General features: G+C 45.2%; 3 protein-coding genes across 3 annotated transcripts in view; all 3 read right to left on the bottom strand.

The window, feature by feature from the left end:
• The window catches only part of LOC128907268 (protein ELYS-like), a 20,368-nt gene extending 15,316 nt beyond the window's left edge, over positions 1-5,052 (bottom strand). Inside the window, exons 1-5 of the mRNA XM_054195930.1 lie at positions 4,911-5,052; positions 3,938-4,191; positions 2,060-2,240; positions 1,065-1,272; positions 232-348 (exon numbers count right to left, since the gene is read on the bottom strand). Of these exons, the coding sequence (XP_054051905.1) occupies positions 232-348; positions 1,065-1,272; positions 2,060-2,240; positions 3,938-4,191; positions 4,911-5,031 (881 nt within the window). The 5' untranslated portion in view covers positions 5,032-5,052. The remainder of the gene's footprint in view (positions 1-231; positions 349-1,064; positions 1,273-2,059; positions 2,241-3,937; positions 4,192-4,910) is intronic.
• A 10,246-nt stretch (positions 5,053-15,298) lies between these two features.
• Positions 15,299-37,379, bottom strand: LOC128907172 (protein ELYS-like). The gene is made up of 25 exons (XM_054195660.1): positions 37,259-37,379; positions 36,286-36,539; positions 34,408-34,588; positions 33,392-33,599; positions 32,559-32,675; positions 31,508-31,592; positions 28,342-28,489; positions 27,559-27,691; positions 27,290-27,471; positions 26,847-26,908; positions 25,885-26,013; positions 24,056-24,146; positions 23,878-23,967; positions 23,575-23,715; positions 22,695-22,799; positions 21,830-21,923; positions 20,825-20,948; positions 20,647-20,703; positions 19,532-19,678; positions 19,253-19,440; positions 18,939-19,083; positions 18,712-18,843; positions 17,366-17,513; positions 17,135-17,278; positions 15,299-15,759 (listed from the first exon to the last, which is right to left on the bottom strand). Exons 1-25 carry the CDS (start codon positions 37,377-37,379, stop codon positions 15,746-15,748), a joined length of 3,240 nt encoding a protein of 1,079 aa, XP_054051635.1. The 3' UTR covers positions 15,299-15,745.
• A 10,046-nt stretch (positions 37,380-47,425) lies between these two features.
• On the bottom strand, positions 47,426-68,607 carry LOC128907173 (protein ELYS-like). Its single transcript, XM_054195662.1, has 25 exons — positions 68,487-68,607; positions 67,514-67,767; positions 66,271-66,451; positions 65,255-65,462; positions 64,422-64,538; positions 63,368-63,452; positions 60,199-60,346; positions 59,416-59,548; positions 59,147-59,328; positions 58,704-58,765; positions 57,743-57,871; positions 55,914-56,004; positions 55,736-55,825; positions 55,433-55,573; positions 54,552-54,656; positions 53,701-53,794; positions 52,696-52,819; positions 52,518-52,574; positions 51,431-51,577; positions 51,152-51,339; positions 50,838-50,982; positions 50,611-50,742; positions 49,244-49,391; positions 49,013-49,156; positions 47,426-47,637 (listed from the first exon to the last, which is right to left on the bottom strand). The coding sequence occupies exons 1-25, from the start codon at positions 68,605-68,607 to the stop codon at positions 47,624-47,626; spliced, it is 3,240 nt and encodes a 1,079-aa protein (XP_054051637.1). The 3' UTR covers positions 47,426-47,623.
• Between the last annotated feature and the right edge of the window lie 2,361 nt (positions 68,608-70,968).

Genomic DNA, 70,968 nt, shown 5'->3' with positions numbered 1-70,968 from the left:
AGCAGAAGAATATGGCCACTGTTGCTTTGCCTTCTGACAGAAGGCAGGAACTAGTAGGTCCCTCTTCATGTCTGGTAAATCCTGTAAAAATTGCATTCTAAGTTTAACACCTTCCGTACCGGAAAGAATCGCAGACACACAACAAATACACATGTTCAACTGTATGGGAACAAATATCCTTAAAAAAAAAAAGAATTAATTCAGTGGCTGATAGTTAAAGTTTTTATTCACCTTTCCTGCGTAGACTGAACAGCCCACAAGTAGCAACAATTGCGAGGATCATTCTCAGGCTCTTGAAAAGTGACAGCATAGACAGGAATCCTCCCTCCTTCAAGCTGAGAGTGGTGCCTACAGGTTTAGGGGAAAAAAAAAGCAAAACGAAAAAGAAAACAAAAGGTGAGCCTAGTGGCCCAAACACAGGTAGTTTCTCGTTTCTTGGACTACGTCAAGCATTGTTCTTCCTGACTTCTGAACCTTATTTGTACCTCCACACTCTACTCTTGCCACCTAATTATTCCTCCACTGTCTATTTATGCATCCAACAGCTTCTGGGGAGTCAGAGCAGATCTGCTGAAGTGAATCCCGACCAGAAGTTAGCCAAATATTTCAGGTGAGATTGCTCTTTCGGCCAAAGCTGACATGCAGGAAAGAATACATTTTTCAGGCACAGGTCAGCTATTGAGTTTTCATGTCTCACTAGTTTCACCCTGGACACTTTAGAGAATATCGGCACCAAAATCACATCACTGACATACTTCAGCCTTTCAATGGATGCCCCAGTTGCAGTAACCGGTTCTGAAAACCCCAGGAAGCATGCTTTCCACAGTTCCTCAATCCACAGGCACAATAAGGAAAACAATCCTAGTCCACTGGGGAGAAGGCGGACCACTTGATCCAGGTATGACTGAAAAGTTATGTCAGAAGAGGATTTCTGAACGTGCCAAGATTATACTCATACTCATGTCAGTCCCTGAAAAAGTTCTCTTTACATCCACATACTTCCTTAAGCAACAAATCGAGAGCCCCACACCTCCAGGCATGGCCAAGTGTAAAGGCCTACTTACTCTCTCTTCAAAGTTTTCATATTCCAGAGCGACAGGTAGCCATCCGAGAAACCCACAACGAGCTGGTTGCTTCTGCTTATGTAGCACAGGGCTGATACTGCTGTTCCGGAAGCATTTTGTAATTGAAAACAGAGATGTCTCCCTTCGCTGGTCACAGTTTCTCTTCTTTGTGCAACTTCAGCAGGAATTCTAGTGACAACTTCTAGATCTACACACACAAAACCAAGCAATAAATAAATACATTATGCCATTTAGGCTGCATTTTAGGCACTGACGTGACAACCCCTATCATCTAATGCTACCGTGCCAGGCAAAATAGCCATTTATGCAACACTTTTTTTTGCCATTTCCATTATGTATGTCTTCAAAGAACATAAGAACTCTCGGATAAGACAAGTATTCTCACTCACGTTTGAAAGCTAGGTAAAAGTGTAACCTTCATAGACAAATTCTTCCTGGACTCTGAAAATCAGGAGTTTGGGCCTCATGATGAAACTGTTTGAAGTGGCACCAATTTCTGAAACTGCTGTTGTAATAGCCAAAACGGTGTATGCAATCTGAGTACACCTATTCGAGATTTCATTCATCCAAATGCATGGGTGTTGGTAAGTCGGGTTTATTTTAAAAAACAAGCCCAAAATTTGCCCCAAGTCAATTAACACAAGCAGAAGAGCATTCCCGGGAAACAGGGCTCCTCCAACACAACTTCCTACCAGGCGGCCGCACCGGCTCACGTGGCAAAATTCCTACACCTCTCTGGCAAGAATCATAGTGGCACAGGGATCTTGGTGGGAGGGGGCATTTACAACACTGGGAGGAGCAGTCAGACACTCCCAGGTTTAATCAGGTCAGGACTATACGATGTCAAACTGCCACCTGTAACCAGTCGTCAGAAATGTCTGACACAAGGGTCTTCAAAGTGGGATGCATACTGTTTCGTTAGAAGACAGAAGTTTTCTTGCGTTTAAATTCATGTGGAAAAACTGCAGGCTCACCCAATGCTTCGATATCATTCTGAGTGCAGGAGCAATCATCCAAACTAAGGTCAACCAGAAGGAGATGGCCAGCATCTGTAGCCACTGCTGCCACCCCAAAGAGCCATCGCAGACTCTGATGGAGGTGCTGAGTGCTCACGCTGGGTCCTCCGTGATTCGCTATGGGTTCTATAGCGGTTACCTACAGGAAAACTACAAGTTACTATTTGAGCTCTTTGACAAGCTCAATAGAAAAAGTAAATACAGGAGCATCAAAGCATTGTTTGCAATTAGATCAAGAAAAGAGACAAAGACAAAAAAGCCCCGTACAAAAACCTGTTACTGCCTTCCATTTACTAGATTTCCTGCGGGTAAGTGACTTAACTTCAACTTACATGGGGCATTCTATTAGTACAGCTTAGCAATTTCCATTTCCTACTTCGCAGTAATTAACTGGAGGAAAACACAGAAAATCAGTTATACGCAAGAAACTTTATCGTATTCAAGGGGCTTAAGACAGACAAACACAACTACATCGAGGTCTCCCACTGCTCACAGCCCACCAGCACCGCGATACAGTCTATGCCTTCTTTGACAAACGGGCGTTAGGATAAATCAGGGCTCGAGAGTCAGACGAGGCAGCGGCCAAGTTGCATGGGAGACACACCATTTCCATGGGAGTGAAAGGTATTTAGAAAGCGTTGAAGGGAGAGACCAGCTTAGTAAAATTCACACTAGTCCGCATTTAGAAGAAAAGTAACAGCCACATAAAGGAAAAGAAGCTTTAAATGCACACCAGCGCTTTCACGAATGTTGAGAAAAATGTTAAAAGCCAGCCTAAAGCAGCAGCTTCTCAGATAAAAAGGTGACTCCACCTAAAGGAGGAAGCGCACGCTGCTCTTTCACGTGCCCAGCAGTCTGCACGCAACTGTCTCACAAGGCGAAGACAGACCTTTCAGCACACGTTGCAGCACATCCCAGGACAACACTGACTGCTAGAGCAGAGACACGAGCACACGAAGACTCCTGCGCTAAAGCTGCACGTATTTCTCTCTCTCAGTGACCCCAATACGAATGCTTACTACTAGTCATCACACTGTAGCATTACAAACAAACAAAACTCCACCTGTATTCTAGCAAGTCAAACCAAAGCACCTGATGGAAAGCTGGCTAAGAAGTTAGTTAGCTAGTTGTTGCAGATTCTAAGATGATAAAAATGAATCTTCATGTTCTATTGACTTCCACCGATTCTTGTTTACATTAAGATAATGAGGCTAGGGGACACACATCATTTGAGTTTCTGGGTTACAGAAGACAGAAAACATCAGCAACATTACACCAGTGTGTCCCATCTACACAAACACACTAGTCAGAGAGCAGAGATTCAAGGACTGCAGGCTGAAAGGTGACCTCCCAACAATCTGTCAGATAACTCACTAGAGGCTCTTTTTTCCTCTCCTAAGTCAACAGAAAAATGTGTTCTCCTCAGCCTGCTTGCTAGGCTGAGATTCAAGGCAATGTGTCGAAGTCATTTACAGCACAACTATGGAATTCTGAGCCATTTTAAAGACGGTACTTCTGATGGAAATCAAGCAATTAGGGCCAAAAAAAGGTGCTTTTCAATGCCTTTTTGTGGAAGGAGAGAATCGGGTAACTTTGTGCTCTACAATAAAACCAGAAAACTTGTTTTACTCTCAGTAAACTCAAACAATAATGGCACATTAAGCCCAAGATTTTACAGCAACACCGTCTTGACTGGATACTCTCAAGTGACAGGATGTTAACGCACAATAGAAAAAATACCTCCTACAAAGAGACGCTCCAAAGCTTGTCCTAAAACAGGCCTACGCAGCACCTAACAACATCAAAGCTTCGTTTCTCCAATTAAAAAGTACCTACCCTCCCGGGAAGAACAACTGCTTTAACCACTCTTGAGAGTCCAAGGTCGTACAGACAGAGAACACTTCCCTCTGCGTCTTCCAACCCAACCAGCAGTCCAGTTCTCTTCTCCCAGGAAAACTCCTTCACCACACGAACAGTGGGAGGCTGTTCATTGACTCCACTGAAACGGTACGCAGAGAGCCGCTCTCCTGTCACAGAGTTCACCACCTCAAGGTGAGGACCACGTGCCAACCACGCCAGGCCGTTTCTCCCTGTGAGAGAAAAGAAAGAGGACTGAAGCAAATGTCCAACGGAAGACTGAAAACAGCTGAAAAAAAATCACAGTGCCTGCCCCTTTCCTTCAATAAACGTACCTAGCAGAGGAAGACCGACCTACCTCATTCTAGTCAATGATTCAAAATCACCCGTTGAAATCCCCAAGCAATCCCTCCTAAAATTAACCACCTTGGTATTTTGCATTTGTACTTGTCATTCCCGCACCGAAGAATCTGGGTTGTTTGGGATAAAGATTACAAGGTCCTGATCGACAGCCTTTATACCATATTCGCCTTGGTTTTGCTAGAAATGATCTAAACGCATATGGGAATACAAGTCTTGGAGCGTAGAGGAAGAATTGAAGGCATTTTGTTTCACTGAACTACTGCCAGCCCAAAGGAAGTATGAGCTCAATTCCTGCATTTACACTCAGGTAGATAGATTCTACCTGGTCTTAACAGAAGCCTAGACCTCCAGATAGGCACCCAGCTCTACTGTCACATCACCTGGAAAGTCCACTTCAAAGTTTAACTACACTCACGTTTTAATATTAGCATTTGTCATCGCTGAAGCACCCTTTTTGTTCTCTCTCTCTAAACAGGATGCCCCTTAACAGCACCAACCTGACACAGCTGATACGATGACCTGAGGCTTCAGGTAGCCTCCAGGCAAGAACAGCTTTATACCGAGACCAAATTTAAAGGAAAATGCTCACCTCCAGAAAACCTCCCGCACAGCACAGAGCCGAGGGTTCCCTCATCTTCCCCAAGTGCCTGAAGAGTCACCTCTGGAAACTGCAGCAGACTGCTCGTTACCTCAGCTGTTAGGTCTTGCATTCTTCACTGTAAATACAGGAAAAAATTGCACAACTAGACTCACGCCAGCCAGAAATATTCTTGAGAGTGACACAAGTTTCATCAGTATGCAGTGAAAAATCCCCTAGACGTCACCTCTAGCTCTTTTCCTTGCAAATAATGGCACTCGGGAGACTTTTTGCTCTCCCAGCAGAGCAAAAGGAGAATCCTTTGCTTTTCTGATGCCTGTGAGATCACCAACAAAAAGTGACCCAGACGTATCAACAGAGAAATAACAGGAAAAAGCCCAATACACTGAGTTCAAGTCTACTCACACAGGTTAGGAAGATGGGAGCTGAGAAAAATCAGATTTTAAAAAGCTTCTCAGTAACAGGTACAACTTTCCATTTGTCCTTTCCCTTGATTTCGTACTTTACCCTTTGTTACTTATTGTCAGTTGTCTTCTAGCAGCCAAAATTACCATTGTTCTTCACCTTAGGTACTTAGGACTTCCAAACTATTTCCAAAGAAAGGAGCGTACCACGAGTCACAGGCTGAGGATAGATTTTTGCATTAAAAAGCTCCAAGAAAAATAAACATGGAGAAATTACATGTTCAAGCAGAATCGCATTCAGCCAAGTCAGGGTTCAGGGACGTCAGTTTTGACTGACGGTAGTACCCGAAAATCCGTTTCAAGGGCCAACAATGCAATGGGCTTACTGACGAAAAAGCTAAAAATATGGCCAGCCGCAGCTGAAGAGATGGTTTCACAAAACATGCTGACTTCCTGGCCACCAAAAGAGAGGACTTGCCGCCGCCTCCCATCTCTCCATCTGCTCCTTTGTTCTACTACCGTACTCCTGTGGCTCACCTCGCACTGCCTTAACAGTGCCTTAGAGCACTTTAGGAGCCAAGTTCACTCCCTGAGCAGGCAGGAAACTCACCCAGAAAAGCAGGTGGTGTTCCACCAGCTTCGAGAGCTCAACTGCCTTGCAGAGACAACCAGCAAGCATAAGAGGTGGCACAAGGAAGGAGGCAGGACCACGCATCGGGAAGAAGGAGAGGGAATTTGTCCATCTCCTTTTTGTGGCAGTCAGCCCGGGCTGCTAGCTCATACCCGGGTGAAACGACACACTCCGTTTGCAGGGAGGGCTAAAAACCCCTTTACTTTTAGAAAGGACACCACCCAGGACACAGTCAGGCATCTTTTAAGGCAACTTTTAACTCCCTCTTGCACGGAGAGACTCCCTAGCTCTCTGGGAAAGGCTGCAGCTGACAGGCGTCGTTCTTTCCTTCCGCCAGAGGTGGAAGCTAAAGTGATTTCAGGGAAGGGTTATAAAAGGGTTTATAAAAGTTATACCAATTTTTGAATTGTTGTTAATGACTGGTTCCATGACATTTTCCCCAGAGAAACAGGAAGCAACTCACAAGCACTGGAGGAGCAGCAGATGGAAAAGTCACTTTCTGCACTCTCGTAGTCGTCAGGTTCAGTGAATTTGCACTTTGCCGGATTTTACTCCTGCAGAAAGAGGATTTAGCGAGTGAGTGAGCAGGTGATTTAGGGAGTACCACCGGGTCAGGTCTTTCCCGCTTAGGCAGAAAGCCTCCCCGCTCCCGGCGGTTTAGGCAAAAACCCTACATTTCATCCAAGCCCTAAGCTGTAGTCTAAAAAGCCACCAGCGTGACAGAGACGGTCTGTACCAGAATCCTACAATCGGCCTTATTTCACTCAAGTGCAGCCTACAGATTGTCTTGCAGAGTTTGTGCAGATGCTCCACAAGCACAAAGCTACAGCAGAAGGTGAGACGAGGAAAGAATTTCAGCTCTCTACCCCAACAGCCCCCAACAGCGAAGACCCTGTGTCTGATGCAGACCACAGATTTGACATCCCTCTCCATGAAAAAACAAACAAAACCAACACAGATCAGAACTTGACGCTGGAGCCACTTTACCCAGCTACCTCCTGCGGTTATTCCCCAACACGACTATACTTCCGTTCAAGAGTTGCAGTCCCCGTCTACCGTGGCGAAGCTCGCAGCAGTTCCCAAAGGCACTTCTGACCTTACGCTCTTTTTTACCTTGCTCGGTGCACCTGGACAGACAGACGTAGGCGCTGAGTGTCTCAGGACAGAACATACACGCAGCCTTCCCAGCACAGGGAGACAGTGGTGAGCAAGGCACTCCCAGCACACCACACCGCTCGCCTCTCCCAGCACGAATTCCAGAATCCCAGCACGAATTCCAGAATCCCAGCATCACAATGAAGAGAAAGGCCTTCCAGAATCACTGGAGGTCCTCTGGTCCAGCCCCCCTGCTCAGGCAGGGTCACCTACAGCAGGCTGCCCAGGACCGTGTCCAGGCGGCTTTTGCGTATCTCATTCTGAAACATACTTCGACAAAGAGCAACCTGACAAGCCCAACTGCAAATGCATTTGCAACACGTGCAACAGGCCCGGCTTGTTGGTGACTCTCTCCTGCCAATTTAAGGCTTCTCTCCACCACACAAGTCAAGCAATACCACACCAGCAAAGCCTTGTCACCATTAGTTCTCTAAAACTGTATCCGACAGCTTCCTAGGGAGAAGGCACAAAATTAACAGAAGCCTGATTATGTTCGTTTCACTGTCTTAACAAAGCAAACCCCAGGCAGGTCAATGCAGGAAAACCAGTTGATGCAGCAGGTGAACAAGAAGCTGTCCTCAGCAGAACAGGGTACGGTACTGTGTGCCCAAACGCCTGTGCCAGCTGCCAGCCAAGACCGATACAACCATCCAGAGGGAGCACCTGAACGACCCCGGTTAGCCATACACCCCACACAGGGCTCAGCATTCCCGACAGAATTAAGTCCCTAATTTTTATCAAACCCCCATCATTTTATCAAACATGATCAGGAAGCAATTATTAGATCTGAAAGACTGACGCCACGCTTCCTTTCTATTGGCAGAAGTTCCAGACCTGGAGTCACGGTTTATTAAGGAAGGGCAGAGAGGGGCGTGAGTAACAAATCTTAAAGATGACAAAAAGGGGAAAACATCAGACTCAGAAGACCAGAGGTTAATGGATCTGGCCGCAATGCCCGTTACTGGGAAACTCGCCTGAGCCACAGCAATGTACTGGTGCTCCCACTCCTTCCAGGCTTCCTCCGGACGGGACTCCCACGTGGCCTGTGTGCTCCGGATCCGCCACTCATTCCCAGCCAGCAGAAACTCTTCTCCCTCCTGCCTGCAATAGCCTTACTTACACTGGGTTTGGGCTTTTGTCTTGATCAGCACTTGATAAGGGAACTGACTCTGAGCAACTGGATGTGCCCACGCCAGTGCTGCGGATGAGGACAGGGACCATTTCTCAAAGGCAGAGCTGTCTTCTTTTCTTCTCAAGTTTTTAAAAACAATGTGTCTGTGGAGAAAAAAACCCAACAGAACACCTTTGAAAAAAAATCCCAAGTCACAGATATTAAGTACTACTCCTGTATCGCCAGGCAGAAATGCAGCAGTGCTGCTAAGATGCCTTAATAGAGCAGAGCACGAGCTGGCCAGCAGGCAGTAAGGGGAGAGCAGCCGCTGTCAGGGAGCGCCCACCCCAGACAAGGCTTCTGGGGGTCTTGGTTCACATGGGCCTCATCTCCGGGTCAGATGGAGTCCTAATTCAGACACAACAAGGGGTCTGCGTTCATCGGCACGTGAAAGCAATTCAGCTCTTTGCAGGACTGAACTGGTGCGGGAAACGTTAAATCTTCTGGCCACAACTGGAGTACTGTGTCCAGTTTTGGGCTCCCCAGTTCAAGAGGGACAGGGAACTACTGGAGCGAGTCCAGCGTAGGGCAACCAAGATGATTATGGGACTGGAGCACCTCCCTTATGAGGAAAGGCTGAAAGAGCTGGGACTCTTTAGCCTGGAGAAGAGAAGGTTGAGGGGGGACCTGATTAATGTTTACAAGTATCTAAAGGGTGGGTTTAAGGAGGACGGAGCCAGGCTCTTTTCAATGGTTCCCAGCGACAGGACAAGGGGCAATGGGCACAAGCTAGAACATAGGAAGTTCCGTTCAAATACACGGAAAAACTTCTTTACAGTGAGGGTGACAGAGCACTGGAACAGGCTGCCCAGGGAGGTTGTGGAGTCCCCTTCTCTGGAGATTTTCAAGCCCCGCCTGGATGCAGCCCTGAGGGATGTGGTTTAGGCAATCCTGCTCTAGCAGGGGAGTTGGACTAGATGATCTCTAGAGGTCCCTTCCAACTCTGAAGATTCCGTGATTCCGTGATTCCGTGATTCTGCTCCTGATATCTCCTCGTAGCCAGGCAGCTGCAGCCACGCGGTCACTGAGCCATGAACTGCGTTGGGACAGCAGACATCTAAGTGCCTGAGCTCTTTTCAGGGGAGCTGGAATAAGAAGGAATAATTAGTGCTGGAGTCCCAGCGAAAGCCTGTCTGGAAGGACTGCAAAGAGGGCCGTTTTCAGTTCTGAGCCCCAGAAAGGCCAGGAGGAGAGAGGGAACCTTCTCTTGCAGAAGGAGACGAGGGACTGGGGAAGTGGCCGGGAAGCAAACTGCTCCTGGGCAGGAAGGAATAGCTCTGTGTGGCACTGTCGCTGGGATCCGGCATCGGGAAGCAGAGACAACCAACGCCTGGCAGCAGGGGTCATCTGTACGCTCTACGTTTCAACTCTGTGCTGCATTGCCGGGAGAGAAAGGGAAGGAAAGAAGCTGAATTAAGCCACGCACACGAGAGAGACCCAGAATTCTCAGGAAAAAGAGCTACCTCCGTCACATAACTTAGCTGTCAAAATATACGCCGTGCGTTAATAAGAATACAGAATAAGCTCTTAATACGCTGCCCTCCCTTATTGGCACATTCACCCTTTCCTTCCTCCTCAGCTGTCAGTCACTTTGAGCTGGTATCTCTTCTCATTTTGCCCAGCACCTGACCGCAATTGGCACCGAGACCAGAGCGGGAAAAACTATGAAAGTGTGCCTTTCAGCGTATCGTCAGGTTGACAGAGTTCCTTCGTAACAGAGGTCTGCTGGAGTCTCGGCTGCAGTCTGTGAGCGTATCAAACGTATTACCTGCCATTGGATTTTGAAGGAGGTTTTTAAAATTAGTTTTAAACCCTACCAAAAATGAGATAGGGATTAACATGGAAAAGATGACCATAAAGTCCTTAAACATAAAAGAAGAATCCTAGTGTCTTAGCAATCTGGCTATAAACTAACTCTTTTTAGCAGGTTAGCAATTTAGGAGAAAGAGAGACAGACAGATGAGAAGACAGAGGTGGTTTTTGTCAAAGTGAATACTGAAGGTGCTCAAATCCTGGTAACTCTGCCTTACGCTAGCACCAACGTAAAAAAAACCTCAAAACCACGTCGATGGTATTGGTACAAGTAACAGTTGAAGAATCTGTCCTTAAATTTGTTCAGAACAGTAAGAAAGTTAGCATTTGAAGAAACTCAGGTAAGCTGTTTGAAGACTGTCAGCATTTACAGTCAACATTTTCACATGTGCACGTTTTCTAGTTGTATTCTTCCATCTTTCATTTGATAGTACTTGCTTTAAGAAAAAATACCTCTTCAAAGGTGCTGCAGTATACAGTTAATTCACCCGAGACAAAGAGGACCCTGTGGGGGTTTCATCTTATTTAGGAATGCAACATCTGGTGCACAGGACCAACAGTAATCTCAGATTCCAGGAAACAAAACTACTTGTTTTATAATACTGCCTCGCTTTATGTAAAGAACACGGCGTTTATATAAAACAGGTGCTTATAGTTTTATAGCTGCATTTATCTCTATTTAGTTAAATTTTTCCAAATATGCAGAGAACTCTTGCAAAAGAAGTGGGGTTTCAATCTCTAACGTAGAAAGCGAGAGATCGATTTTGTGTCAGCCACGTTTCTGTTCTGAAAACAGAAATGGTCTCCATTTGAGTGATGCATTAATAGTGGTACGAATCTTTTAGAATCACAGAATGGTTTGGGTTGGAAGGGACCTTAAAGATCATGTAGTTCCAACCCCCCTGCCCTGGGCAGGGACACCTCCCACTAGGCCAGGCTGCTCAAAGCCCCATCCAGCCTGGCCTTGAACACTTCCAGGGAAGGGGCAGCCACAGCTTCCCTGGGCAACCTGTTCCAGTGCCTCACCACCCTGACAGTAAAGAATTTCTGCCTGATATCTAATCTAAATCTACCCCCCTTCAGCTGTAAACCGTTACCCCTCATCCTATCGCTACACTCCCTGATAAAGAGTCCCTCCCCATCCTTCCTGTAGGCCCCCTTTAGGTACTGGAAGGCTGCTATAAGATCTCCCCAGAGCCTTCTCTTCTGCAGGCTGAAGAACCCCAACTCTCTCAGCCTGTCCTCATAGGAGAGGTGCTCCAGCCCTCGGATCTTCCTTCTTAACCCCCTTTTTTCTTCAAAAAAGGAGGACAACCCAGAAAAGAGAAAGAAGGAATGTACTACAAGAGATGAAACAGCTTGGTCAGTGTTACGGCAGAGCAGCCGGGTGGCTCAAGCAGCAAAATGATGCTCTTAGGTCCAGGCAGCACCCACACACTTCAGCCAACATGCCCAGAAGGGTCACGTTAAGAGAGCATAAAGGATGATTTTCAAATTACAATGAGCAAAAAAGAAATCAACGTACACAGAAAACTAAGATTTGTTAATACGGAAGCAAAGCGACCTCATTACCTGGTCATTATAGATTTCCAGCACGTTGAAAGTGTTCTGTAAAGACAAGAAGTAATTAGAAGGTAAAAGAGACAGGCAACAAACAGCAAAAGCTAGGCTCTGTATTTCAGCAGCTTAAAAATTAAGTTTCTGCCCCATGACTTTTCTCTTCTCCCTGTTGCTTATTCCGTGTGCCTGCACTTTCAACAGAACCAAAGCAAGCACCGTGAGCTGCGCTGGAAAACCCGTGATTTCAGCAAAAATCCGGTACTGGTAAACCACTCTTAGAAATCCTTTTGCTCTGAAACAGGATATTTCACCACATCATTCTAGTAAGAAGCCATTTGCTACAGATAGGAGGGTTTTAAAAAATTTAAAACAGTGTTTAAACTCTGAGAGAAACTAAGGGATATTTTCAACATTTCCTACTAAAACTGTTTTCTCTTATCAGAGAAGACTTTCTAAACTCCATCGTAACATACGTTTCAGTACACCATTTTATTGTATTTTTGTTGTATTTTCCCCTAGCCAAATGTGCACGAGGAAACCGCTAGCAGACCTCAGGGTAGGCTAGCCAGTGAGCAGGAGGAAAAGCCATCTCTGGAAAGATGCGGTGTCTCAGCCAGAGGTCAGAGACGGAGCCCAGAGTTGGGGCACAGACGACAGCTGGGCTCAAGGCTCTGCTGATCCTCTGGGGCTCTGCAAATGTGGCTGCGTGGGGGAACCTGCAGAGTGACAGCATGCCTCTGGTGTCACTCGTGAGCTTCAACTGCAACAAGCCAGAGAGGCGGCTTTCTGTAAGCTGCCCCAGTGCAAGATGGCAGGTGGTAAAGGCACGGCCCCGTCTCTGGCAGCCTGCGTAGCCAGCCGCGTTGCTGTCGTGCATGTGTGTGGTGCACCCTCAGCCTTGCTACTGGCCTGACCTGCAAACGGGAAAGCAGCAGCCGCATCCAAGGGTCTGGGACAGAGACACCCCCAGGTCTGGGGTGCACCAGGCCGGGCTCCTGCCGCCAGGAAGGACGAAGCCCGCCCCGGCTCAGCAGATTTGTAACAACCCTTCGCTACTTGGCAGACACCGGCATCAAGCTTTAAGCTTCGCAGTATTAAGTTCACCAACGCCAAAAAGAAACCTGTTCTGTACCAGTAAGACTACGGATAAGAAGTAAATGACTCGTGAGACACTATGGATTGGTTTCTGCCCGTAGCTTGTTTTCCCCACCAGAAATCAACAACAAAGCTATTTACGAGTGGTTACATGGGAACTGATGAAATTGCAGCAAACAATTTTATTGAAATAACAAGCCTGAGAGTAGTGTTCCACGAGGGGAAGTTCTGATGGGGGATTAAACTGCTCGGTTATCCTCAGACATATTTGCACACTGGGCATATTCTTGCAATACGATCCATGGCTTTATCCAGTGCACTTCCAAAAGGAGAGACGAATTTTATTTCCACTGCTGGAGGTGACCAAGAGCCTCCTTTTCTTGTGGTCCTGAAAAGAAAGAGAAGTATCAAATTGATTTTTTGATTACCAACAGTATTCAGTAGAGGAAAACGTTTTGTAATGTTGGAATTACAAAAATCGATGCCAAAGAATTGTTTATGGGCTTCTTTGAAGATAGGGTCAAGGCAGAAAACATACAGAAACAAGCTTCCCTTTGCTTTCGTTCCTTACCAGACTGTCCCAAGCATTCTCACTCACTATTCGCGTGAGCTTTTAAAGCCCCCCTCCCTCCTCCCCCTGCTGGGATTTTAAGAGGCAACTCTCCTCAAACGCTTTTCCAGAAGGAACTAAAGACCGTAAGAGCGTGGTTTCGTAAGGTGGAATGACAGGAGAGCACGCCATCATTGCAAAGAGTAGCATCCACTTGGCCTTTCCTAGCCCCTCCCTCTTCTGGTTCCAATAGAAAACTGAACCGTGAAGTGGGGAAAACGGTGCCCAGGAGACCAGCAAGCTGGACAGGCTCGCAAAGTCAGAGCAGAACTGTACCGCCAAGTGAGGAAGAGCAAGTGAGGTGGCCAAAAGCTGAATCGCTACCATTGTTTCTTAATGACTGCAACCTGGCTCTGTTCAGGGGAAGAGTGGGATTCTTTCCCCTTCTCAGACACTTTTTCAAGCATTTCATGAAGAAGTTTAGCACTTTTCTCATTTTGCTCAGCTATTGTCTTAGTCATTTTCTCCACCGCCTCCGGGCCGGAGCCGTGGCGTTTGCCGGGGCCCGTGTGGGGGCAGCCCATGCCGCTGGCGGCGGTGTCCCTACGGCCAGGCCGTGGCTTTGGCCTGCATGGGCGGAGGCGTGGCTTTCGCCGGGGCCTCTGGGGGGCGCAGCCGCCGTGGGCCTGGCCGATGCCGGGGCCGGTGGGGGGCAGCCGATGCCGCTCGGGCTGGTGTCGGAGCCGGTGGCGTTGTTTGTGCCTGTGTTGCGGCTTGGGCAGTCATCTGAGTTGTTTGAGTTTCTGCTGTAGCTTTCCGTGGGGGGGTTGTCTGAATTCCTACTGCAGCTTTCGGTGGCAGGGCTGCCCGAGTTTCTGCTGTCTTTGGCTTTGGCCCCGGGGTCTGAGTAGCACCATCACATGTCACATCATACTCACTCCTGCACCGATATTTAACAATAAACCAGCCCTGCAACACACTCGGGAAAACCGACAACAGGATCACGTACGAATGAAAGTAACGTTCACTCTCGAAACGGCCCGAAGGTTTCTCATCCCAATTCTGTTACTGTCGCTTTGGCATCATCACCGAAGGGCAAAGTCAACTTTCCCCAGGTACGACCAAGAGCGTAATTAGGAAAAGAATCCATCCCGAAAGTGTAATTAGGAAAAGCCTCCATCACGAGATGCCCAAGATAGGCAGGCAGAACCGTTATCCAAGCAATTATTTTATACCTCTGAAGGCAAACCCACGCCAACGTGGCACGCTTAGACCACCGCGTCCAAACACAAACGAGAAACAGGCCATGCAATATATTTGACCGGTTAAACCCCACTGCATCCATTAACTTCATACAAAGCTCTCTAAAGGCACGATACCAGATTTCACGTAAGACCGACATGCTGTGAACTCTCTGTTCTCCCTGAAGAAGCTGGAATTCAAACTATTCAGGCAATCTATCAGAGCTGCATTCATGCCCCACGTCGGGCGCCAATAAATCTGTCGTGGTTTTGGCCGAATTGGCCAATGGCCGGCGACAGATGCTCCCCCCCAACCTCTCGTACACGGAGAGGAGGAGGAGAGGTAGAGAGAGATTTACGAGCGTAGGAGAAACTAAACTGCTTTCATGAAATCCTAATAATAAAATAAAAAGGGAAATAATGAAATAGATACAGTCTATACAAAACTGGACGAAGCTCCCAGGATGACATCACCGCACAAACCTCAAATCTCAACTTCTCCTAATTCCGAGTGTTCCTGCAGGCAGGCAGGTGACGTTACAGAAGGCCTAACATAGCCGTTTAAGACCAAATTCAAGTCTGCCATTCTGATTTGCAGTTCCAGTTCTCAACGTAAGCAGTTTGAGCAAACTCTATAAAACTGCAAGTGTAATCACGGTCTGTAAAGCCTTTAACTGGAAAAATCACTAACTACAGCCCACCTTACTCCATCAGTCCACGTGGGGTTCGAGTTCTCCATCCTGGAAGATATTCTGGGTTCCTTTGCTCGTAGAGGAGGGAAAACTGATCATCCCGGAGATGCAGAGGGAGCTGCTAGGGGTGCGGTGCGAAGGCTGGGTCTGAGAAAGGACTCAGGAGGAAAAAAGACAAGATCCTGGGAGGGCACGTAGCCAGGACAGCTGACCCAAACTGACCAAAGGGATGTTCCATACCCTCTGCCGTCTGCTCAGCTACAAAAGCTAAGCGAGAGGAGGAGGGCTGGGGGGCATTCCTTATTACAACGCTTGTCTCTGAAAATTACTCTGAGGTGTAAAAAGCTCTCCGTCTCCTTCAGCTGCATCACATTCAACAATGTTTATTGACAGTCAAACAACATGCTAACTATGACTCTGTAGAATCCTAGCTGTATGGACGATCGCCCGATGGATGTCCTTCACTTTATCCTGGTGTTGCCGGTGCTGCTTCTGAGGTTGGTGACTTAAGCGCACTATCTTCCATCACCTACAGTTAAAAAAAAGCCTGTTAATGCAATAGTCATTACCAAACAGACTGACTTCACACTCACACAGATGAAACTGAGGACAGTGAAATGCCGCTTTTCCTTTCAGATCACTGCTGGGTGTAAAGTCAGAAACATACAGTGTACTCTCTGCTACCGATGACAGCTTCTGTGTTTAAGGGACGGAGAAGAGAGTGTTCAGTGTACGCCATCGCGTGCCCCGTTTCTGGTATTTCTGTTCCTGACTACGATTTGCCACCACTCCTGGACAAAGTGAGCAGTTTTACAATGCGAGCTGTAGCCACAACTGGCAGAAATCATCCCATTGCAGTACTTCCTGCACTGACGACAAATGCCCACACGGCGACCCACTCTGCATCTAACAGGGTAAAAGGCAACGATGAGAGAAAAGCTGGAAGTTCCAGTCGGCAACACTTTGTCAAACTAGCCAGCCCTCACATCCGACAGCTCAACCCTGCACTTCAAGGAATCGCTTGGACTGCCTGAGACAACACAGTATATTCTAAATAGCTCCACCTCGTCTCTTCCCGTTCCCTGTGCTGAGCAAGTATTCGTTCCTTCTAGATCCACGTGAAGATACTCGGGGTTTTATGGTGAGAACAAAAGCAGTAACCGTTACTTATTTCCAGGGACTCGGATGGTCGGGATAATTGAATCCACGTGTAAAGACCTTTGCCCAGCCCTCTAAGTTGCAGTGCTAGCCAACAACGGCAGAAGGAAGCAGCCCCTCAACAGCAGTCTCCATAGAATCAGCTTATTTTCTTGCCTCCCGCCTCGTCAAAACTTGCTAAAGCGATATATTATTAGCAACACGCCATGCTTCAAAACTAAAGTCAAGAAATACTAGTCTGCGTAAACTTTCCTTTTATGCTTACAAATCTACGAACAAGAAAGCAGTAAGCAGTTTGTCCTAAATTCAGTGAGGGCCCACAAGCCAAAACCAGGCGCTTACATCTAAATCAGTACCCACCAGCTATAACGAAAGCAGAAACACCTTCACTGCACTGCTACGGGAATGACTGCGGAAGCTTTGTGACCTGCTGCCTTCTTCCCATCCCAAATTTTCCATTGACTCCCATGAGGGATTTGCGTATTCCCAAGTCCAGCCCCGTCTTCTCTACAGTGTTGTCCTGAATCCCAAAGCCGAGATGAGCTGAATAAGTGAATGCATCTAAGGTCTCTTCTTGTTCCTGTCTCTAGTGAGGGACTGGCGGGTGCTGTTGAAACCCAACTGCTTGCTCTCCTGTTTGGATCTCAACAGGTCCCATTTTAGAAACATCCTCAATTTTAGAAACATCCTGCTGAAGAAACAGCACGTTTAGCAGCTATAAAAACGACATCATCTTTAAAATCCACCTTGTGAGAAACCGGTTTTCTCCTTCATTCCTGCCCAGGATTCTTTAATTCTGGACAATATTTTCGCCAGAAAATTTGGTCTTCGACGCACATTTCCTGCTTTAGCTTGTTTTCTTACTGGAGTTAATGGCTTTGGTCTTGAGACTGTAAAGCAAGAGGGGAAAAATTTCAGCCTGGTGGCATCCAAGTGACAGGGAATTCTCCCCTCTATTTCCCCCCGCTAAAAGTTACCTTCTCTTGAGGCCAATGCAGGCAAATGGTAAAGCTTGGCTCTCTCTACGGCCAGCTGCCTTTCAATTCGTGGAAGGATCTTGCCATATTGGGCTAATAGAGAATTTCTGGCAACTGCTCTGTCGGTCAAGCGATGATCGCCGTCGTTCTGATGAAGGAAAAGCGCAAAGCAAAAGCTTAACTAATTACAAGAAGTTCATTGCACAGACCTCTCCGGGCTATTTCGCATTAGTGAGCAGATTTCCTCTACGGGTGTGGGAAAACACCTCCACTGCACAGAACAGCGGCAAGTTCTACCCATCCGCACACACCGATTTCACCTGGTACTTGTAGCAAAGTGGAAGGAAGACTGGAATAGCAACAGAGCCTACAACTTGAAGTTAAAACAATGCTGGCACTCTGCAGAACCTTCTTCTGATACACCTGTTATCACCTGCAATTTTCTGATATCACCTGCAATTTGCAAACGACTTACTACATAGCAGGCTTTCCCTTGTTCTTCCTGAAACGCCAGTGCCCTGAATATACGGGACAACTGGAAATTACCCTGGACAACATGATGTGAAGATTAAAACAAGCAAGAAAAAGCGACCTACGCACACCACCTGGCCACATGACAGTTTTCAAATGCAGGACCTACGACTTCCAAAACCACCTTAGAAGTTTGATTCACTGGAAAACTATGATTCCAGAAAACAGCAAACGCGTCACAAATCCAGAACACAAGTTCATGTAACACAAAATGTAATCTGGCTATTTTGAGAAATAGAGGTTAGACAAGAATTTTTGTCATAAAAGCCGTGAAATGAAAGTTGTGGAATTGGAGAGCACACTGTAACTCGCAGAAATTAAAAAAACAAAGAAAACCCACACAAATTTAACCTGTGGATTGGCACCTAGCCTGCTCTCAGCTAGAAAAATACAGTTGCGTGCAAGACACAAGCGATGACGTACAACCTACTCGTCATCCCACAGGAAGGAGTGACACAAACAACTTCCAGTAATCTAAGCCACGCATAACATACGTATCTCAATAACGGAATGGTAAGATTGGCTGATGGGAAAGATACATGTTTATTCCTCAGATGCAAACAAACTGTTCTCAGTGGGGTCAACAGTGGTGTGTAACATTTAATTTATAGCTTCATAGAGTAGCTTTGGAGTAGTGACGTATATTGGTCAACATTTAGCTTCAGCTGTAACCAAAGGTGTAGAAACTTGTTCCGAGTGTTTCAAAGACTGGTATGAAAAAAACAAAGCAGGATTTTTATTGAGTACTATCAAAACCAGTTAGTAACACCCAGCAGAAACGTGCACGCTTGACAGAACAGAACTTTCACGCTTACCATAAGATTTACATTCATGGATTGATTCAGCTCTAGTGCTGCAATGTAGTTGGCACGCTGCAGATGGTGAACTAAAAGGAATTCTTGATTCTGAACACCAGCACTGGTCCTTAAAAACTTCTCCAAACACTCCTATGAGAAAAAAAAAATCATTCCAAAAATCTGTTATGGCTCTGCCTTTTCTCTTTTCAAAGAGACGATGAACATTTTTCCTTGCTCCCACTTACTTGTTCGGTGTCTGTGAAAGGCAGCTTCAGCAAGTCTTCCATCAGGCCCATCTCACGGCACATTTCGTACATGTGTTTTAAGAGGTCTTCTAAGTTTGCCTGAGCGGCATGTTGGTGCAACAGACCCCAAGCCTCCACCATGCACCTGTAATTAATTTTTCAGAGGTAAAGGGATGTTAATAGCATAACCAAAGAGATGCCCCAAGAGTCTTGTACTCAAAGTTTAAAGGAAACTTAGGGGATGATGATTTCTATTCTTTGTTCTCCATTTTCACAAGATTTGCGTGACAAAATGGTGGGGTATATTTCTTTACCTATTGGAGAGCAACACAGTGAGGAGAAGCTGCACTTCCCCGCTGCTTGCCGTGGGTGGCCTCATCAGCTGGATGTATCTGAGGGCTTGCCCACGCTCCCCTTGGCACAGGAGGGACTGAATAATTCTCTTGTGTTGCCACGACGCGGTTTTGATTGTAGCGGGATGAAAGAGCAGGGCCAGTGAATTCTGTACAAGTTAGAGATCGGGTTTTAAAATCATTTTCTAGATTATAGCTTTGTACTGCAATGTATGTCTAACTCAACTCTACCATACTTACTTCGTAATCATTGTGATCTAGAAGCCAAAAACCTTCAACAAGCTTAACAAGTCCCCAAGGCATGCCAAAGGCAGTTGCAAAGGAGTCGATTGAAGTTTCTGTCTCACTCGGAAAGGAACGCTTGATATCCAGCAGCAAGTAAATTGTCTGACATCAGGTATCTCATTAAGGCTAATCAGTTTGTAAGACCAAAACTTTATCACATTACCTTTAGAAAAACATAATGAAGTAAGAATATAAAAGTGGTAGGAAGCAGAAAATACATTCAAAACATTGGAGCATCCAATGCTCAATTATTACAGCAAATAAATTCCACAGTTGGGTTTTTCCCTCATGTCCAGTGTCTATAAAACAGTGTAAATTGTGGCATCCTTACAGTACAGCTCAGCTCCGAATGATTAAAACTGGATTTAAACCAGTATGCGGGTCACTCATTGGTAGCGTCATTTTCTCTTTCTGACGTCCGTTTTTAGAGACATCATCTAACAAGACAGCTCTGGGCTATAAGCGTTTCTAAGCCCCTTGCTCTCTAGGCTCCCCTCGCGGGTTAGGCAACAAACAGCAAAAGCAAGGCTGTGTATTTCAGCAGCTTAAAAATTAAGTTTCTGCCCCATGACTTTTCTCTTCTCCCTGTTGCTTATTCCGTGTGCCTGCACTTTCAACGGAACCAAAGCAAGCACTGTGAGCTGCGCTGGAAAACCCGTGATTTCAGCAAAAATCCGGTACTGGTAAACCACTCTTAGAAATCCTTTTGCTCTGAAACAGAAATTGTTTTATAACCCATCATGGGTGTTTTAGAAAATTTTAAACGGTGTTTAAATTTGGAGAAAAACTAAGGACATTTTATATCTTCAACCCTTATTACTAAAACTGTTTTCTCCCTATCGGAGAAGACTTTTGCAACAAAACGTTTAAGAAAAAAGTCATCAAAAATCCACAGTACAAAGAAATAAAACAGTGCTTCTGTCTACAACTTAACGCTAAACTAAATGTTTTCACTTGCATCGTCTTTGAAGCATAAATGAAAAAATGTCATGAAACAGGTCGGCGACCAACACTGAAGAACATTTATGTGCATCCCCTGAAGGTGTAATCAAAATAACTAGAAAGGATACAATTGCGTGTTTGCAGTTTTCTTCAATGTTTTCTAGCAAATAGAGATCCAGCAGTGCCTGAAATGAAAAATTAAAAGCTATGAAAAAACGCCTGTCTTCCCTAAATCATTGGCTTTTGGGTGGGGTTTGGCGGGGAGGGCGGCCGTTTGTTGTTGTTCTCAGTGAACAGGACACTCACATGCAAACTGGCAGGCGGGTATTTCCCAGTTCCTCCTGCATCTCTCCGCCACAGCTTCTCCACTTGGTCTCCTAACTGGGAAACCATTCCATCAACCATCAAGCAGTCCGAGTCCCATCTTCCTCTGGAACAAAAGGTAGCAAGGATTTGGACAGAGTTAAACACTAATTCCTGCCTCCCAGTGTGACGGCTTTCCTCCAGTCTTCTGCTGACTGCAGCCCTGCCCTTTAATCTCCCGATGGCACAAAGCAGAAAAAGGACACTAGAGGCTCTGTGCTTCGAAGGAACACACGAGCCTGTATGTAAGTTACTTGAGAAGTAAGCCAAGGAAGATGAACTTTGAAGTCAATACCTCCTACCCTGCAGCTTCCACCTTAACTCACCTTGCAGCCTCTTGGTCACAGTGCCATCGCCGAAGCTTGGTCAGGTCTTTATTCAGTTTTCAGTACAATTTCCAAAGAAAAACCTATTATCGGCTAATCCAAGGCATGCCGCCTACGTGCTAGGCAGCTAGTCCAGGAAAGAGAGCTGACGTTAGCAAGTGACTTCTATCCGACAGCCAGGAGAGTGCGAGGCGTGCCAACTCCATGTAACTCCAACCATCTTACGAAATCACACCACGTACTTGTGAGAAGGGGACTTAGGCCAATACAGTTATGACCCTCTATTGGTCATGTGGTCATAATCGGTCATATGGAGGTGACTGATCCTGTCCTAATCACATGGCCTTTTTCAGTAGTCAGAAATTATACACATTAGCCAATGAATAAAGTAGACTACTGAAAAATGATGATACCAACCAGTGGTACTAAGCAGAGGTAGATATCAACGTTTTAACACAGGAAAGTAACCTCTCTGTTCAACAGAACACACGTGTCACTGAAGTCAAGAGTATTGCTGGCAGCGGCATTACGCATAGCCCATGCAACTGTTGAGATAAAAGCCATTCCCTTCCACTTCTGAATTTGCCGTGGAAGTGTTCTAGAGTCTTCCTCTAGCTCTTACCTTGATAAACGCTCAAGTTTCTGTCGGTGACCAGTATAGTAGCTCTCAATCAGAGGATAATTGTAGAAAGGTCTCGACAAACGTGTATCGTCATCTACAGGCAACAAAGTAGAAGCAAGTTAAAGCAGTCATATCACACTTGTAAAGGAAAATTTTTGCCTAAAGAGACAGAAGATCGTACAAGCTAAGCATCAAGAAGCCTCCAACTCTGAAAGAAGCCAATCCTCTTTCTGCCTTTGCTAAAAGAGCTCTAAGAGACAAGACTCAATTCCTTCTTGCCCCAAGTGCCGTTTCAAGGTTACAGTTCACGCAGCATTCACAACATGTAGGGTAAGCTGAAGTTCACTATAAAAAAAACCACCCAGTTCTCAAAGGGAATGGTTTCTAAACATGCCGCGTGAGCATCTGTGAGACAATTAAGGCTGACAATGGAATTTATAATCCATCCAACTAAAGAAGGATTTCCAAGGTGTACTTTCTCCTCAAGCAACTGATAGAAAGTTCAAAACATGCAGGTAATGCTCTCACTGTAAAAACAAGCATTCCGGTACTTGTTGTTTAATAGTACTTTGTTTAAAATCTCAAGTAGTTCAAGCTGTGGACACAAGCAGCGCCTTGACGTCAGGGGTCCATTGCTATCCCTAAAATCCACCCAGGAAAGAAACTGCCTGCCTCATTCTACGCTGTGTACCTGACAACCCAGCAAAATCTCAACTTCACCCACAGAACTTCAGCACACCCTGCCACTGAACCAGCACGACTTCTTCCTGACGAAACCGTTACAAAAACATGGCTAAGCACACGTTCGTGGGAGTCACTCACTGGATGGTCGCCTTGTTACAAACGTATGACAGGTCACGCTTACCTAAACCCTCTGGAAGGAGACCGGATCGACAGAACCAGATGACCACTCGTGCATACAAAGAAATGAGGCCGGTTACCGCTTGCTTATTTGTCACGTCTGCAAAACCTGAAAAAAGGCAGGAGATGATTAGCGTTATGCAATTCTGTTCATTTTCACAAAACTCCCTTCATCCTACTAAACCAAAAGTATAAAAATAGCACATTAGAAATCTTTGTCTTTGCGTTTTTCATGCTGTATCGCTTTCTTATTTGAAGGAAAAACCCACTATCACCACCAAAACAAAAAGCAACCCCTATAAAGAACTAAACTCACTAAAGGCTAAAATAAAAAAAAAAAACAAAAAACCCAAAGCCTGAACTACTAAATGCACGCAGGAATAAGACATCTGTTTCTCACGTAGCAGAGATTCTTCTGATAGCAAAGGGATATTCTTTTCTTTTCTCAATAGGCCAAGAACCATTTCTAAGAGAAAAAGCTGTAGAAACTCAAGTAACTTACTTTGCATGTTACTCGTTTACGCTTCCTTCGTATTGTTTAGCAATTTGCAACACGGTGTCTGCATGCAACTAGAACTTGCTAGCTAAGAATTCAAAGGAATAGTTTTCAGCAATACCACATTCGGTTGCTGTAATTTCAGCCCAGTTGCCTACAAAGCTTCTCTCTGAATGTAGCCTCCCCCACCCCCTTGCATGAGCTCCACCATAAACTGTTGCCCTGAACTCAATGCGTGTTTTGTGGTGGTCCCAAGCGCTCAGCTTTAAGCCCCTTCTCCCAGCTAAATGTGACTGTCTTCCAATCCTCAAAAACAACAAAAGCCCATGTTGCCACAATTCCAAATCTTAATAAAACATACCAAAGATTTTGTAGCACTACTACAAACCTTTTTCAGTAAGCTCTTGTGCTTCTGTGAGAAAACAGTTTAAGACCGTGCTAAGGTTGCTCAAAAGCAACTGGCAGCGCTGGAGAGACCGTAATGTCTGGGGGTCAATGAAGTTGCAAGAGCCATCAAACAGCGGAACACCTTTTCAAGAATAAATATTAAATCGTTAGCCGACAGAGCAATTCCAGAGTTTCAAGGCGCACTTCAAGGACCGCGTGCAATATCCTATAGCGGCGTATTACTGAGGAAGCTCAATCAGAAAGAACGACTTTAGGTTTGCAGAATGACTACGCTAGTACTCACAGATTTGGTCAAATTCTTCCTTTGTAGAGATCACTTGGTTCCATGTCCACTCAAGAACAAACCGTAAATTACCAGCAGACCTTGGCTGCTCTTTAAACAAAGAGAACAAAAAAGAAATGAATCAACAGGCTCCAACTCAAAGAGGTACCACGTAAAAAAACAACGTTCCAAGTATTACCTTCAGATATCCAATGTTTAATGCATCCAGTCAGAAGTCCCACAGAACCTGTCTGGACAGCAGCTGACAATACTGCTTCCAGCTGCTCCTCCTAAACGTAACAGACAAACTCAAATGAGAATCTTACCTACTTGCACCATGTGAACCATCAACAGTAAATGTTTCTTTCTAACTGTATACTCATTCAGACATCACAAAGTCAATCAGGACACAGGCCAGGAACGCCACGTCCTTTCTCTTAATTCCAGCCACAGGCTGGACTGCCCACTGCTCTGAGGAACACATTAACACACTTTTCCTCTGACATTTCAACTTACTGCAGCCTAATTCTAATCTTTCTTCGCATGCCTCTGCATTACAGTCTTCACGTACTGAGTTCCAACTTACTACGTCCAGAAACATCCTCTGCTAATACGCGTTACACATCTGTGCATATAAGTTTGCCATCAGGAACGCAGGAAGGGGACAGGACAAACACAACTGTGCAACGTTTGCATGGAAACAGTGAAGCTACGGCCAAGCAGCTTTCTAGACTATGAAGACATGAAGCAGTTCTGACACCCAAAACAGTACGTTGGAATTTTGTAACGTGACAGAAAAGAAGCGAAACATTTACATCCTAATGGTTTAAATGTTAGGCTCTTCAAATACTGTATTATAGTGTAGTGGTAATCCTTACAAGGATAAATCACAGGTATGCACAGACGCGCGATATTAAGTAGTAGCTTATCTCAGCTGGTGTTCTCGTACTTCTCTCAGGTGAAAGGACCCTTCATAAGTTTTTACTTTGGTTTTTGGGATGGGATTTGTTTGGTTGGTTGGGTTTTTTTAAACACATTCAAAAGTATCTTTGCCCTCTAGGCAAAATCATGACATTCAAAGCGACTTCTACACATGTAGAACACACATGTGATATTGCCATCTTTTTCTGAAAACTGGTTTCAGACAAGGAAACACACCATTGGCCAGCTTGCCAAGAAATTTCTTTGAGCTACCACACTGTGCAGAAGCGTTCATGTCCTAACACACGTCCACAAATGTGGTGACGAATGCAGGAGACAGGAAGAGGAGGGCAGCGGGAAGGCTGCTCTCCCCTTCCTGCTGATTGCTCCAGGGAAAGGTTGGTGCATTGCAAATGGAAAACCTATGGCAGGGGGAGTGAAGTCACTGTGGTGGCATAAAGCACATAGAAGGTAGCGAGTGTCATGAGATAAAGGTGATTAAGGTGTTGCAGCTGCAAGAGGGCAGTCTCAGAGGAGCAAATTGGGCTACTGCAGCACAAGGCAGAGGCTACAGGGGTGAAGATCCGCCCGGAGAGGATGCAGAAAAGCCTACCGATGAAGGGAAAACGAGGGCAAGCCGTGAAGAAATTGCCAGGGAGAGCTGACAGCAGTAATCCTTTACCACAGCCCACTTCCGTGGAAGCAAATGATCACGTACAGTGCAGCAAGCCGACGTCTGCAAGAGCTCGCATCCCAGTGAGACGCCCCCATCGTCGGCTACTGCACTGAACCACTGCTTTGAGAAACTGACAGGGATGGGGGTTGCTCTGGGGGACACATGCGTTATGCTGGGCATGACCAGCACTGACTGCACGCTTCCTTGTGCGCATCTGTGTGTGGCACCGAATTAAGAGAGGGGTCTCTAAAGACAGATCTCTTAGGGCTGTTCCCAGTCAAAGTCACTACTTTGGATCTAAGGATACGATTACTTCTGCTAGCTCAGGTCAACACCTGTATTTCAAATTGGAGTATCGTGTCTTGTAGCCCCTCCAGCCCTGTCAGACCAGATGGATGTATTTCCCCCTTGATTCCCTCATAGGCACTCACCTGACTCAAACTGGATGGCTGGACATCAACTGGTCTTGGAGACAGCAAGCCAGCTACAAGACACCTATTGTAGCTATCCTGAATGGCTTCCCATATTGAAGGGCCAGATTTCTTCAAAAAATTCAAGGTCTGAAACATCAATCGAAAACCACAGATTAAGACAGCATTGTTATTCCGTCACTACGCTTCTGGATAACCTCTAAAAGGAAGAATCTAAATGTTCACTGACACCGTCAGACAGCCTGAACCACTAAGATGCTTTAGGTTAGCAATCTGCGTAATTAAGTCTTTTCTACCTTCTCTGTCTATACACAGGCCTTGCTCTTTCCCTCAACACTGACACAAAATACATTCTATATAAGCTAAGCTAACATGCAACTTCACGCTTTGGAAGATCCTTTCTATGCCTATTCGTATGGAAGCCGATTCATGTTGGAAACATTTAGTGAGCTGAAACTTCACTCAAAATTATCTGTCACAATCTGTGCCGTGGCTCAGAAGTTATAATTTGGCTGAGTTTGGGAGAAAACAAAATTTTCACTCCTCAAACAGTTATGTGATTTTTTCATTTTCTCCATTCCCTCCTTTTTCAAAAGAATTGGGGATCAAAACTCTAACTCAAGACTATGCAGGCAGTTCGACTGAGGGGCAATAAAGAAGTAACACCTTTCCCCGCCTTCTACAGTGGTTTTGTTCTTGCTCCTGGAGCAACGTTGCATTCCTTTCTAGACATTCAATCCCCGATCGTGCTTCAAGAGGAGACAATGGCAGTTGTACCGTCCCAAGAGGGGACCTAAAACATTACCATTTGCATACAACTGGCGACAGGATACAATTGCAACTATGCGTGTGGACGGGCAGGATGAGCGTGAAACAGTCCCTAACATGGAAAGCAGTGCAACAGAAAACTTAGAAAAGCTACATCTCCTGCCACTCGCAATAAGGATACAGTAAAAGATCACCTCCTTCTGGAAGCCGGTGCAAGTCATGTGAACGACTCCGGAGGTCAGCAAGCACGTACCATCTGCAGAAACAGGGAACGTTTGACAACCTTCCGTACTCTCACAGTTATGGCATGACCAGTTTACATTTTTTACACACCGGTATCTAGAAACATATAACTGAGTGCTTTGAGCTTCAGTTCACAGTCATTTCAGGCTATAACCAGCACCACTTCACCGCCTACATTACAAAAGCACCAAAACTCAGCCGGCTGTCAGATATGTTCCACAATAGTAAATACCTTGTCAGTACAACGTGATCAGAGTTGGGTTTGTGGGCGACTGGGTGTTTTTTTGGTTTGGTTTGGGTTTTGAATGACAAACAATGACTGAACAAGAGAACCAATGAATGGCATTTGACCTCATTTTAGGCTTATCACTCTCAAAAGCAGTGAAATACCTACCAAAGTTATAGTTGCCTGGATGAAAAAACTGCTCAGGTGGTGGATAAGAAGGAGGAACTCCCCGACTTAGACTCCGCTCATGGACCAGAATATCCAAAAGGAGCTTCGGAGAAGTCACGCTCACTACAGTATCCAGCGACCACAGTGCAAAATAGGGGCACTCATGAGGGAATTCTTCCGGCCTTAAAGAAAACAAGCACGTAAGCTAAATGCCGACATTCAAATGAATTATTGGCAGGCATATGGAAAACTACTGAAGAAAAATCTACCTTAGTGAATCTGGCATTTGAGCAGAATACCAGCGATTAATGTCAAATACACCCAGGTAAGTAGATGGTTTTCCCTGACCGTACGTATTCACTTGCCAACTGAAGACTGAGACACTGGTGTCAGGAGACGTGACTGTAAAAGACAAGACATTGTTTCTGACTTGTAGAAAATACGATAGATCCGATATTTTTAAAACACCACTTTCTATTTTGGCTTCATTCTGTTCTGTCACTCGTGAAACACAACACTTCCTAAGAGTGATTACAGTACTTACGGAATAGCAAACATCTCTGTGATAAGTTTCAGTCACACTGCCCCTTTTTCTTGTCCCCTCATCCAGATCACTGGTCAAGATACTAAAGAGAAGTGGCCCCAGCGCAGTGCCCTGGGGAACAGCACTTGTGACGGGCTACCATCTGGATGCAGATGCGGACATCGGTTTGAAGAAGGGAAAAAATTCTGGTCACATTCCTAAGCAATGGAGAGTTTGAACTTCTTGTACAAAGACGGCAGCTGGAGGAGTAAAACGACTGACCATCATCATACAAACGGCCCCACCATACATCGCGATAGCATGTCAGCAAGCATAAAATAAAACCCACTTTTTCCCTTAAAGAAGTCCCACATAACTTAAGCATCCATTTTTTCTTCGTAAATAATCCCAACAATCTAGTCTATGCAGATAGGCAAGACTTTCAGACTGTGGGGACAGAACAGCATTCGTTGCTTAGGTTCCAAAAGCACTTCTTTTAAAATCACCAAACACGGACATCAGAACAAACCTTCATTTACACTATCCTCTCCGTCAACGTCGCTGCGGAATTTTTCGACAGTCTGGCAGCTGATTAATTTAGTACTCATCTGGCCTCTCAAGGGAAAGACTCCACCCGTGAGATCTAAACTGAACTTTTCGCCACAGTATTCCAAACCCTGGGGGAAAAAATCAGAGAAGAGAGCAAAGGTCATTCTAAGATAAAAACATACATTATGGCTAAATATGAAAGACAGTCTAACAGAATAGGCTTATTATACTGTGTATTTCGCATGAGCCTATTTCTGATGGTAAATAGAAACTATGCCTGACATGCAAGAGAATGCAGTGTCAAATCGTAATGGGTAAGTTTGGCTGTAAAGGCTTTGCACTTTTTCAAAATTCAGAATTTCCCTAACATTATTCAGATCTAAACATGTTTTGCAGAATTCCTTGCGACATCCAAGAATGTTCTTTGTAAAAATAAATATATCGCTACAAAGAGATATCTAAAGTGATGCAACACACATGCATGCAAAGCTCTTTGCTCCATGTCTTGATTGCAGAACTGATGAAGTTAGAGAAGCCCCAGCATTAGAGCAGCTAAAGCTGTCAAGAGGTATTTTCTATGGGCACACCACCAGAGTGACCGTGCACCCCTCTCTAGTTACTGTGAGAACTTCATACTGATTAGCAATCTTCTTTCAAGCCACGTAAGCTATGACAGCTCCTCCTCTCATCTTGTCAGAGACTAACGGGTGAAATATCCCTCAGCTCCTTCACCAAGCACAGCCAACAGCAAAAGGGAAAACCAGAAAGGACACGGGATGCACGTGGCCAAGGCTTTTAGCATCACGAATTACTACACAGTAAACAAACTAATTTTGAGATACACAGAAACCCCGGCACGATTGTGGTGAACCTCTGATAGCGCCATTTTTTAAGTAAGCGTGAAGTGAAATACCGTCTTTCCAAATACAGCATTCATTCAAACTGTCTACCATACAACACATGAATGGGTGTACTGGGGACAAATAGCAGCTCTATAATTAAAAAAAAAAAAAAAAAGAGGGAAAAAGAAACCCAACCCACACAACCCATAAACTGATAACGCCACATTCTACCCAAGTTTCCTAAACTTGCAGAGCTCTGAAACGAACTGGCATGAAACCACACATTCCCGTATGATCTCATAGGATACATCTAATTCACCTAATCTGAGAAGAGGCGAGCTTTCTCTTAATGATTCCAGGAAGTGTTACAAATAAATATGAAGGTTGTCTAAAAAGAAAAATTAAATAATTAAAAAAAGTCTTTCATAACTAAAAAGAAAATGCTTCTGAAGCAAAGCAGTGCATTTTAAACTTTCCACGCCGGGCAAAGTCATTCTAAGGAACTCCATTGTATGGCAGATGTTAAGTAATGACTCCATTGACTAGCAAAACACAAAAACAAGTTTTCAAACGAGATGCACTGGTCAAACTCTGGTATCAAAGTAGAGAGTGTATACTCTGCCCATCCGCAAGCATTGTGCAGAACGAGGGTAAAGATGCGCTCTACGATCGTGATTTGATGCACCAGATTTAGCAACTGCTGCGACAGTACAAAAAAGGTCTTTGGAAGCATTACTTAAACATACCTTTCTGTTTAATTACTTAAGCCGACTTAAACCAACCTTGAAGGCAATGGAGACAAGAGTTTGACACGCGTATAGAAAAACACAGTACCACATGTTCCATAAGTCCTATTTGTGACTTTTACCATGACACACAGTCAAAGAGGCACTGCTTCATAGCCTCAAACCTAATTCCTGGAACAAAAAGCACTGCTGTATTGAAAAAGTCTTTTGAGCTCCTATGAACTCTATCCAATGAACAAGGATCAACAGTAGATTCCTCCTTCTTTACTCAAACTTGGCCTAGCAAACGGGAGACACTTAAATTTTCTACCCCTGAAGATGGACAAGAAACTTGACTCAGACAGCCATGCAGGCAGACAGTCATGTAGTACTAACCAATCTGTGACTACAAGGAAGTGTTCTGAGACTAAAAGCATCCGCTGTGGAGCACAGGTCCCGCACATCAACAAAGATAAAGAGATAGCATCCAGCACGCGATGAATCACTGGAAGATCCTTCTACTTGGTCACCGTGATAGATAATGCATTTTAAAGAAACACCACCTTTTCCGAACACCTAACCTCTCTCTATGCAAAAGCAACAGTGGCAAATGAGGAAGCACCTTTCCTACACATAAGCAAAACACTCAAAATCTAAATTAATCCAAAAAAATCAAAAGGCACAGTCCCTACAAAAACCAGAGTACCACGATACAAGAGTCACCCCTGTTTCGTTCCATAGCTATTGAGAACATGCAAGAGAAAGTACCAAATCAGGAGGAAAGACTTGCTCTGAACTAAGATTACTGTCCCCTCAAAAAGATTTTGGAAGACTTCCAGGCGTACAACTGAATGGAATTACACATCTAACAGATGCGCCTTGTCTCTGTTAGCTATCTGAGATACAAGGATACCTCACATCTGTATTTTAAACGCATCCTCTTGGAGACAGATCTAACATTTAGGTACACTCTTCTGACCAAATTACATATTTTCCTGGCTTTAAGAGTAGATTGAATAGGTCACCCAGCCAAAAAGAAGAACAAGTTATCTTTACAGCTACTAAGTGTCAGGATCAACACTGAAGAGACACTCTAGGTGCATTTCATGTGAAAAGTCCGGCTGACAAAGCTCTAAGGGAAACCAAGAATATAAAACTGAAGATCAGCAAAGAATAGAGTATGACTGTATTTTAAGAAAGGGAGAGAGACAGAAGCTTATTCAAGTCCGAAGCTTGGTTAAACCAAGCGATTCAAGGCCCAGTCTTCTCTTCCTACATGCCATTCATTTGGTATTTCAGAATAATTTTATTTGCAAAAGCCGCGTCCTCTTCAGGAATTTCATTTATACGGGCTCTTTGCAGATGAATCTAGCTGGAACACACGACACTGCAGTATAAAATGGTATGCCTTCTTTCCAAAAGGTATGGACAAAGGCCGTGCCCAAGAAGACTCAGCAAAACATTATTATTTTTTCAGCCAGCTCTGAAGTTTGATGGTAAATCTCACCCCTGTAACTCAACTGATACTCCCTTAGAGAAAATTACTATTGTCTGCTTTTCCCACGCATGCACCTCTTACCTCATACATGACTTGTCCTGAGGCCACGCGTTTTCTGTCACCAAACGCTAACTGCAGCAGGTGTAAACTCACCACATCACCTTCACTGAAAAAGGGATAAATTATGAAATTTGGTTACAAAGCTGCTTTATAGTCCTCATTGTCGTGTTAGTAGACCTAGACGTTTTCTTAATAGCATGCTCCTGCTGAAAAGAACACCACCTCTTCCCAAAACATGATCATCGGCCACATTTAGCCACTGAAACATGAAGGAGGGCGTTTTGACACTAACAGCTTCAGGGGCAAAAGCCAACCGTACAATTGGAAAGCTGTAATATGTTGTATGGACTAAGAATTGTTGGAAATAGTTCTTCACAATGAAGAGTTCTCCATCAAAACTGCTTTGAAGTCAAATTTTAAAAGACTGCCACTCTACCAACAGCTGAGCTGATGGAATCGCTTGCTGATGCAGAAAGAGAGATCTCTCTGCCCTTCCCTTACCACCAAAGTTCCCCTCCCCCTCTTGCACACTCTGCACCCTTCCAAGTCCGATTTGATTCAGCAGAACAGCAGGAACCCGTTGGCTTTTCTGCTGAATCGTTTTCTGCCAGGGGAGCTGCACTGGCTCACCAAGGCTCCACAGACTGCTGACGCTGGCACAAGGCCATCGGCAATACTGTCACCGCCGCCTTTAGGGGCGGCAGGCTGTTGTGTGGGCACGTCTGGTGTTCTAGATCTGCAGCCTCAACTGCTCCTAGTGGTATTTTAATACCACGGTGTGACTATCAAACAAATGATGAAGCGGTCATCGAGGAACAAAAGCAAACCATTTGAGAATGCGAGCAGAAGAATATGGCCACTGTTGCTTTGCCTTCTGACAGAAGGCAGGAACTAGTAGGTCCCTCTTCATGTCTGGTAAATCCTGTAAAAATTGCATTCTAAGTTTAACACCTTCCGTACCGGAAAGAATCGCAGACACACAACAAATACACATGTTCAACTGTATGGGAACAAATATCCTTAAAAAAAAAAAGAATTAATTCAGTGGCTGATAGTTAAAGTTTTTATTCACCTTTCCTGCGTAGACTGAACAGCCCACAAGTAGCAACAATTGCGAGGATCATTCTCAGGCTCTTGAAAAGTGACAGCATAGACAGGAATCCTCCCTCCTTCAAGCTGAGAGTGGTGCCTACAGGTTTAGGGGAAAAAAAAAGCAAAACGAAAAAGAAAACAAAAGGTGAGCCTAGTGGCCCAAACACAGGTAGTTTCTCGTTTCTTGGACTACGTCAAGCATTGTTCTTCCTGACTTCTGAACCTTATTTGTACCTCCACACTCTACTCTTGCCACCTAATTATTCCTCCACTGTCTATTTATGCATCCAACAGCTTCTGGGGAGTCAGAGCAGATCTGCTGAAGTGAATCCCGACCAGAAGTTAGCCAAATATTTCAGGTGAGATTGCTCTTTCGGCCAAAGCTGACATGCAGGAAAGAATACATTTTTCAGGCACAGGTCAGCTATTGAGTTTTCATGTCTCACTAGTTTCACCCTGGACACTTTAGAGAATATCGGCACCAAAATCACATCACTGACATACTTCAGCCTTTCAATGGATGCCCCAGTTGCAGTAACCGGTTCTGAAAACCCCAGGAAGCATGCTTTCCACAGTTCCTCAATCCACAGGCACAATAAGGAAAACAATCCTAGTCCACTGGGGAGAAGGCGGACCACTTGATCCAGGTATGACTGAAAAGTTATGTCAGAAGAGGATTTCTGAACGTGCCAAGATTATACTCATACTCATGTCAGTCCCTGAAAAAGTTCTCTTTACATTCACATACTTCCTTAAGCAACAAATCGAGAGCCCCACACCTCCAGGCATGGCCAAGTGTAAAGGCCTACTTACTCTCTCTTCAAAGTTTTCATATTCCAGAGCGACAGGTAGCCATCCGAGAAACCCACAACGAGCTGGTTGCTTCTGCTTATGTAGCACAGGGCTGATACTGCTGTTCCGGAAGCATTTTGTAGTTGAAAACAGAGACACCTCCATTCGCTGGTCACAGTTTCTCTTCTTTGTGCAACTTCAGCAGGATTTTTAGTGACAACTTCTAGATCTACACACACAAAACCAAGCAATAAATGAATACGTTATGCCATTTAGGCTGCATTTTAGGCACTGATGTGACAACCCCTATCATCTAATGCTACCGTGCCAGGCAAAATAGCCATTTATGCAACACGTTTTTTTGCCATTTCCATTATGTATGTCTTCAAAGAACATAAGAACTCTCGGATAAGACAAGTATTCTCACTCACGTTTGAAAGCTAGGTAAAAGTGTAACCTTAATAACGTAACCAAATTCTTCCTGGACTCTGAAAAGCAGAAGTCTGGGCCTCGTGATGAAATTTGAAGTGGCACCTCGTGTTTGAAGTGGCACCAATTTCTGAAGCTGCTGTTGTAATAGCCAAAACGGTGTATGCAATCTGAGTACACCTATTCGAGATTTCATTCATCCAAATGCATGGGTGTTGGTAAGTGGGGTTTATTTTAAAAAACAAGCCCAAAATTTGCCCCAAGTCAATTAACACAAGCAGAAGAGCATTCCCGGGAAACAGGGCTCCTCCAACACAACTTCCTACCAGGCGGCCGCACCGGCTCACGTGGCAAAATTCCTACACCTCTCTGGCAAGAATCATAGTGGCACAGGGATCTTGGTGGGAGGGGGCATTTACAACACTGGGAGGAGCAGTCAGACACTCCCAGGTTTAATCAGGTCAGGACTATACGATGTCAAACTGCCACCTGTAACCAGTCGTCAGAAATGTCTGACACAAGGGTCTTCAAAGTGGGATGCATACTGTTTCGTTAGAAGACAGAAGTTTTCTTGCGTTTAAATTCATGTGGAAAAACTGCAGGCTCACCCAATGCTTCGATATCATTCTGAGTGCAGGAGCAATCATCCAAACTAAGGTCAACCAGAAGTAGATGGCCAGCATCTGTAGCCACTGCTGCCACCCCAAAGAGCCATCGCAGACTCTGATGGAGGTGCTGAGTGCTCACGCTGGGTCCTCCGTGATTCGCTATGGGTTCTATAGCGGTTACCTACAGGAAAACTACAAGTTACTATTTGAGCTCTTTGACAAGCTCAATAGAAAAAGTAAATACAGGAGCATCAAAGCATTGTTTGCAATTAGATCAAGAAAAGAGACAAAGACAAAAAAGCCCCGTACAAAAACCTGTTACTGCCTTCCATTTACTAGATTTCCTGCGGGTAAGTGACTTAACTTCAACTTACATGGGGCATTCTATTAGTACAGCTTAGCAATTTCCATTTCCTACTTCGCAGTAATTAACTGGAGGAAAACACAGAAAATCAGTTATACGCAAGAAACTTTATCGTATTCAAGGGGCTTAAGACAGACAAACACAACTACATCGAGGTCTCCCACCGCTCACAGCCCACCAGCACCGCGATACAGTCTATGCCTTCTTTGACAAACGGGCGTTAGGATAAATCAGGGCTCGAGAGTCAGACGAGGCAGCGGCCAAGTTGCATGGGAGACACACCATTTCCATGGGAGTGAAAGGTATTTAGAAAGCGTTGAAGGGAGAGACCAGCTTAGTAAAATTCACACTAGTCCGCATTTAGAAGAAAAGTAACAGCCACATAAAGGAAAAGAAGCTTTAAATGCACACCAGCGCTTTCACGAATGTTGAGAAAAATGTTAAAAGCCAGCCTAAAGCAGCAGCTTCTCAGATAAAAAGGTGACTCCACCTAAAGGAGGAAGCGCACGCTGCTCTTTCACGTGCCCAGCAGTCTGCACGCAACTGTCTCACAAGGCGAAGACAGACCTTTCAGCACACGTTGCAGCACATCCCAGGACAACACTGACTGCTAGAGCAGAGACACGAGCACACAAAGACTCCTGCGCTAAAGCTGCACGTATTTCTCTCTCTCAGTGACCCCAATACGAATGCTTACTACTAGTCATCACACTGTAGCATTACAAACAAACAAAACTCCACCTGTATTCTAGCAAGTCAAACCAAAGCACCTGATGGAAAGCTGGCTAAGAAGTTAGTTAGCTAGTTGTTGCAGATTCTAAGATGATAAAAATGAATCTTCATGTTCTATTGACTTCCACCGATTCTTGTTTACATTAAGATAATGAGGCTAGGGGACACACATCATTTGAGTTTCTGGGTTACAGAAGACAGAAAACATCAGCAACATTACACCAGTGTGTCCCATCTACACAAACACACTAGTCAGAGAGCAGAGATTCAAGGACTGCAGGCTGAAAGGTGACCTCCCAACAATCTGTCAGATAACTCACTAGAGGCTCTTTTTTCCTCTCCTAAGTCAACAGAAAAATGTGTTCTCCTCAGCCTGCTTGCTAGGCTGAGATTCAAGGCAATGTGTCGAAGTCATTTACAGCACAACTATGGAATTCTGAGCCATTTTAAAGACGGTATTTCTGATGGAAATCAAGCAATTAGGGCCAAAAAAAGGTGCTTTTCAATGCCTTTTTGTGGAAGGAGAGAATCAGGTAACTTTGTGCTCTACAATAAAACCAGAAAACTTGTTTTACTCTCAGTAAACTCAAACAATAATGGCACATTAAGCCCAAGATTTTACAGCAACACCGTCTTGACTGGATACTCTCAAGTGACAGGATGTTAACGCACAATAGAAAAAATACCTCCTACAAAGAGACGCTCCAAAGCTTGTCCTAAAACAGGCCTACGCAGCACCTAACAACATCAAAGCTTCGTTTCTCCAATGAAAAAGTACCTACCCTCCCGGGAAGAACAACCGCTTTAACCACTCTTGAGAGTCCAAGGTCGTACAGACAGAGAACACTTCCCTCTGCGTCTTCCAACCCAACCAGCAGTCCAGTTCTCTTCTCCCAGGAAAACTCCTTCACCACACGAACAGTGGGAGGCTGTTCATTGACTCCACTGAAACGGTACGCAGAGAGCCGCTCTCCTGTCACAGAGTTCACCACCTCAAGGTGAGGACCACGTGCCAACCACGCCAGGCCGTTTCTCCCTGTGAGAGAAAAGAAAGAGGACTGAAGCAAATGTCCAACGGAAGACTGAAAACAGCTGAAAAAAAATCACAGTGCCTGCCCCTTTCCTTCAATAAACGTACCTAGCAGAGGAAGACCGACCTACCTCATTCTAGTCAATGATTCAAAATCACCCGTTGAAATCCCCAAGCAATCCCTCCTAAAATTAACCACCTTGGTATTTTGCATTTGTACTTGTCATTCCCGCACCGAAGAATCTGGGTTGTTTGGGATAAAGATTACAAGGTCCTGATCGACAGCCTTTATACCATATTCGCCTTGGTTTTGCTAGAAATGATCTAAACGCATATGGGAATACAAGTCTTGGAGCGTAGAGGAAGAATTGAAGGCATTTTGTTTCACTGAACTACTGCCAGCCCAAAGGAAGTATGAGCTCAATTCCTGCATTTACACTCAGGTAGATAGATTCTACCTGGTCTTAACAGAAGCCTAGACCTCCAGATAGGCACCCAGCTCTACTGTCACATCACCTGGAAAGTCCACTTCAAAGTTTAACTATACTCACGTTTTAATATTAGCATTTGTCATCGCTGAAGCACCCTTTTTGTTCTCTCTCTCTAAATAGGATGCCCCTTAACAGCACCAACCTGACACAGCTGATAGGATGACCTGAGGCTTCAGGTAGCCTCCAGGCAAGAACAGCTTTATACCGAGACCAAATTTAAAGGAAAATGCTCACCTCCAGAAAACCTCCCGCACAGCACACAGCCGAGGGTTCCCTCATCTTCCCCAAGTGCCTGAAGAGTCACTTCTGGAAACTGCAGCAGACTGCTCGTTACCTCAGCTGTTAGGTCTTGCATTCTTCACTGTAAATACAGGAAAAAATTGCACAACTAGACTCACGCCAGCCAGAAATATTCTTGAGAGTGACAGAAGTTTCATCATTATGCAGTGAAAAATCCCCTAGACGTCACCTCTAGCTCTTTTTCTTGCAAATAATGGCACTCGGGAGACTTTTTGCTCTCCCAGCAGAGCAAAAGGAGAATCCTTTGCTTTTCTGATGCCTGTGAGATCACCAACAAAAAGTGACCCAGACGTATCAACAGAGAAATAACAGGAAAAAGCCCAATACACTGAGTTCAAGTCTACTCACACAGGTTAGGAAGATGGGAGCTGAGAAAAATCAGATTTTAAAAAGCTTCTCAGTAACAGGTACAACTTTCCATTTGTCCTTTCCCTTGATTTCGTACTTTACCCTTTGTTACTTATTGTCAGTTGTCTTCTAGCAGCCAAAATTACCATTGTTCTTCACCTTAGGTACTTAGGACTTCCAAACTATTTCCAAAGAAAGGAGCGTACCACGAGTCACAGGCTGAGGATAGATTTTTGCATTAAAAAGCTCCAAGAAAAATAAACATGGAGAAATTACATGTTCAAGCAGAATCGCATTCAGCCAAGTCAGGGTTCAGGGACGTCAGTTTTGACTGACGGTAGTACCTGAAAATCCGTTTCAAGGGCCAACAATGCAATGGGCTTACTGACGAAAAAGCTAAAAATATGGCCAGCCGCAGCTGAAGAGATGGTTTCACAAAACATGCTGACTTCCCTGCCACCAAAAGAGAGGACTTGCCGCCGCCTCCCATCTCTCCATCTGCTCCTTTGTTCTACTACCGTACTCCTGTGGCTCACCTCGCACTGCCTTAACAGTGCCTTAGAGCACTTTAGGAGCCAAGTTCACTCCCTGAGCAGGCAGGAAACTCACCCAGAAAAGCAGGTGGTGTTCCACCAGCTTCGAGAGCTCAACTGCCTTGCAGAGACAACCAGCAAGCATAAGAGGTGGCACAAGGAAGGAGGCAGGACCACGCATCGGGAAGAAGGAGAGGGAATTTGTCCATCTCCTTTTTGTGGCAGTCAGCCCGGGCTGCTAGCTCATACCCGGGTGAAACGACACACTCCGTTTGCAGGGAGGGCTAAAAACCCCTTTACTTTTAGAAAGGACACCACCCAGGACACAGTCAGGCATCTTTTAAGGCAACTTTTAACTCCCTCTTGCACGGAGAGACTCCCTAGCTCTCTGGGAAAGGCTGCAGCTGACAGGCGTCGTTCTTTCCTTCCGCCAGAGGTGGAAGCTAAAGTGATTTCAGGGAAGGGTTATAAAAGGGTTTATAAAAGTTATACCAATTTTTGAATTGTTGTTAATGACTGGTTCCATGACATTTTCCCCAGAGAAACAGGAAGCAACTCACAAGCACTGGAGGAGCACCAGATGGAAAAGTCACTTTCTGCACTCTCGTAGTCGTCAGGTTCAGTGAATTTGCACTTTGCCGGATTTTACTCCTGCAGAAAGAGGATTTAGCGAGTGAGTGAGCAGGTGATTTAGGGAGTACCACCGGGTCAGGTCTTTCCCGCTTAGGCAGAAAGCCTCCCCGCTCCCGGCGGTTTAGGCAAAAACCCTACATTTCATCCAAGCCCTAAGCTGTAGTCTAAAAAGCCACCAGCGTGACAGAGACGGTCTGTACCAGAATCCTACAATCGGCCTTATTTCACTCAAGTGCAGCCTACAGATTGTCTTGCAGAGTTTGTGCAGATGCTCCACAAGCACAAAGCTACAGCAGAAGGTGAGACGAGGAAAGAATTTCAGCTCTCTACCCCAACAGCCCCCAACAGCGAAGACCCTGTGTCTGATGCAGACCACAGATTTGACATCCCTCTCCATGAAAAAACAAACAAAACCAACACAGATCAGAACTTGACGCTGGAGCCACTTTACCCAGCTACCTCCTGCGGGTATTCCCCAACACGACTATACTTCCGTTCAAGAGTTGCAGTCCCCGTCTACCGTGGCGAAGCTCGCAGCAGTTCCCAAAGGCACTTCTGACCTTACGCTCTTTTTTACCTTGCTCGGTGCACCTGGACAGACAGACGTAGGCGCTGAGTGTCTCAGGACAGAACATACACGCAGCCTTCCCAGCACAGGGAGACAGTGGTGAGCAAGGCACTCCCAGCACACCACACCGCTCGCCTCTCCCAGCACGAATTCCAGAATCCCAGCACGAATTCCAGAATCCCAGCATCACAATGAAGAGAAAGGCCTTCCAGAATCACTGGAGGTCCTCTGGTCCAGCCCCCCTGCTCAGGCAGGGTCACCTACAGCAGGCTGCCCAGGACCGTGTCCAGGCGGCTTTTGCGTATCTCATTCTGAAACATACTTTGACAAAGAGCAACCTGACAAGCCCAACTGCAAATGCATTTGCAACACGTGCAACAGGCCCGGCTTGTTGGTGACTCTCTCCTGCCAATTTAAGGCTTCTCTCCACCACACAAGTCAAGCAATACCACACCAGCAAAGCCTTGTCACCATTAGTTCTCTAAAACTGTATCCGACAGCTTCCTAGGGAGAAGGCACAAAATTAACAGAAGCCTGGATTATGTTCCTTTCACTGTCTTAACAAAGCAAACCCCAGGCAGGTCAATGCAGGAAAACCAGTTGATGCAGCAGGTGAACAAGAAGCTGTCCTCAGCAGAACAGGGTACGGTACTGTGTGCCCAAACGCCTGTGCCAGCTGCCAGCCAAGACCGATACAACCATCCAGAGGGAGCACCTGAACGACCCCGGTTAGCCATACACCCCACACAGGGCTCAGCATTCCCGACAGAATTAAGTCCCTAATTTTTATCAAACCCCCATCATTTTATCAAACATGATCAGGAAGCAATTATTAGATCTGAAAGACTGACGCCACGCTTCCTTTCTATTGGCAGAAGTTCCAGACCTGGAGTCACGGTTTATTAAGGAAGGGCAGAGAGGGGCGTGAGTAACAAATCTTAAAGATGACAAAAAGGGGAAAACATCAGACTCAGAAGACCAGAGGTTAATGGATCTGGCCGCAATGCCCGTTACTGGGAAACTCGCCTGAGCCACAGCAATGTACTGGTGCTCCCACTCCTTCCAGGCTTCCTCCGGACGGGACTCCCACGTGGCCTGTGTGCTCCGGATCCGCCACTCATTCCCAGCCAGCAGAAACTCTTCTCCCTCCTGCCTGCAATAGCCTTACTTACACTGGGTTTGGGCTTTTGTCTTGATCAGCACTTGATAAGGGAACTGACTCTGAGCAACTGGATGTGCCCACGCCAGTGCTGCGGATGAGGACAGGGACCATTTCTCAAAGGCAGAGCTGTCTTCTTTTCTTCTCAAGTTTTTAAAAACAATGTGTCTGTGGAGAAAAAAACCCAACAGAACACCTTTGAAAAAAAATCCCAAGTCACAGATATTAAGTACTACTCCTGTATCGCCAGGCAGAAATGCAGCAGTGCTGCTAAGATGCCTTAATAGAGCAGAGCACGAGCTGGCCAGCAGGCAGTAAGGGGAGAGCAGCCGCTGTCAGGGAGCGCCCACCCCAGACAAGGCTTCTGGGGGTCTTGGTTCACATGGGCCTCATCTCCGGGTCAGATGGAGTCCTAATTCAGACACAACAAGGGGTCTGCGTTCATCGGCACGTGAAAGCAATTCAGCTCTTTGCAGGACTGAACTGGTGCGGGAAACGTTAAATCTTCTGGCCACAACTGGAGTACTGTGTCCAGTTTTGGGCTCCCCAGTTCAAGAGGGACAGGGAACTACTGGAGCGAGTCCAGCGTAGGGCAACCAAGATGATTATGGGACTGGAGCACCTCCCTTATGAGGAAAGGCTGAAAGAGCTGGGACTCTTTAGCCTGGAGAAGAGAAGGTTGAGGGGGGACCTGATTAATGTTTACAAGTATCTAAAGGGTGGGTTTAAGGAGGACGGAGCCAGGCTCTTTTCAATGGTTCCCAGCGACAGGACAAGGGGCAATGGGCACAAGCTAGAACATAGGAAGTTCCGTTCAAATACACGGAAAAACTTCTTTACAGTGAGGGTGACAGAGCACTGGAACAGGCTGCCCAGGGAGGTTGTGGAGTCCCCTTCTCTGGAGATTTTCAAGACCCGCCTGGATGCAGCCCTGAGGGATGTGGTTTAGGCAATCCTGCTCTAGCAGGGGAGTTGGACTAGATGATCTCTAGAGGTCCCTTCCAACTCTGAAGATTCCGTGATTCCGTGATTCCGTGATTCTGCTCCTGATATCTCCTCGTAGCCAGGCAGCTGCAGCCACGCGGTCACTGAGCCATGAACTGCGTTGGGACAGCAGACATCTAAGTGCCTGAGCTCTTTTCAGGGGAGCTGGAATAAGAAGGAATAATTAGTGCTGGAGTCCCAGCGAAAGCCTGTCTGGAAGGACTGCAAAGAGGGCCGTTTTCAGTTCTGAGCCCCAGAAAGGCCAGGAGGAGAGAGGGAACCTTCTCTTGCAGAAGGAGACGAGGGACTGGGGAAGTGGCCGGGAAGCAAACTGCTCCTGGGCAGGAAGGAATAGCTCTGTGTGGCACTGTCGCTGGGATCCGGCATCGGGAAGCAGAGACAACCAACGCCTGGCAGCAGGGGTCATCTGTACGCTCTACGTTTCAACTCTGTGCTGCATTGCCGGGAGAGAAAGGGAAGGAAAGAAGCTGAATTAAGCCACGCACACGAGAGAGACCCAGAATTCTCAGGAAAAAGAGCTACCTCCGTCACATAACTTAGCTGTCAAAATATACGCCGTGCGTTAATAAGAATACAGAATAAGCTCTTAATACGCTGCCCTCCCTTATTGGCACATTCACCCTTTCCTTCCTCCTCAGCTGTCAGTCACTTTGAGCTGGTATCTCTTCTCATTTTGCCCAGCACCTGACCGCAATTGGCACCGAGACCAGAGCGGGAAAAACTATGAAAGTGTGCCTTTCAGCGTATCGTCAGGTTGACAGAGTTCCTTCGTAACAGAGGTCTGCTGGAGTCTCGGCTGCAGTCTGTGAGCGTATCAAACGTATTACCTGCCATTGGATTTTGAAGGAGGTTTTTAAAATTAGTTTTAAACCCTACCAAAAATGAGATAGGGATTAACATGGAAAAGATGACCATAAAGTCCTTAAACATAAAAGAAGAATCCTAGTGTCTTAGCAATCTGGCTATAAACTAACTCTTTTTAGCAGGTTAGCAATTTAGGAGAAAGAGAGACAGACAGATGAGAAGACAGAGGTGGTTTTTGTCAAAGTGAATACTGAAGGTGCTCAAATCCTGGTAACTCTGCCTTACGCTAGCACCAACGTAAAAAAAACCTCAAAACCACGTCGATGGTATTGGTACAAGTAACAGTTGAAGAATCTGTCCTTAAATTTGTTCAGAACAGTAAGAAAGTTAGCATTTGAAGAAACTCAGGTAAGCTGTTTGAAGACTGTCAGCATTTACAGTCAACATTTTCACATGTGCACGTTTTCTAGTTGTATTCTTCCATCTTTCATTTGATAGTACTTGCTTTAAGAAAAAATACCTCTTCAAAGGTGCTGCAGTATACAGTTAATTCACCCGAGACAAAGAGGACCCTGTGGGGGTTTCATCTTATTTAGGAATGCAACATCTGGTGCACAGGACCAACAGTAATCTCAGATTCCAGGAAACAAAACTACTTGTTTTATAATACTGCCTCGCTTTATGTAAAGAACACGGCGTTTATATAAAACAGGTGCTTATAGTTTTATAGCTGCATTTATCTCTATTTAGTTAAATTTTTCCAAATATGCAGAGAACTCTTGCAAAAGAAGTGGGGTTTCAATCTCTAACGTAGAAAGCGAGAGATCAATTTTGTGTCAGCCACGTTTCTGTTCTGAAAACAGAAATGGTCTCCATTTGAGTGATGCATTAATAGTGGTACGAATCTTTTAGAATCACAGAATGGTTTGGGTTGGAAGGGACCTTAAAGATCATGTAGTTCCAACCCCCCTGCCCTGGGCAGGGACACCTCCCACTAGGCCAGGCTGCTCAAAGCCCCATCCAGCCTGGCCTTGAACACTTCCAGGGAAGGGGCAGCCACAGCTTCCCTGGGCAACCTGTTCCAGTGCCTCACCACCCTGACAGTAAAGAATTTCTGCCTGATATCTAATCTAAATCTACCCCCCTTCAGCTGTAAACCGTTACCCCTCATCCTATCGCTACACTCCCTGATAAAGAGTCCCTCCCCATCCTTCCTGTAGGCCCCCTTTAGGTACTGGAAGGCTGCTATAAGATCTCCCCAGAGCCTTCTCTTCTGCAGGCTGAAGAACCCCAACTCTCTCAGCCTGTCCTCATAGGAGAGGTGCTCCAGCCCTCGGATCTTCCTTCTTAACCCCCTTTTTTCTTCAAAAAAGGAGGACAACCCAGAAAAGAGAAAGAAGGAATGTACTACAAGAGATGAAACAGCTTGGTCAGTGTTACGGCAGAGCAGCCGGGTGGCTCAAGCAGCAAAACGATGCTCTTAGGTCCAGGCAGCACCCACACACTTCAGCCAACATGCCCAGAAGGGTCACGTTAAGAGAGCATAAAGGATGATTTTCAAATTACAATGAGCAAAAAAGAAATCAATGTACACAGAAAACTAAGATTTGTTAATACGGAAGCAAAGCGACCTCATTACCTGGTCATTATAGATTTCCAGCACGTTGAAAGTGTTCTGTAAAGACAAGAAGTAATTAGAAGGTAAAAGAGACAGGCAACAAACAGCAAAAGCTAGGCTCTGTATTTCAGCAGCTTAAAAATTAAGTTTCTGCCCCATGACTTTTCTCTTCTCCCTGTTGCTTATTCCGTGTGCCTGCACTTTCAACAGAACCAAAGCAAGCACCGTGAGCTGCGCTGGAAAACCCGTGATTTCAGCAAAAATCCGGTACTGGTAAACCACTCTTAGAAATCCTTTTGCTCTGAAACAGGATATTTCACCACATCATTCTAGTAAGAAGCCATTTGCTACAGATAGGAGGGTTTTAAAAAATTTAAAACGGTGTTTAAACTCTGAGAGAAACTAAGGGATATTTTCAACATTTCCTACTAAAACTGTTTTCTCTTATCAGAGAAGACTTTCTAAACTCCATCGTAACATACGTTTCAGTACACCATTTTTTTGTATTTTTGTTGTATTTTCCCCTAGCCAAATGTGCACGAGGAAACCGCTAGCAGACCTCAGGGTAGGCTAGCCAGTGAGCAGGAGGAAAAGCCATCTCTGGAAAGATGCGGTGTCTCAGCCAGAGGTCAGAGACGGAGCCCAGAGTTGGGGCACAGACGACAGCTGGGCTCAAGGCTCTGCTGATCCTCTGGGGCTCTGCAAATGTGGCTGCGTGGGGGAACCTGCAGAGTGACAGCATGCCTCTGGTGTCACTCGTGAGCTTCAACTGCAACAAGCCAGAGAGGCGGCTTTCTGTGAGCTGCCCCAGTGCAAGATGGCAGGTGGTAAAGGCACGGCCCCGTCTCTGGCAGCCTGCGTAGCCAGCCGCGTTGCTGTCGTGCATGTGTGTGGTGCACCCTCAGCCTTGCTACTGGCCTGACCTGCAAACGGGAAAGCAGCAGCCGCATCCAAGGGTCTGGGACAGAGACACCCCCAGGTCTGGGGTGCACCAGGCCGGGCTCCTGCCGCCAGGAAGGACGAAGCCCCGGCTCAGCAGATTTGTAACAACCCTTCGCTACTTGGCAGACACCGGCATCAAGCTTTAAGCTTCGCAGTATTAAGTTCACCAACGCCAAAAAGAAACCTGTTCTGTACCAGTAAGACTACGGATAAGAAGTAAATGACTCGTGAGACACTATGGATTGGTTTCTGCCCGTAGCTTGTTTTCCCCACCAGAAATCAACAACAAAGCTATTTACGAGTGGTTACATGGGAACTGATGAATCCCCTGCTGGGATTTTAAGAGGCAACTCTCCTCAAACGCTTTTCCAGAAGGAACTAAAGACCGTAAGAGCGTGGTTTCGTAAGGTGGAATGACAGGAGAGCACGCCATCATTGCAAAGAGTAGCATCCACTTGGCCTTTCCTAGCCCCTCCCTCTTCTGGTTCCAATAGAAAACTGAACCGTGAAGTGGGGAAAACGGTGCCCAGGAGACCAGCAAGCTGGACAGGCTCGCAAAGTCAGAGCAGAACTGTACCGCCAAGTGAGGAAGAGCAAGTGAGGTGGCCAAAAGCTGAATCGCTACCATTGTTTCTTAATGACTGCAACCTGGCTCTGTTCAGGGGAAGAGTGGGATTCTTTCCCCTTCTCAGACACTTTTTCAAGCATTTCATGAAGAAGTTTAGCACTTTTCTCATTTTGCTCAGCTATTGTCTTAGTCATTTTCTCCACCGCCTCCGGGCCGGAGCCGTGGCGTTTGCCGGGGCCCGTGTGGGGGCAGCCCATGCCGCTGGCGGCGGTGTCCCTACGGCCAGGCCGTGGCTTTGGCCTGCATGGGCGGAGGCGTGGCTTTCGCCGGGGCCTCTGGGGGGCGCAGCCGCCGTGGGCCTGGCCGATGCCGGGGCCGGTGGGGGGCAGCCGATGCCGCTCGGGCTGGTGTCGGGGCCGGTGGCGTTGTTTGTGCCTGTGTTGCGGCTTGGGCAGTCATCTGAGTTGTTTGAGTTTCTGCTGTAGCTTTCCGTGGGGGGGTTGTCTGAATTCCTACTGCAGCTTTCGGTGGCAGGGCTGCCCGAGTTTCTGCTGTCTTTGGCTTTGGCCCCGGGGTCTGAGCAGCAACATCACATGTCACATCATACTCACTCCTGCACCGATATTTAACAATAAACCAGCCCTGCAACACACTCGGGAAAACCGACAACAGGATCACGTACGAATGAAAGTAACGTTCACTCTCGAAACGGCCCGAAGGTTTCTCATCCCGATTCTGTTACTGTCGCTTTGGCATCATCACCGAAGGGCAAAGTCAACTTTCCCCAGGTACGACCAAGAGCGTAATTAGGAAAAGAATCCATCCCGAAAGTGTAATTAGGAAAAGCCTCCATCACGAGATGCCCAAGATAGGCAGGCAGAACCGTTATCCAAGCAATTATTTTATACCTCTGAAGGCAAACCCACGCCAACGTGGCACGCTTAGACCACCGCGTCCAAACACAAACGAGAAACAGGCCATGCAATATATTTGACCGGTTAAACCCCACTGCATCCATTAACTTCATACAAAGCTCTCTAAAGGCACGATACCAGATTTCACCTAAGACCGACATGCTGTGAACTCTCTCTTCTCCCTGAACAAGCTGGAATTCAAACTATTCAGGCAACCTATCAGAGCTGCATTCATGCCCCACGTCGGGCGCCAATAAATCTGTCGTGGTTTTGGCCGAATTGGCCAATGGCCGGCGACAGATGCTCCCCCCCAACCTCTCGTACACGGAGAGGAGGAGGAGAGGTAGAGAGAGATTTACGAGCGTAGGAGAAACTAAACTGCTTTCATGAAATCCTAATAATAAAATAAAAAGGGAAATAATGAAATAGATACAGTCTATACAAAACTGGACGAAGCTCCCAGGATGACATCACCGCACAAACCTCAAATCTCAAATTCTCCTAATTCCGAGTGTTCCTGCAGGCAGGCAGGTGACGTTACAGAAGGCCTAACATAGCCGTTTAAGACCAAATTCAAGTCTGCCATTCTGATTTGCAGTTCCAGTTCTCAACGTAAGCAGTTTGAGCAAACTCTATAAAACTGCAAGTGTAATCACGGTCTGTAAAGCCTTTAACTGGAAAAATCACTAACTACAGCCCACCTTACTCCATCAGTCCACGTGGGGTTCGAGTTCTCCATCCTGGAAGATATTCTGGGTTCCTTTGCTCGTAGAGGAGGGAAAACTGATCATCCCGGAGATGCAGAGGGAGCTGCTAGGGGTGCGGTGCGAAGGCTGGGTCTGAGAAAGGACTCAGGAGGAAAAAAGACAAGATCCTGGGAGGGCACGTAGCCAGGACAGCTGACCCAAACTGACCAAAGGGATGTTCCATACCCTCTGCCGTCTGCTCAGCTACAAAAGCTAAGCGAGAGGAGGAGGGCTGGGGGGCATTCCTTATTACAACGCTTGTCTCTGAAAATTACTCTGAGGTGTAAAAAGCTCTCCGTCTCCTTCAGCTGCATCACATTCAACAATGTTTATTGACAGTCAAACAACATGCTAACTATGACTCTGTAGAATCCTAGCTGTATGGACGATCGCCCGATGGATGTCCTTCACTTTATCCTGGTGTTGCCGGTGCTGCTTCTGAGGTTGGTGACTTAAGCGCACTATCTTCCATCACCTACAGTTAAAAAAAAGCCTGTTAATGCAATAGTCATTACCAAACAGACTGACTTCACACTCACACAGATGAAACTGAGGACAGTGAAATGCCGCTTTTCCTTTCAGATCACTGCTGGGTGTAAAGTCAGAAACATACAGTGTACTCTCTGCTACCGATGACAGCTTCTGTGTTTAAGGGACGGAGAAGAGAGTGTTCAGTGTACGCCATCGCGTGCCCCGTTTCTGGTATTTCTGTTCCTGACTACGATTTGCCACCACTCCTGGACAAAGTGAGCAGTTTTACAATGCGAGCTGTAGCCACAACTGGCAGAAATCATCCCATTGCAGTACTTCCTGCACTGACGACAAATGCCCACACGGCGACCCACTCTGCATCTAACAGGGTAAAAGGCAACGATGAGAGAAAAGCTGGAAGTTCCAGTCGGCAACACTTTGTCAAACTAGCCAGCCCTCACATCCGACAGCTCAACCCTGCACTTCAAGGAATCGCTTGGACTGCCTGAGACAACACAGTATATTCTAAATAGCTCCACCTCGTCTCTTCCCGTTCCCTGTGCTGAGCAAGTATTCGTTCCTTCTAGATCCACGTGAAGATACTCGGGGTTTTATGGTGAGAACAAAAGCAGTAACCGTTACTTATTTCCAGGGACTCGGATGGTCGGGATAATTGAATCCACGTGTAAAGACCTTTGCCCAGCCCTCTAAGTTGCAGTGCTAGCCAACAACGGCAGAAGGAAGCAGCCCCTCAACAGCAGTCTCCATAGAATCAGCTTATTTTCTTGCCTCCCGCCTCGTCAAAACTTGCTAAAGCGATATATTATTAGCAACACGCCATGCTTCAAAACTAAAGTCAAGAAATACTAGTCTGCGTAAACTTTCCTTTTATGCTTACAAATCTACGAACAAGAAAGCAGTAAGCAGTTTGTCCTAAATTCAGTGAGGGCCCACAAGCCAAAACCAGGCGCTTACATCTAAATCAGTACCCACCAGCTATAACGAAAGCAGAAACACCTTCACTGCACTGCTACGGGAATGACTGCGGAAGCTTTGTGACCTGCTGCCTTCTTCCCATCCCAAATTTTCCATTGACTCCCATGAGGGATTTGCGTATTCCCAAGTCCAGCCCCGTCTTCTCTACAGTGTTGTCCTGAATCCCAAAGCCGAGATGAGCTGAATAAGTGAATGCATCTAAGGTCTCTTCTTGTTCCTGTCTCTAGTGAGGGACTGGCGGGTGCTGTTGAAACCCAACTGCTTGCTCTCCTGTTTGGATCTCAACAGGTCCCATTTTAGAAACATCCTCAATTTTAGAAACATCCTGCTGAAGAAACAGCACGTTTAGCAGCTATAAAAACGACATCATCTTTAAAATCCACCTTGTGAGAAACCGGTTTTCTCCTTCATTCCTGCCCAGGATTCTTTAATTCTGGACAATATTTTCGCCAGAAAATTTGGTCTTCGACGCACATTTCCTGCTTTAGCTTGTTTTCTTACTGGAGTTAATGGCTTTGGTCTTGAGACTGTAAAGCAAGAGGGGAAAAATTTCAGCCTGGTGGCATCCAAGTGACAGGGAATTCTCCCCTCTATTTCCCCCCGCTAAAAGTTACCTTCTCTTGAGGCCAATGCAGGCAAATGGTAAAGCTTGGCTCTCTCTACGGCCAGCTGCCTTTCAATTCGTGGAAGGATCTTGCCATATTGGGCTAATAGAGAATTTCTGGCAACTGCTCTGTCGGTCAAGCGATGATCGCCGTCGTTCTGATGAAGGAAAAGCGCAAAGCAAAAGCTTAACTAATTACAAGAAGTTCATTGCACAGACCTCTCCGGGCTATTTCGCATTAGTGAGCAGATTTCCTCTACGGGTGTGGGAAAACACCTCCACTGCACAGAACAGCGGCAAGTTCTACCCATCCGCACACACCGATTTCACCTGGTACTTGTAGCAAAGTGGAAGGAAGACTGGAATAGCAACAGAGCCTACAACTTGAAGTTAAAACAATGCTGGCACTCTGCAGAACCTTCTTCTGATACACCTGTTATCACCTGCAATTTTCTGATATCACCTGCAATTTTCTGATATCACCTGCAATTTGCAAACGACTTACTACATAGCAGGCTTTCCCTTGTTCTTCCTGAAACGCCAGTGCCCTGAATATACGGGACAACTGGAAATTACCCTGGACAACATGATGTGAAGATTAAAACAAGCAAGAAAAAGCGACCTACGCACACCACCTGGCCACATGACAGTTTTCAAATGCAGGACCTACGACTTCCAAAACCACCTTAGAAGTTTGAGTCACTGGAAAACTATGATTCCAGAAAACGGCAAACGCGTCACAAATCCAGAACACAAGTTCATGTAACACAAAATGTAATCTGGCTATTTTGAGAAATAGAGGTTAGACAAGAATTTTTGTCATAAAAGCCGTGAAATGAAAGTTGTGGAATTGGAGAGCACACTGTAACTCGCAGAAATTAAAAAAAACAAAGAAAACCCACAGAAATTTAACCTGTGGATTGGCACCTAGCCTGCTCTCAGCTAGAAAAATACAGTTGCGTGCAAGACACAAGCGATGACATACAACCTACTCGTCATCCCACAGGAAGGAGTGACACAAACAACTTCCAGTAATCTAAGCCACACATAACATACGTATCTCAATAACGGAATGGTAAGATTGGCTGATGGGAAAGATACATGTTTATTCCTCAGATGCAAACAAACTGTTCTCAGTGGGGTCAACAGTGGTGTGTAACATTTAATTTATAGCTTCATAGAGTAGCTTTGGAGTAGTGACGTATATTGGTCAACATTTAGCTTCAGCTGTAACCAAAGGTGTAGAAACTTGTTCCGAGTGTTTCAAAGACTGGTATGAAAAAAACAAAGCAGGATTTTTATTGAGTACTATCAAAACCAGTTAGTAACACCCAGCAGAAACGTGCACGCTTGACAGAACAGAACTTTCACGCTTACCATAAGATTTACATTCATGGATTGATTCAGCTCTAGTGCTGCAATGTAGTTGGCACGCTGCAGATGGTAGACTAAAAGGAATTCTTGATTCTGAACACCGGCACTGGTCCTTAAAAACTTCTCCAAACACTCCTATGAGAAAAAAAAAATCATTCCAAAAATCTGTTATGGCTCTGCCTTTTCTCTTTTCAAAGAGACGATGAACATTTTTCCTTGCTCCCACTTACTTGTTCGGTGTCTGTGAAAGGCAGCTTCAGCAAGTCTTCCATCAGGCCCATCTCACGGCACATTTCGTACATGTGTTTTAAGAGGTCTTCTAAGTTTGCCTGAGCGGCATGTTGGTGCAACAGACCCCAAGCCTCCACCATGCACCTGTAATTAATTTTTCAGAGGTAAAGGGATGTTAATAGCATAACCAAAGAGATGCCCCAAGAGTCTTGTACTCAAAGTTTAAAGGAAACTTAGGGGATGATGATTTCTATTCTTTGTTCTCCATTTTCACAAGATTTGCGTGACAAAATGGTGGGGTATATTTCTTTACCTATTGGAGAGCAACACAGTGAGGAGAAGCTGCACTTCCCCGCTGCTTGCCGTGGGTGGCCTCATCAGCTGGATGTATCTGAGGGCTTGCCCACGCTCCCCTTGGCACAGGAGGGACTGAATAATTCTCTTGTGTTGCCATGACGCGGTTTTGATTGTAGCGGGATGAAAGAGCAGGGCCAGTGAATTCTGTACAAGTTAGAGATCGGGTTTTAAAATCATTTTCTAGATTATAGCTTTGTACTGCAATGTATGTCTAACTCAACTCTACCATACTTACTTCGTAATCATTGTGATCTAGAAGCCAACAACCTTCAACAAGCTTAACAAGTCCCCAAGGCATGCCAAAGGCAGTTGCAAAGGAGTCGATTGAAGTTTCTGTCTCACTCGGAAAGGAACGCTTGATATCCAGCAGCAAGTAAATTGTCTGACATCAGGTATCTCATTAAGGCTAATCAGTTTGTAAGACCAAAAGTTTATCACATTACCTTTAGAAAAACATAATGAAGTAAGAATATAAAAGTGGTAGGAAGCAGAAAATACATTCAAAACATTGGAGCATCCAATGCTCAATTATTACAGCAAATAAATTCCACAGTTGGGTTTTTCCCTCATGTCCAGCGTCTATAAAACAGTGTGAATTGTGGCATCCTTACAGTACAGCTCAGCTCCGAATGATTAAAACTGGATTTAAACCAGTATGCGGGTCACTCATTGGTAGCGTCATTTTCTCTTTCTGACGTCCGTTTTTAGGGACAAGACAGCTCTGGGCTATAAGCGTTTCTAAACCCCTCGCGGGTTAGGCAACAAACAGCAAAAGCAAGGCTGTGTATTTCAGCAGCTTAAAAATTAAGTTTCTGCCCCATGACTTTTCTCTTCTCCCTGTTGCTTATTCCGTGTGCCTGCACTTTCAACGGAACCAAAGCAAGCACTGTGAGCTGCGCTGGAAAACCCGTGATTTCAGCAAAAATCCGGTACTGGTAAACCACTCTTAGAAATCCTTTTGCTCTGAAACAGAAATTGTTTTATAACCCATCATGGGTGTTTTAGAAAATTTTAAACGGTGTTTAAATTTGGAGAAAAACTAAGGACATTTTATATCTTCAACCCTTATTACTAAAACTGTTTTCTCCCTATCGGAGAAGACTTTTGCAACAAAACGTTTAAGAAAAAAGTCATCAAAAATCCACAGTACAAAGAAATAAAACAGCGCTTCTGTCTACAACTTAACGCTAAACTAAATGTTTTCACTTGCATCGTCTTTGAAGCATAAATGAAAAAATGTCATGAAACAGGTCAGCGACCAACACTGAAGAACATTTATGTGCATCCCCTGAAGGTGTAATAAAAATAACTAGAAAGGATACAATTGCATGTTTGCAGTTTTCTTCAATGCTTTCTAGCAAATAGAGATCCAGCAGTGCCTGAAATGAAAAATTAAAAGTTCTGAAAAAACGCCTGTCTTCCCTAAATCATTGGCTTTTGGGTGGGGTTTGGCGGGGAGGGCGGCCGTTTGTTGTTGTTCTCAGTGAACAGGACACTCACATGCAAACTGGCAGGCGGGTATTTCCCAGTTCCTCCTGCATCTCTCCGCCACAGCTTCTCCACTTGGTCTCCTAACTGGGAAACCATTCCATCAACCATCAAGCAGTCCGAGTCCCATCTTCCTCTGGAACAAAAGGTAGCAAGGATTTGGACAGAGTTAAACACTAATTCCAGCCTCCCAGTGTGACGGCTTTCCTCCGGTCTTCTGCTGACTGCAGCCCTGCCCTTTAATCTCCCGATGGCACAAAGCAGAAAAAGGACACTAGAGGCTCTGTGCTTCGAAGGAACACACGAGCCTGTATGTAAGTTACTTGAGAAGTAAGCCAAGGAAGATGAACTTTGAAGTCAATACCTCCTACCCTGCAGCTTCCACCTTAACTCACCTTGCAGCCTCTTGGTCACAGTGCCATCGCCGAAGCTTGGTCAGGTCTTTATTCAGTTTTCAGTACAATTTCCAAAGAAAAACCTATTATCGGCTAATCCAAGGCATGCCGCCTATGTGCTAGGCAGCTAGTCCAGGAAAGAGAGCTGACGTTAGCAAGTGCCTTCTATCCGACAGCCAGGAGAGTGCGAGGCGTGCCAACTCCATGTAACTCCAACCATCTTACGAAATCACACCACGTACTTGTGAGAAGGGGACTTAGGCCAATACAGTTATGACCCTCTATTGGTCATGTGGTCATAATCGGTCATATGGAGGTGACTGATCCTGTCCTAATCACATGGCCTTTTTCAGTAGTCAGAAATTATACACATTAGCCAATGAATAAAGTAGACTACCGAAAAATGATGATACCAACCAGTGGTACTAAGCAGAGGTAGATATCAACATTTTAACACAGGAAAGTAACCTCTCTGTTCAACAGAACACACATGTCACTGAAGTCAAGAGTATTGCTGGCAGCGGCATTACGCATAGCCCATGCAACTGTTGAGATAAAAGCCATTCCCTTCCACTTCTGAATTTGCCGTGGAAGTGTTCTAGAGTCTTCCTCTAGCTCTTACCTTGATAAACGCTCAAGTTTCTGTCGGTGACCAGTATAGTAGCTCTCAATCAGAGGATAATTGTAGAAAGGTCTCGACAAACGCGTATCGTCATCTACAGGCAACAAAGTAGAAGCAAGTTAAAGCAGTCATATCACACTTGTAAACGAAAATTTTTGCCTAAAGAGACAGAAGATCGTACAAGCTAAGCATCAAGAAGCCTCCAACTCTGAAAGAAGCCAATCCTCTTTCTGCCTTTCCTAAAAGAACTCTAAGAGACAAGACTCAATTCCTTCTTGCCCCAAGTGCCGTTTCAAGGTTACAGTTCACGCAGCATTCACAACATGTAGGGTAAGCTGAAGTTCACTATAAAAAAAACCACCCAGTTCTCAAAGGGAATGGTTTTAAAACTATTGTTTAAAACAATTGTTTGTGAGACAATTAAGGCTGACAATGGAATTTATAATCCATCCAACTAAAGAAGGATTTCCAAGGTGTACTTTCTCCTCAAGCAACTGATAGAAAGTTCAAAACATGCAGGTAATGCTCTCACTGTAAAAACAAGCATTCCGGTACTTGTTGTTTAATAGTGCTTTGTTTAAAATCTCAAGTAGTTCAAGCTGTGGACACAAGCAGCGCCTTGACGTCAGGGGTCCATTGCTATCCCTAAAATCCACCCAGGAAAGAAACTGCCTGCCTCATTCTACGCTGTGTACTTGACAACCCAGCAAAATCTCAACTTCACCCACAGAACTTCAGCACACCCTGCCACTGAACCAGCACGACTTCTTCCTGACGAAACCGTTACAAAAACATGGCTAAGCATGCGTTCGTATGACAGGTATGACAAACGTATGACAGGTCACGCTTACCTAAACCCCCTGGAAGGAGACCGGATCGACAGAACCAGATGACCACTCGTGCATACAAAGAAATGAGGCCGGTTACCGCTTGCTTATTTGTCACGTCTGCAAAACCTGAAAAAAGGCAGGAGATGATTAGCGTTATGCAATTCTGTTCATTTTCACAAAACTCCCTTCATCCTACTAAACCAAAAGTATAAAAATAGCACATTAGAAATCTTTGTCTTTGCGTTTTTCATGCTGTATCGCTTTCTTATTTGAAGGAAAAACCCACTATCACCACCAAAACAAAAAGCAACCCCTATAAAGAACTAAACTCACTAAAGGCTAAAATAAAAAAAAAAAAACAAAAAACCCAAAGCCTGAACTACTAAATGCACGCAGGAATAAGACATCTGTTTCTCACGTAGCAGAGATTCTTCTGATAGCAAAGGGATATTCTTTTCTTTTCTCAATAGGCCAAGAACCATTTCTAAGAGAAAAAGCTGTAGAAACTCAAGTAACTTACTTTACACGTTACTCGTTTACGCTTCCTTCGTATTGTTTAGCAATTTGCAACACGGTGTCTGCATGCAACTAGAACTTGCTAGCTAAGAATTCAAAGGAATACTTTTCAGCAATACCACATTCGGTTGCTGTAATTTCAGCCCAGTTGCCTACAAAGCTTCTCTCTGAACGTAGCCTCCCCCACCCCCTTGCATGAGCTCCACCATAAACTGTTGCCCTGAACTCAATGCGTGTTTTGTGGTGGTCCCAAGCGCTCAGCTTTAAGCCCCTTCTCCCAGCTAAATGTGACTGTCTTCCAATCCTCAAAAACAACAAAAGCCCATGTTGCCACAATTCCAAATCTTAATAAAACATACCAAAGATTTTGTAGCACTACTACAAACCTTTTTCAGTAAGCTCTTGTGCTTCTGTGAGAAAACAGTTTAAGACCGTGCTAAGGTTGCTCAAAAGCAACTGGCAGCGCTGGAGAGACCGTAATGTCTGGGGGTCAATGAAGTTGCAAGAGCCATCAAACAGCGGAACACCTTTTCAAGAATAAATATTAAATCGTTAGCCGACAGAGCAATTCCAGAGTTTCAAGGCACACTTCAAGGACCGCGTGCAATATCCTATAGCGGCGTATTACTGAGGAAGCTCAATCAGAAAGAACGACTTTAGGATTGCAGAATGACTACACTAGTACTCACAGATTTGGTCAAATTCTTCCTTTGTAGAGATCACTTGGTTCCATGTCCACTCAAGAACAAACCGTAAATTACCAGCAGACCTTGGCTGCTCTTTAAACAAAGAGAACAAAAAAGAAATGAATCAACAGGCTCCAACTCAAAGAGGTACCACGTAAAAAAACAACGTTCGAAGTATTACCTTCAGATATCCAATGTCTAATGCATCCAGTCAGAAGTCCCACAGAACCTGTCTGGACAGCAGCTGACAATACTGCTTCCAGCTGCTCCTCCTAAACGTAACAGACAAACTCAAATGAGAATCTTACCTACTTGCACCATGTGAACCATCAACAGTAAATGTTTCTTTCTAACTGTATACTCATTCAGACATCACAAAGTCAATCAGGACACAGGCCAGGAACGCCACGTCCTTTCTCTTAATTCCAGCCACAGGCTGGACTGCCCACTGCTCTGAGGAACACATTAACACGCTTTTCCTCTGACATTTCAACTTACTGCAGCCTAATTCTAATCTTTCTTCGCATGCCTCTGCATTACAGTCTTCACGTACTGAGTTCCAACTTACTACGTCCAGAAACATCCTCTGCTAATACGCGTTACACATCTGTGCATATAAGTTTGCCATCAGGAACGCAGGAAGGGGACAGGACAAACACAACTGTGCAACGTTTGCATGGAAACAGTGAAGCTACGGCCAAGCAGCTTTCTAGACTATGAAGACATGAAGCAGTTCTGACACTCAAAACGGTACGTTGGAATTTTGTAACGTGACAGAAAAGAAGCGAAACATTTACGTCCTAATGGTTTAAATGTTAGGCTCTTCAAATACTGTATTATAGTGTAGTGGTAATCCTTACAAGGATAAATCACAGGTATGCACAGACGCGCGATATTAAGTAGTAGCTTATCTCAGCTGGTGTTCTCGTACTTCTCTCAGGTGAAAGGACCCTTCATAAGTTTTTACTTTGGTTTTTGGGATGGGATTTGTTTGGTTGGTTGGGTTTTTTTAAACACATTCAAAAGTATCTTTGCCCTCTAGGCAAAATCATGACATTCAAAGCGACTTCTACACATGTAGAACACACATGTGATATTGCCATCTTTTTCGGAAAACTGGTTTCAGACAAGGAAACACACCATTGGCCAGCTTGCCAAGAAATTTCTTTGAGCTACCACACTGTGCAGAAGCGTTCATGTCCTAACACACGTCCACAAATGTGGTGACGAATGCAGGAGACAGGAAGAGGAGGGCAGCGGGAAGGCTGCTCTCCCCTTCCTGCTGATTGCTCCAGGGAAAGGTTGGTGCATTGCAAATGGAAAACCTATGGCAGGGGGAGTGAAGTCACTGTGGTGGCATAAAGCACATAGAAGGTAGCGAGTGTCATGAGATAAAGGTGATTAAGGTGTTGCAGCTGCAAGAGGGCAGTCTCAGAGGAGCAAATTGGGCTACTGCAGCACAAGGCAGAGGCTACAGAGGTGAAGATCCGCCCGGAGAGGATGCAGAAAAGCCTACCGATGAAGGGAAAACGAGGGCAAGCCGTGAAGAAATTGCCAGGGAGAGCTGACAGCAGTAATCCTTTACCACAGCCCACTTCCTTGGAAGCAAATGATCACGTACAGTGCAGCAAGCCGACGTCTGCAAGAGCTCGCATCCCAGTGAGACGCCCCCATCGTCGGCTACTGCACTGAACCGCTGCTTTGAGAAACTGACAGGGATGGGGGTTGCTCTGGGGCACACATGCGTTATGTTGGGCATGACCAGCACTGACTGCACGCTTCCTTGTGTGCATCTGTGTGTGGCACCGAATTAAGAGAGGGGTCTCTAAAGACAGATCTCTTAGGGCTGTTCCCAGTCAAAGTCACTACTTTGGATCTAAGGATACGATTACTTCTGCTAGCTCAGGTCAACGCCTGTATTTCAAATTGGAGTATCGTGTCTTGTAGCCCCTCCAGCCCTGTCAGACCAGATGGATGTATTTCCCCCTTGATTCCCTCATAGGCACTCACCTGACTCAAACTGGATGGCTGGACATCAACTGGTCTTGGAGACAGCAAGCCAGCTACAAGACACCTATTGTAGCTATCCTGAATGGCTTCCCATATCGAAGGGCCAGATTTCTTCAAAAAATTCAAGGTCTGAAACATCAATCGAAAACCACAGATTAAGACAGCATTGTTATTCCGTCACTACGCTTCTGGATAACCTCTAAAAGGAAGAATCTAAATGTTCACTGACACCGTCAGGCAGCCTGAACCACTAAGATGCTTTAGGTTAGCAATCTGCGTAATTAAGTCTTTTCTACCTTCTCTGTCTATACACAGGCCTTGCTCTTTCCCTCAACACTGACACAAAATACATTCTATATAAGCTAAGCTAACATGCAACTTCACGCTTTGGAAGATCCTTTCTATGCCTATTCGTATGGAAGCCGATTCATGTTGGAAACATTTAGTGAGCTGAAACTTCACTCAAAATTATCTGTCACAATCTGTGCCGTGGCTCAGAAGTTATAATTTGGCCGAGTTTGGGAGAAAACAAAATTTTCACTCCTCAAACAGTTATGTGATTTTTCATTTTCTCCATTCCCTCCTTTTTCAAGAGAATTGGGGATCAAAACTCTAACTCAAGACTATGCAGGCAGTTCGACTGAGGGGCAATAAAGAAGTAACACCTTGCCCCGCCTTCTACAGTGGTTTTGTTCTTGCTCCTGGAGCAACGTTGCATTCCTTTCTAGACATTCAATCCCCGATCGTGCTTCAAGAGGAGACAATGGCAGTTGTACAGTCCCAAGAGGGGACCTAAAACATTACCATTTGCATACAACTGGCGACAGGATACAATTGCAACTATGCGTGTGGACGGGCAGGATGAGCGTGAAACGGTCCCTAACACGGAAAGCAGTGCAACAGAAAACTTAGAAAAGCTACATCTCCTGCCACTCGCAATAAAGATACAGTAAAAGATCACCTCCTTCTGGAAGCCGGTGCAAGTCATGTGAACGACTCCGGAGGTCAGCAAGCACGTACCATCTGCAGAAACAGGGAACGTTTGACAACCTTCCGTACTCTCACAGTTATGGCATGACCAGTTTACATTTTTTACACACCGGTATCTAGAAACATATAACTGAGTGCTTTGAGCTTCAGTTCACAGTCATTTCAGGCTATAACCAGCACCACTTCACCGCCTACATTACAAAAGCACCAAAACTCAGCCGGCTGTCAGATATGTTCCACAATAGTAAATACCTTGTCAGTACAACGTGATCAGAGTTGGGTTTGTGGGCAACTGGGTGTTTTTTTGGTTTGGTTTGGGTTTTGAATGACAAACAATGACTGAACAAGAGAACCAATGAATGGCATTTGACCTCATTTTAAGCTTATCACTCTCAAAAGCAGTGAAATACCTACCAAAGTTATAGTTGCCTGGATGAAAAAACTGCTCAGGTGGTGGATAAGAAGGAGGAACTCCCCGACTTAGACTCCGCTCATGGACCAGAATATCCAAAAGGAGCTTCGGAGAAGTCACGCTCACTACAGTATCCAGCGACCACAGTGCAAAATAGGGGCACTCATGAGGGAATTCTTCCGGCCTTAAAGAAAACAAGCGCGTAAGCTAAATGCCGACATTCAAATGAATTATTGGCAGGCATATGGAAAACTACTGAAGAAAAATCTACCTTAGTGAATCTGGCATTTGAGCAGAATACCAGCGATTAATGTCAAATACACCCAGGTAAGTAGATGGTTTTCCCTGACCGTACGTATTCACTTGCCAACTGAAGACTGAGACACTGGTGTCAGGAGACGTGACTGTAAAAGACAAGACATTGTTTCTGACTTGTAGAAAATACGATAGATCCGATATTTTTAAAACACCACTTTCTATTTTGGCTTCATTCTGTTCTGTCACTCGTGAAACACAACACTTCCTAAGAGTGATTACAGTACTTACGGAATAGCAAACATCTCTGTGATAGGTTTCAGTCACACTGCCCCTTTTTCTTGTCCCCTCGTCCAGATCACTGGTCAAGATACTAAAGAGAAGTGGCCCCAGTGCAGTGCCCTGGGGAGCACCACTTGTGACGGGCTACCATCTGGATGCAGATGCGGACATCGGTTTGAAGAAGGGAAAAAATTCTGGTCACATTCCTAAGCAATGGAGAGTTTGAACTTCTTGTTCAAAGATGGCAGCTGGAGGAGTAAAACGACTGACCATCATCATACAAACGGCCCCACCATACATCGCGATAGCATGTCAGCAAGCATAAAATAAAACCCACTTTTTCCCTTAAAGAAGTCCCACATAACTTAAGCATCCATTTTTTCTTCGTAAATAATCCCCACAATCTAGTCTATGCAGATAGGCAAGACTTTCAGACTGTGGGGACAGAACAGCATTCGTTGCTTAGGTTCCAAAAGCACTTCTTTTAAAATCACCAAACACGGACATCAGAACAAACCTTCATTTACGCTATCCTCTCCGTCAACGTCGCTGCGGAATTTTTCGACACTCTGGCAGCTGATTAATTTAGTACTCATCTGGCCTCTCAAGGGAAAGACTCCACCCGTGAGATCTAAACTGAACTTTTCGCCACGGTATTCCAAACCCTGGGGGAAAAAATCAGAGAAGAGAGCAAAGGTCATTCTAAGATAAAAACATACATTATGGCTAAATATGAGAGACAGTCTAACAGAATAGGCTTATTATACTGTGTATTTCGCATGAGCCTATTTCTGATGGTAAACAGAAACTACGCCTGACATGCAAGAGAATGCAGTGTCAAATCGTAACGGGTAAGTTTGGCTGTAAAGGCTTTGCACTTTTTCAAAATTCAGAATTTCCCTAACATTATTCAGATCTAAACATGTTTTGCAGAATTCCTTGCGACATCCAAGAATGTTCTTTGTAAAAATAAATATATCGCTACAAAGAGATATCTAAAGTGATGCAACACACATGCATGCAAAGCTCTTTGCTCCATGTCTTGATTGCAGAACTGATGAAGTTAGAGAAGCCCCAGCATTAGAGCAGCTAAAGCTGTCAAGAGGTATTTTCTATGGGCACACCACCAGAGTGACCGTGCACCCCTCTCTAGTTACTGTGAGAACTTCATACTGATTAGCAATCTTCTTTCAAGCCACGTAAGCTATGACAGCTCCTCCTCTCATCTTGTCAGAGACTAACGGGTGAAATATCCCTCAGCTCCTTCACCAAGCACAGCCAACAGCAAAAGGGAAAACCAGAAAGGACACGGGGTGCACGTGGCCAAGGCTTTTAGCATCACGAATTACTACACAGTAAACAAACTAATTTTGAGATACACAGAAACCCCGGCACGATTGTGGTGAACCTCTGATAGCGCCATTTTTTAAGTAAGCGTGAAGTGAAATACCGTCTTTCCAAATACAGCATTCATTCAAACTGTCTACCATACAACACATGAATGGGTGTACTAGGGACAAATAGCAGCTCTATAATTAAAAAAAAAAAAAAAAAAAAGAGGGAAAAAGAAACCCAACCCACACAACCCATAAACTGATAATGCCACATTCTACCCAAGTTTCCTAAACTTGCAGAGCTCTGAAACGAACTGGCATGAAACCACACATTCCCGTATGATCTCATAGGATACATCTAATTCACCTAATCTGAGAAGAGGCGAGCTTTCTCTTAATGATTCCAGGAAGTGTTACAAATAAATATGAAGGTTGTCTAAAAAGAAAAATTAAATAATTAAAAAAAGTCTTTCATAACTAAAAAGAAAATGCTTCTGAAGCAAAGCAGTGCATTTTAAACTTTCCACGCCGGGCAAAGTCATTCTAAGGAACTCCATTGTATGGCAGATGTTAAGTAATGACTCCATTGACTAGCAAAACACAAAAACAAGTTTTCAAACGAGATGCACTGGTCAAACTCTGATATCAAAGTAGAGAGTGTATACTCTGCCCATCCGCAAGCATTGTGCAGAACGAGGGTAAAGATGCGCTCTACGATCGTGATTTGATGCACCAGATTTAGCAACTGCTGCGACAGTACAAAAAAGGTCTTTGGAAGCATTACTTAAACATACCTTTCTGTTTAATTACTTAAGCAGACTTAAACCAGCCTTGAAGGCAATGGAGACAAGAGTTTGACACGCGTATAGAAAAACACAGTACCACATGTTCCATAAGTCCTATTTGTGACTTTTACCATGACACACAGTCAAAGAGGCACTGCTTCATAGCCTCAAACCTAATTCCTGGAACAAAAGGCACTGCTGTATTGAAAAAGTCTTTTGAGCTCCTATGAACTCTATCCAATGAACAAGGATCAACAGTAGATTCCTCCTTCTTTACTCAAACTTGGCCTAGCAAACGGGAGACACTTAAATTTTCTACCCCTGAAGATGGACAAGAAACTTGACTCAGACAGCCATGCAGGCAGACAGTCATGTAGTACTAACCAATCTGTGACTACAAGGAAGTGTTCTGAGACTAAAAGCATCCGCTGCGGAGCACAGGTCCCGCACATCAACAAAGATAAAGAGATAGCATCCAGCACGCGATGAATCACTGGAAGATCCTTCTACTTGGTCACCGTGATAGATAATGCATTTTAAAGAAACACCACCTTTTCCAAACACCTAACCTCTATCTATGCAAAAGCAACAGTGGCAAATGAGGAAGCACCTTTCCTACACATAAGCAAAACACTCAAAATCTAAATTAATCCAAAAAAATCAAAAGGCACAGTCCCTACAAAAACCAGAGTACCACGATACAAGAGTCACCCCTGTTTCGTCCCATAGCTATTGAGAACATGCAAGAGAAAGTACCAAATCAGGAGGAAAGACTTGCTCTGAACTAAGATTACTGTCCCCTCAAAAAGATTTTGGAAGACTTCCAGGCGTACAACTGAATGGAATTACACATCTAACAGATGCGCCTTGTCTCTGTTAGCTATCTGAGATACAAGGATACCTCACATCTGTATTTTAAACGCATCCTCTTGGAGCCAGATCTAACATTTAGGTACACTCTTCTGACCAAATTACATATTTTCCTGGCTTTAAGAGTAGATTGAATAGGTCACCCAGCCAAAAAGAAGAGCAAGTTATCTTTACAGCTACTAAGTGTCAGGATCAACACTGAAGAGACACTCTAGGTGCATTTCATGTGAGAAGTCCGGCTGACAAAGCTCTAAGGGAAACCAAGAATATAAAACTGAAGATCAGCAAAGAATAGAGTATGACTGTATTTTAAGAAAGGGAGAGAGACAGAAGCTTATTCAAGTCCCAAGCTTGGTTAAACCAAGCGATTCAAGGCCCAATCTTCTCTTCCTACATGCCATTCATTTGGTATTTCAGAATAATTTTATTTGCAAAAGCCGCGTCCTCTTCAGGAATTTCATTTATACGGGCTCTTTGCAGATGAATCTAGCTGGAACACACGACACTGCAGTATAAAATGGTATGCCTTCTTTCCAAAAGGTATGGAGAAAGGCCGTGCCCAAGAAGACTCAGCAAAACATTATTATTTTTTCAGCCAGCTCTGAAGTTTGATGGTAAATCTCACCCCTGTAACTCAACTGATACTCCCTTAGAGAAAATTACTATTGTCTGCTTTTCCCACGCATGCACCTCTTACCTCATACATGACTTGTCCTGAGGCCATGCGTTTTCTGTCACCAAACGCTAACTGCAGCAGGTGTAAACTCACCACATCACCTTCGCTAAAAAAGGGATAAATTATGAAATTTGGTTACAAAGCTGCTTTATAGTCCTCATCGTCGTGTTAGTAGACCTAGACGTTTTCTTAATAGCATGCTCCTGCTGAAAAGAACACCACCTCTTCCCAAAACATGATCATCGGCCACATTTAGCCACTGAAACATGAAGGAGGGCGTTTTGACACTAACAGCTTCAGGGGCAAAAGCCAACCGTACAATTGGAAAGCTGTAATATGTTGTATGGACTAAGAATTGTTGGAAATAGTTCTTCACAATGAAGAGTTCTCCATCAAAACTGCTTTGAAGTCAAATTTTAAAAGACTGCCACTCTACCAACAGCTGAGCTGATGGAATCGCTTGCTGATGCAGAAAGAGAGATCTCTCTGCCCTTCCCTTACCACCAAAGTTCCCCTCCCCCTCTTGCACACTCTGCACCCTTCCAAGTCCGATTTGATTCAGCAGAACAGCAGGAACCCGTTGGCTTTTCTGCTGAATCGTTTTCTGCCAGGGGAGCTGCACTGGCTCACCAAGGCTCCACAGACTGCTGACGCTGGCACAAGGCCATCGGCAATACTGTCACCGCCGCCTTTAGGGGCGGCAGGCTGTTGTGTGGGCACGTCTGGTGTTCTAGATCTGCAGCCTCAACTGCTCCTAGTGGTATTTTAATACCACGGTGTGACTATCAAACAAATGATGAAGCAGTCATCGAGGAACAAAAGCAAACCATTTGAGAATGCGAGCAGAAGAATATGGCCACTGTTGCTTTGCCTTCTGACAGAAGGCAGGAACTAGTAGGTCCCTCTTCACGTCTGGTAAATCCTGTAAAAATTGCATTCTAAGTTTAACACCTTCCGTACCGGAAAGAATCGCAGACACACAACAAATACACATGTTCAACTGTATGGGAACAAATATCCTTAAAAAAAAAAAAAAGAATTAATTCAGTGGCTGATAGTTAAAGTTTTTATTCACCTTTCCTGCGTAGACTGAACAGCCCACAAGTAGCAACAATTGCGAGGATCATTCTCGGGCTCTTGAAAAGTGACAGCATAGACAGGAATCCTCCCTCCTTCAAGCTGAGAGTGGTGCCTACAGGTTTAGGGGAAAAAAAAAGCAAAACGAAAAAGAAAACAAAAGGTGAGCCTAGTGGCCCAAACACAGGTAGTTTCTCGTTTCTTGGACTACGTCAAGCATTGTTCTTCCTGACTTCTGAACCTTATTTGTACCTCCACACTCTACTCTTGCCACCTAATTATTCCTCCACTGTCTATTTATGCATCCAACAGCTTCTGGGGAGTCAGTGCAGATCTGCTGAAGTGAATCCCGACCAGAAGTTAGCCAAATATTTCAGGTGAGATTGCTCTTTCGGCCAAAGCTGACATGCAGGAAAGAATACATTTTTCAGGCACAGGTCAGCTATTGAGTTTTCATGTCTCACTAGTTTCACCCTGGACACTTTAGAGAATATCGGCACCAAAATCACATCACTGACATACTTCAGCCTTTCAATGGATGCCCCAGTTGCAGTAACCGGTTCTGAAAACCCCAGGAAGCATGCTTTCCACAGTTCCTCAATCCACAGGCACAATAAGGAAAACAATCCTAGTCCACTGGGGAGAAGGCGGACCACTTGATCCAGGTATGACTGAAAAGTTATGTCAGAAGAGGATTTCTGAACGTGCCAAGATTATACTCATACTCATGTCAGTCCCTGAAAAAGTTCTCTTTACATCCACATACTTCCTTAAGCAACAAATCGAGAGCCCCACACCTCCAGGCATGGCCAAGTGTAAAGGCCTACTTACTCTCTCTTCAAAGTTTTCATATTCCAGAGCGACAGGTAGCCATCCGAGAAACCCACAACGAGCTGGTTGCTTCTGCTTATGTAGCACAGGGCTGATACTGCTGTTCCGGAAGCATTTTGTAATTGAAAACAGAGATGTCTCCCTTCGCTGGTCACAGTTTCTCTTCTTTGTGCAACTTCAGCAGGAATTCTAGTGACAACTTCTAGATCTACACACACAAAACCAAGCAATAAATGAATACGTTATGCCATTTAGGCTGCATTTTAGGCACTGATGTGACAACCCCTATCATCTAATGCTACCGTGCCAGGCAAAATAGCCATTTATGCAACACTTTTTTTTGCCATTTCCATTATGTATGTCTTCAAAGAACATAAGAACTCTCGGATAAGACAAGTATTCTCACTCACGTTTGAAAGCTAGGTAAAAACGTAACCTTAATAACGTAACCAAATTCTTCCTGGACTCTGAAAAGCAGGAGTCTGGGCCTCGTGATGAAATTTGAAGTGGCACCTCGTGTTTGAAGTGGCACCAATTTCTGAAGCTGCTGTTGTAATAGCCAAAACGGTGTATGCAATCTGAGTACACCTATTTGAGATTTCATTCATCCAAATGCATGGGTGTTGGTAAGTCGGGTTTATTTTAAAAAACAAGCCCAAAATTTGCCCCAAGTCAATTAACACAAGCAGAAGAGCATTCCCGGGAAACAGGGCTCCTCCAACACAACTTCCTACCAGGCGGCCGCACCGGCTCACGTGGCAAAATTCCTACACCTCTCTGGCAAGAATCATAGTGGCACAGGGATCTTGGTGGGAGGGGGCATTTACAACACTGCGAGGAGCAGTCAGACACTCCCAGGTTTAATCAGGTCAGGACTATACGATGTCAAACTGCCACCTGTAACCAGTCGTCAGAAATGTCTGACACAAGGGTCTTCAAAGTGGGATGCATACTGTTTCGTTAGAAGACAGAAGTTTTCTTGCGTTTAAATTCATGTGGAAAAACTGCAGGCTTACCCAATGCTTCGATATCATTCTGAGTGCAGGAGCAATCATCCAAACTAAGGTCAACCAGAAGTAGATGGCCAGCATCTGTAGCCACTGCTGCCACCCCAAAGAGCCATCGCAGACTCTGATGGAGGTGCTGAGTGCTCACGCTGGGTCCTCCGTGATTCGCTATGGGTTCTATAGCGGTTACCTACAGGAAAACTACAAGTTACTATTTGAGCTCTTTGACAAGCTCAATAGAAAAAGTAAATACAGGCGCATCAAAGCATTGTTTGCAATTAGATCAAGAAAAGAGACAAAGACAAAAAAGCCCCGTACAAAAACCTGTTACTGCCTTCCATTTACCAGATTTCCTGCGGGTAAGTGACTTAACTTCAACTTACATGGGGCATTCTATTAGTACAGCTTAGCAATTTCCATTTCCTACTTCGCAGTAATTAACTGGAGGAAAACACAGAAAATCAGTTATACGCAAGAAACTTTATCGTATTCAAGGGGCTTAAGACAGACAAACACAACTACATCGAGGTCTCCCACCGCTCACAGCCCACCAGCACCGCGATACAGTCTATGCCTTCTTTGACAAACGGGCGTTAGGATAAATCAGGGCTCGAGAGTCAGACGAGGCAGCGGCCAAGTTGCATGGGAGACACACCATTTCCATGGGAGTGAAACGTATTTAGAAAGCGTTGAAGGGAGAGACCAGCTTAGTAAAATTCACACTAGTCCGCATTTAGAAGAAAAGTAACAACCACAAGGTGACCTCCCAACAATCTGTCAGATAACTCACTAGAGGCTCTTTTTTCCTCTCCTAAGTCAACAGAAAAATGTGTTCTCCTCAGCCTGCTTGCTAGGCTGAGATTCAAGGCAATGTGTCGAAGTCATTTACAGCACAACTATGGAATTCTGAGCCATTTTAAAGACGGTATTTCTGATGGAAATCAAGCAATTAGGGCCAAAAAAAGGTGCTTTTCAATGCCTTTTTGTGGAAGGAGAGAATCGGGTAACTTTGTGCTCTACAATAAAACCAGAAAACTTGTTTTACTCTCAGTAAACTCAAACAATAATGGCACATTAAGCCCAAGATTTTACAGCAACGCCGTCTTGACTGGATACTCTCAAGTGACAGGATGTTAACGCACAATAGAAAAAATACCTCCTACAAAGAGACGCTCCAAAGCTTGTCCTAAAACAGGCCTACGCAGCACCTAACAACATCAAAGCTTCGTTTCTCCAATTAAAAAGTACCTACCCTCCCGGGAAGAACAACTGCTTTAACCACTCTTGAGAGTCCAAGGTCGTACAGACAGAGAACACTTCCCTCTGCGTCTTCCAACCCAACCAGCAGTCCAGTTCTCTTCTCCCAGGAAAACTCCTTCACCACACGAACAGTGGGAGGCTGTTCATTGACTCCACTGAAACGGTACGCAGAGAGCCGCTCTCCTGTCACAGAGTTCACCACCTCAAGGTGAGGACCACGTGCCAACCACGCCAGGCCGTTTCTCCCTGTGAGAGAAAAGAAAGAGGACTGAAGCAAATGTCCAACGGAAGACTGAAAACAGCTGAAAAAAAATCACAGTGCCTGCCCCTTTCCTTCAATAAACGTACCTAGCAGAGGAAGACCGACCTACCTCATTCTAGTCAATGATTCAAAATCACCCGTTGAAATCCCCAAGCAATCCCTCCTAAAATTAACCACCTTGTTATTTTGCATTTGTACTTGTCATTCCCGCACCGAAGAATCTGGGTTGTTTGGGATAAAGATTACAAGGTCCTGATCGACAGCCTTTATACCATATTCGCCTTGGTTTTGCTAGAAATGATCTAAACGCATATGGGAATACAAGTCTTGGAGCGTAGAGGAAGAATTGAAGGCATTTTGCTTCACTGAACTACTGCCAGCCCAAAGGAAGTATGAGCTCAATTCCTGCATTTACACTCAGGTAGATAGATTCTACCTGGTCTTAACAGAAGCCTAGACCTCCAGATAGGCACCCAGCTCTACTGTCACATCACCTGGAAAGTCCACTTCAAAGTTTAACTACACTCACGTTTTAATATTAGCATTTGTCATCGCTGAAGCACCCTTTTTGTTCTCTCTCTCTAAACAGGATGCCCCTTAACAGCACCAACCTGACACAGCTGATACGATGACCTGAGGCTTCAGGTAGCCTCCAGGCAAGAACAGCTTTATACCGAGACCAAATTTAAAGGAAAATGCTCACCTCCAGAAAACCTCCCGCACAGCACAGAGCCGAGGGTTCCCTCATCTTCCCCAAGTGCCTGAAGAGTCACCTCTGGGAACTGCAGCAGACTGCTCGTTACCTCAGCTGTTAGGTCTTGCATTCTTCGCTGTAAATACAGGAAAAAATTGCACAACTAGACTCACGCCAGCCAGAAATATTCTTGAGAGTGACACAAGTTTCATCAGTATGCAGTGAAAAATCCCCTAGACGTCACCTCTAGCTCTTTTCCTTGCAAATAATGGCACTCGGGAGACTTTTTGCTCTCCCAGCAGAGCAAAAGGAGAATCCTTTGCTTTTCTGATGCCTGTGAGATCACCAACAAAAAGTGACCCAGACGTATCAACAGAGAAATAACAGGAAAAAGCCCAATACACTGAGTTCAAGTCTACTCACACAGGTTAGGAAGATGGGAGCTGAGAAAAATCAGATTTTAAAAAGCTTCTCAGTAACAGGTACAACTTTCCATTTGTCCTTTCCCTTGATTTCGTACTTTACCCTTTGTTACTTATTGTCAGTTGTCTTCTAGCAGCCAAAATTACCATTGTTCTTCACCTTAGGTACTTATGACTTCCAAACTATTTCCAAAGAAAGGAGCGTACCACGAGTCACAGGCTGAGGATAGATTTTTGCATTAAAAAGCTCCAAGAAAAATAAACATGGAGAAATTACATGTTCAAGCAGAATCGCATTCAGCCAAGTCAGGGTTCAGGGACGTCAGTTTTGACTGACGGTAGTACCCGAAAATCCGTTTCAAGGGCCAACAATGCAATGGGCTTACTGACGAAAAAGCTAAAAATATGGCCAGCCGCAGCTGAAGAGATGGTTTCACAAAACATGCTGACTTCCCGGCCACCAAAAGAGAGGACTTGCCGCCGCCTCCCATCTCTCCATCTGCTCCTTTGTTCTACTACCGTACTCCTGTGGCTCACCTCGCACTGCCTTAACAGTGCCTTAGAGCACTTTAGGAGCCAAGTTCACTCCCTGAGCAGGCAGGAAACTCACCCAGAAAAGCAGGTGGTGTTCCACCAGCTTCGAGAGCTCAACTGCCTTGCAGAGACAACCAGCAAGCATAAGAGGTGGCACAAGGAAGGAGGCAGGACCACGCATCGGGAAGAAGGAGAGGGAATTTGTCCATCTCCTTTTTGTGGCAGTCAGCCCGGGCTGCTAGCTCATACCCGGGTGAAACGACACACTCCGTTTGCAGGGAGGGCTAAAAACCCCTTTACTTTTAGAAAGGACACCACCCAGGACACAGTCAGGCATCTTTTAAGGCAACTTTTAACTCCCTCTTGCACGGAGAGACTCCCTAGCTCTCTGGGAAAGGCTGCAGCTGACAGGCGTCGTTCTTTCCTTCCGCCAGAGGTGGAAGCTAAAGTGATTTCAGGGAAGGGTTATAAAAGGGTTTATAAAAGTTATACCAATTTTTGAATTGTTGTTAATGACTGGTTCCATGACATTTTCCCCAGAGAAACAGGAAGCAACTCACAAGCACTGGAGGAGCAGCAGATGGAAAAGTCACTTTCTGCACTCTCGTAGTCGTCAGGTTCAGTGAATTTGCACTTTGCCAGATTTTACTCCTGCAGAAAGAGGATTTAGCGAGTGAGTGAGCAGGTGATTTAGGGAGTACCACCGGGTCAGGTCTTTCCCGCTTAGGCAGAAAGCCTCCCCGCTCCTGGCGGTTTAGGCAAAAACCCTACATTTCATCCAAGCCCTAAGCTGTAGTCTAAAAAGCCACCAGCGTGACAGAGACGGTCTGTACCAGAATCCTACAATCGGCCTTATTTCACTCAAGTGCAGCCTACAGATTGTCTTGCAGAGTTTGTGCAGATGCTCCACAAGCACAAAGCTACAGCAGAAGGTGAGACGAGGAAAGAATTTCAGCTCTCTACCCCAACAGCCCCCAACAGCGAAGACCCTGTGTCTGATGCAGACCACAGATTTGACATCCCTCTCCATGAAAACACAAACAAAACCAACACAGATCAGAACTTGACGCTGGAGCCACTTTACCCAGCTACCTCCTGCGGTTATTCCCCAACACGACTATACTTCCGTTCAAGAGTTGCAGTCCCCGTCTACCGTGGCGAAGCTCGCAGCAGTTCCCAAAGGCACTTCTGACCTTACGCTCTTTTTTACCTTGCTCGGTGCACCTGGACAGACAGACGTAGGCGCTGAGTGTCTCAGGACAGAACATACACGCAGCCTTCCCAGCACAGGGAGACAGTGGTGAGCAAGGCACTCCCAGCACACCACACCGCTCGCCTCTCCCAGCACGAATTCCAGAATCCCAGCACGAATTCCAGAATCCCAGCATCACAATGAAGAGAAAGGCCTTCCAGAATCACTGGAGGTCCTCTGGTCCAGCCCCCCTGCTCAGGCAGGGTCACCTACAGCAGGCTGCCCAGGACCGTGTCCAGGCGGCTTTTGCGTATCTCATTCTGAAACATACTTTGACAAAGAG

The sequence above is a fragment of the Rissa tridactyla genome, chromosome 3 (genome assembly GCF_028500815.1).
Source record: "Rissa tridactyla isolate bRisTri1 chromosome 3, bRisTri1.patW.cur.20221130, whole genome shotgun sequence".
In the NCBI taxonomy this organism is placed as follows: Eukaryota; Metazoa; Chordata; class Aves; order Charadriiformes; family Laridae; genus Rissa; species Rissa tridactyla.
The sequence above is the reverse complement of the archived record's forward strand: the minus strand, read 5'-3'. Positions and strand labels throughout refer to the sequence as shown.

Excerpts from the sequence above, each read along its gene's own strand:
- LOC128907173 (XM_054195662.1), bottom strand. The coding sequence starts at position 68,607 with ATGCAAGACCTAACAGCTGAGGTAACGAGCAGTCTGCTGCAGTTCCCA. Across the intron at positions 63,453-64,421 it reads GTTCAGTCTACGCAGGAAAG|CGAAGGTGATGTGGTGAGTT; the intron begins GTGAATAAAAAC and ends TCCCTTTTTTAG. Across the intron at positions 55,826-55,913 it reads TAGACATTGGATATCTGAAG|AGCAGCCAAGGTCTGCTGGT; the intron begins GTAATACTTCGA and ends CTTTGTTTAAAG.
- LOC128907172 (XM_054195660.1), bottom strand. The coding sequence starts at position 37,379 with ATGCAAGACCTAACAGCTGAGGTAACGAGCAGTCTGCTGCAGTTTCCA. Across the intron at positions 19,441-19,531 it reads TAGATCACAATGATTACGAA|AATTCACTGGCCCTGCTCTT; the intron begins GTAAGTATGGTA and ends TAACTTGTACAG. Across the intron at positions 17,514-18,711 it reads CCATGAATGTAAATCTTATG|AACGACGGCGATCATCGCTT; the intron begins GTAAGCGTGAAA and ends TTCCTTCATCAG.